The following is a 72089-nucleotide window of genomic DNA, read 5'->3' on the forward strand; positions in this document are numbered from 1 at the left end:
CACTTACTCGTAAAGAGGGCAGCGGCTCCACAATGACAGCTGATTCTTTGTTGTTTAACACCGTATTAATCCAGTTATGTGACGGCGGTAGTCAAGTCTGGACCAGACAATCAAGTGATTGACATCATGAACATCGATCAACGCTGTTATGTTACAGTTCAGTAACACTAAATATAGCCTTACGTCGTTACATATGCTATATTATTTATAGTTAATAACTCTTTGTCATACATGTTTAAGACTTTACTACTACAACATCGTTATACATTAGTATCAACATTTGATAATTGCTCACAAGTTTATTCGACCTGTGAAGATCCGGGGTAGAATAGGTCTTCAGCAACCCATGCTTGTCTTAAGAGGCGACTAACGGGATCGGGTGGTCCGGCTCGCTGACTTGGTTGATGCATGTCATCGTATTCAAAATTACGGAGATCGATGTTCATGATGTCAATCACTGGATTGTCTGGTCCAGACCCGATTATTTACAGATATAGCTGAAATATTTATCGAACAAAAAACAAATAATCAAAATCACATTGCTTATAATATAATCAGAATGTAACAGAGTACTTGAAAATGGATAATGGATTTTCTTATGATTTTGGAAATGGTTTTGTCGCTTATATTTTGATAAAATAATGTTGTACACATTGGCGTGAGTTTTGCGCAAAGGGCCATGTGGATGAGATTCAACTGCAAGACCACTTAATCAAAACTGCCTCACCTATATGCAATGCAAGGAAATGCAGGAAACGATATGTTGAAATTCCTTTTTTCCAGGTGTAAACAGCTAGGATATACAAGGTCTCATGTGCACCAACATTAGCTGCATCTCAAGCCAAGCTCTACCACAAAACATATACTGAACGCTGTATTTGGAGGATATTTTTTGTAGTGAACAATTTCGTAAAATATTTCACCCAAACATATTCATGATCCCTAATTTGTTTTGTTCGGCATATATCACCTCCTTTAAGACTCGAAGTGACAGAAGGCCAGCGGGACTCCATAAAGTTAAAAACTATCGCTGGTCAAAAAATGCTCAGGGTTCAGAGTGATACGTGTCATATTGGTCCGTGGACATTTACTTTTTTCATTTTCATCAATGTGTTATTTATTGAAATAAACTCATCCATTGTGATTTGCGTGTATTTATGTTGTGACCCCGCCGTGACCTTGTTCACTGGAGTTGAGTTAATCAAGATACAGGTTTCTACATTGTCAACGCAGCGTTGTGTCCTGTCGTCAACATTTGTTAGATGTACGTACATTGTCTTTAATTTGAATTCAGTATTTACATCTACATAAGCTGTTATCTTTAATTGAAACTGCATGCGATGGAACCCCAATGAGCAGATTCAACCTGATTCAACTCGGCAAACTATTGGTTCGGAAGAGGAGGGAATATTTCGCAAGCTTTCTGAATGTCTTGTATGCATGGAGAAGCGTAATAGTGTTACTTTCCATTTTGTTCACTATTGGTACATATCGGTGCATTGCCTTGTTTTAGTACATTGGTGCATTGCATTTCATATTGTTCAGTGTACATGGACATTGCCTATTGTTCAATATGTTGGAGCATTGCCTATTGTTCAATATGTTGGCCTATTATATATTGTTCAATATGTTGGCACATTACCTATTGTTCAAAATATCGGTACATTGCCTATTGTTCAATATGTTGGCGCATTGTCTGTTGTTCAATATATAAGTACATTACCTATTGTTCAATATGTTGGCACATTACCTATTGTTCAATGTATTGGCACATTACCTATTGTTCAATATGTTGGCACATTTCCTATTGTACAATATATCGGTACATTTCCTATTGTTCAATATGTTGGCACATTACCTATTGTTCAATATATCGGTACATTGCCTATTGTTCAATATGTTGGCCTATTATATATTGTTCAATATGTTGGCACATTACCTATTGTTCAGTATATTGGTACATTGCATATTGTTCAATATGTTGGCGCATTGTCTGTTGTTCAATATGTTGGCACTTTGCCTATTGTTCAATGTATTGGTACATTACTGTGTACAGACTGTGATACATTCATGTCGGAGTACACCTTTAAGTGTCAAATCCATGTGTATATTCGAGTGTATGTTATTATTTCAGTGTGTCAGTGGATATGGTTGTGTATATTGTAGAACAATTAAACTTTTATATAATGTTCAGTATTTTTGTATCAGGCAGGCAGAGCAGTCACTCGGGTCGTGTCTGCCATGTATTACATCCGAAGTACAGTGTGGGGAATAGATTATATAGTGATTGCAATCCCTTTTCATCTCAAATAGAACACGACTTTCACCAATTGAGGTCCGTGGGGAACACGGCCTTGTGGGGCGAGGCGAGGTGGGCTTTAACGTCTCGTCGCATGTGTGGACTCACTCCGGTTTTATAGTGCTAGCCCACTGATATACCATACCGCAATTTAACATGGATACCCCACTCAGACAGAATATATACGACTCCGAGCCGACTACTAAATGCAGGATGACAAGTACCATCTTTTAACGTATTTTGGTATGACGCGGCCGGGGATCGAACCACAGACCATCTGCTCGCTGGGCAGATGATATGTCCGCTAGACCACGGAGGCGGTCAGTGAGTGTGTGAGTTGGGTTACATCACAGCACGTAAGGTCAGTATAGGAGGGAAGGCCAGCGTGATGATGGGGGTCACATTGTTTTATTTCTTTAGTGAAATACTGTTCAAGGCGGCGTTAAACCCAACTCCCTCAAAAGTTGGGGGCACGGGTGGCCCAGTCGTCTAAGGCGCCGCGATTCGCTGTACAGAGTTGCGTCCCTTGGGCACGCCAGAAACCTTTGATTGTTGGTTCGAATCTCGGTTCGCCCCGATTATGTTTCTAGGTTTGTCAGCACCATACCCGTGCTCGTGGGTTTCCCCGAAGTGGTAAACGTCTGAGACCTGCATCACTTCAGGCTTTCCTCCCACTTTAAGCTGACACGCCGTGATATAACTGTAATACTGTTAAAAGCGGCGTTAAACCCAACTCACTCACTCACTCAAAAGTGAAAACTCACCAGGCGATTCACGGCTCCCCCTTTTTCAAGATACTAAACATTTGTACATTTTGTATGTGATCGTGTATGTATAAGGGTAATGGTATTTCACCACTATTACTATTTAATCTCATTTAATGACATGGTTTCAAAAGACACAGCCCGACATCCAAACGGACATGTGTGTTAGCGTGTGATCCGATTTTGAAAAAGCTGAATCCGTGTCGGAAAAATACATCCAATGTTTATTTAACTTATATGTATACTATGCATGATGAAATTATTTATACAAACACCAACACAAAGACGATATATAAAATTATTTTATTTCAATTTAATATTTACTAGCACCAAAAATATCAACACTTGAGGGGGCTCTGTGAGATGAGGTCACGTGTGAGATTAATAGTCTCAAATATTACACCCGAGAGAGGGTTTTACGCTTACCAACAAACCACGTGACTGGTGTGTGTCTGTTAGCGGTTATATGTTTTGTGTGTTATTGTTGTTTGACGCCGCACTCAGCAATATTCCAGCTGCATGACGGCGGTCTGTTAGTAATCGAGTCTGGACCAGACAATCCAGTGATTGACAATATGAGCATCGATCCACGCAATTGGGATCGATGACATGCATCAACCAAGTCAGCGAGCCTGACCACCCGATCCCGTTAGTTGCCTCTTACGACAAGCATAATCACCTTTTACGGCAAGCACGGGTTGCTGAAGACATATTCTACCCCGGATCTTCACGGGCCGGTTATATATGTGTTGAAGTCGATCATAGCATGGTAGTCCGCGAAGTCCCTTGCGTTAATATCTATCGCGTACTTTCATGACATAACATTTCATAGTTTATATTTTAATGAAGAAAGTGTTTTTCTATCTTAAAGAAAAAGCAAAGTCGACATTTTATACCAACTTCTAGTTCAATCGATGACATAACAATGTTATTTTACGAGTAAAGACATATGTTATTTCATTTTTAATTTATTACTAAACTTAGTGAAGTAACTTTTTCACTCGAGTGATATTCTCCATGTTTTACAAGATGTTATCAGTGATACCAAGAAGAAGTAAAAAACTCGAAGAGCCCCCTCCACCTCGGTGTGATTGTGAGAAAATTTAATATTTGGAAATGAACATTAAAATAGTTGGTAATATGCCATAAATAATATGAGTAAAGCTGGTTTATCAAATTGACTGGAGTTATGAGTATTTGAAATATTTTTTTATACAAATAACACTCATTTGGTTATACCTGTCACGTGACAGTTTTGAGTCACACACACTGCCTTAACACATCCTCTGTTATCCATTGTATCGTATGTCTATTCTATGACGAAAAATACCCAAGAACCAGTTGTTGTTATCGTTTCGTTTGAGCACGATTCGAAATAGCCGACCAATCAAATTACACTCGTGAGCGAGCGATGTCGAGAGGAGAGACGGGTTGGTGACGTCACTTCTCAAAAGAAGCTATGGGGGCGAATGGGTCAAGGGTATGTATCATGATACGATGGAGATATAACACACTGGGTCAAGGGTATGTATCTTGATACAAAGGAGATATAACAAACTGGATAAAAAAGGGTAGCCTTGATGTATAGTCTAGGTAGACGATCTTTGGCATTGAAGCATTAGTTTCAGTCGATGGGACATCACTATAATGGTAAATACATTAAAATTATACAACCAAACCACGTTATCACGACATAATGATAATAATACACACGCAACTGTCTATATCTCTAGGGCTCGCATTTCGGAAAACCTACACAAACCCCTGGATCTATTCCCGTGGTACTCGCGATCTTAAATTACCCGCCCTTGATTTTCATTAACATTTTACCGACCAATCACACGTCGAGATGAGGAAAAAGGGAATTGCCACGGCTTTTGCACTCGTCATCATCTTTGTATTTCCCAATGTACAAGGCAGAGTGAGTGAGTGAGTGAGTTTGGTTTTACGCCGCTTTTAGCAATATTCCAGCAATATCACGGCTGGGGGACACCAGAAATGGGCTTCACACATTGTACCCATGTCGGGATTCGAACCCGGGTCTTCGGCGTGACGGGCGAACGCTTTAACCACTAGGCTACCCGACCGCCCCTGTACAAGGCAGAATATATAGGGCTTGTGTATTCCCGACCCTGTTCCGAAATAACAGAAATTTACGAAGAAATTACCAACACCTTGTTCTCAGAATCCAACTCTTCGCATATCACAGTGAATGCTTAGTAGCAAGGGGACTTGCCACCGCCAGTTTTAATGTTCATGAAGACATCCTTTCCATCAAAAAGGTTTTTGAGGGCTTTCTTTTGCGTGTCAGTCAATTTTTCAATGTTGAATTTCTTTTAAACTCGTAGTCAATGGGACTGGCCGCCATGTTGGTGCAATCGCCAAGCCAACATTGTAACTCGCATTCTGATTGGTTCGTTAGACTGAGTAGCGTAGCAAATCAAATTGGCTGATGAAAATCAAGGCTAGGTAATTGAGATCGCGAGAACCACGGGAGTGGATCCAGAGATTCCTGTAGGTTTACCGAAATGCGAGCCCTGATGAGATATAGAATGTGCACATGTATGACAAATACTACTCAAAACACGTAAGGGATCACCCGATTCTTTCATATCTCTTAAGTTAATCCGTCATACCACAGCAGATTAACTGACGTAATATGAACTTGTTTTGTGTAGTATATTACCCCGTTCAACAGACCAGTGTGTATTCATATTGCACTGATCGGTTCCCTTGGGAGTATACAAGGTTATTCGCAAAAACACGTTCTTGGATGGTCTTGATGAATAACACAATCATGTAAATACGCATTGTTTATTTCGCATTTGATGAACCATTACTGTGTTTTTGCGTGTGTAAATAAAACGTTATATGTAATGAATAATAGATGCCGATGTATTTTAGTAGACATGGGTACTAAACCCTTTCAAATTTAACATATATATGTCACGATTCATAAACCTAAATACAAGTCGTGAATAATAACTACTGCAGTTATATACAAAGAAGAATATAAATATACACATTATAACCCCATAAGACAGGATACCATACATTCTGTTAGCTCGACAACGTTGAACACTTCGTTCTGGCATTCCGCCGACTTCTCTAGCCAATATCCAGTATAGACCTTACTTGAAACACGTTTCACGCCGTGCGGGGGCAAGACGATGGTGGGGGAGTTGGAGCAGTCGCCGAGTCGCCGCAATTCGCTGTGCAGAGTTGCTTCCCTTGGGCATACCAGTAACCTATGATCGTGGTTTCGAATCCCGGTTTGCCCCGATTATGATTCTCAGCCTGTCAGCACTATAGCCGTTCTCGTGTTTTTGTCCCCTGAGTGATAAGACCTGCGTCACAGCGGGCTTTCCTCCCACGTCAAGCTGACACGCCGGGACTTGATTGGACTATTGTTCTTTCACTCACTCCATGCCGGGCCACACAGTGGCACAGTGCCTCTTCACGTGGTCTTAAAGCGACGATGCATGCATCATTGACAGTTGCATGACAGATGTAGCTATATTTCCGTGGGATTCATCTCAAGCACAAGATGCCATAGGAGTAGCCTTTTGAATACATGTACCAAGTTGCTTCCGAACAAAATATTATGCTGATTCGATAAACAAATAATTGTTATTGAAAATGTTAAAATATGAGAACATCCTTCTGAATTCATGGACACAATTTTCTCATACTGTTCAGCTGCTTTGGCAGAAAAGGAGACTTCTTTCAAAGAGTCTGGAGAAATAGGCTTATTGTTCCGTTGACAGCTTCCAGTGTTTGGATGACCGTGAGGGCGTGTGGTTAAACGCATGAATATCCCAAAGGTCTTCACGAGTGTTCACTGTCTCGTGATGGAGGTGACAAGAAGCTTCTCACTCCTACTCACACTTCTCACAAACATTACAGCTTATGCCCAACTCAGAGTACTGTGAAAAGGATTATTCGAAGGCTACACACATCTCTGCACATATGTTTGGTTTTGTCAGTGTTGTCGGAGTGAATGTCTGTCAGGAATAATCCCTTATTGGTTACAGGACGGTCATGTCACACTATGTATATGAGATATACACAGGCCGGGTCATCGTCTTGTACAAATATGTCGTTTTAGTCAAACAGAGCAAGCGTCCGTCGTTAATATATACTACTCAAAAGAAGTTAAAGAACACTTTCATATTCTTAAAACAACACATGTTCTATTTGAAAGAAAACAACTTAAAAATACCCGATAACAAAGGTTAGCACCAGCTGAGACTATGAGAATGTACAGATATGGTTATGGACGCAAAGTCCGTTTACATTCTCCATATATAAACCTATTTCCCCCTCTTTATCTTTACCTGCAAATAATGATGTAACAACGTCGCTAGATTCAAAGGCAAGGTATTATAGATTCTCATACCGACACAGTCAGCATGCAGACTTTACATCGACTGATACGAGAGAGATGTTGTCCGGCTTTTAACGTCTCCTGAGCAGGGGTGAAGTTATTTCTGTCCGGTACTGTAGCCAACCAGAAGCTAAATTTGTCGGAGAAGTAGTGGCACTGTCCGGAGCTTGTGCATTCTATAAATGGGTTTGTTGAAAAAGACTCCAAACAGCTTCCCGGACTTGCTAGTGGTTGTCCTCCGCTCATTGATCCAACGGCATGCTGTACGGAACAAATAGTTTATGGTTAATCTCGTCATGAATTTACAGCCCCAAACTATTATTGTTGATGTTACAAATGTTTGAAACATGAAAAGAGTTGGTGATTAAGTTAATACCTGTGTGCAATATTCACGCTAGGTCACTGTTGCTAAATGAACATGTGCCAGACAGACCAGTGGTTGAAGTAAAGCTACGCTCCTCGCCGCCAGGGAACCAAAACTTAAATTCTGCTATACTACTAGTTGGACAATTTACTTTCACGATCTTATGCTAAATGCAGCATTCAATAAAATTTTCGATGCCCCAAAAAACACATTTCCCAATGGTTGATTTTGGTTGTTTTTTCCTGGCTTCATTGCACCAAGCTAATCTTATTTTTATAGAACCTTGGTCGTTGTACTAAATGCAGGTTTAATTATTTTCATGTCAATTTCTCTTGTCTACTATGTCACACATCACAAGCACCACCTCCTCATTAACGAATGGTTCGAATCCCAGCAAAACCACAATTATGATCCGTGGTATGTCGTCATGCAAGTGCTTCAAATGGTAAAATCTCCCCGGCTACAATAACAGAAATACTGTTCAAAGCGGCGATAAAACAACTCACTCACTCATGTACTATGTCACGAGAATTGTAGCAGATGTAGCGTGGAAGACGTCTTACCATGACAAAGCTGTACCCAGTCCACAGTTCCTCCCAGTTCTGCGGGCAGTCGGGATTCTGGGGCGTCTGACTGTGAACTGCTATGACTGGCGCGGGGGCCTGGCAAACTGTACACCGGCTGATATACGTCAGCATTGCAGCTCCCTCTACAGGCATCATGGGGATTACCTCCCCTGTGGACAGCCAGTAGCTGGTAGCTGTGCGGCTGGCGTAGTTGCAGACGTTATGGATGTTGCAAAAGAGGATGGGCATTGGGCTGAATCGGCTGACACAGGAACCACCCAGACCTGCAATGAACACATGCTTTATGTAAGAGCAGGGTCTCTACATAAGAGGGGCACGGGGGGGGGGGGTATAGGCTTCTCGGGCGTGGTAGTTAACTATTCAGGTGTGTCCCCTCGACATGTTAGAATCATGATCGTGGGTTTGAATCCCAGACCTGATTATGTTGCTTGGTTTGTCAGTATCATACCGGTGCAATGTTTATGACCGTCATCGCTTCGGGCTTTGCACCCGCATCAAGCTGACACGCCATCATAGAACTCCCCGAGATGAGTGATCTGCGCGCGCATGCCGCTCATTTTCAAGATGGCCTCCGCCTTTATCTGCAGATGCACGTATATTCATTGGAGAGAGGGAGAGAGGGGGGGAGGGGGGCGGGGAGTGTGTCAGAACTAGAGGGTGCGGCTAGCCAGTGGTTTGTGCCATCTTTGTCACTAAACGCATGCACACACAACTGCAACAATACATAAAGATACTGGAAAGGGGAGATAATATTGGATGGAAATCAAGCAAAACAACACATGAAAACGAGCATCTGGGTAAGTTCTCAAAGGCTGAGATCGGCTCACACTGCACTGGACAACGAGAACTGAATATGATCAGCAGTTTACTGAAGTTTCTCTCCCCCTGATGAGATTCTCATTTGTCTCATTGTTGTTTGTGTGTCTTAAATACATTTTTGGTTGTTATATTATCAAGATATTCCAGTTGTATTACAACTGCCTATTGGTGATCGAATCTGACCCAGACAATCCAGGGACGGTAGCCTTTATAATAGCATACATTAGGAGGTAAGAGTTATTTCCCATGGTAGGAATAATGACAAGCTCCTTCCCAGCGCGTGACACCTTCGTTACACTCTCGGTAACATCGCTGCCAACAGTGTGGGCGCGGCAATTACAAGAATCTTGAAATTTGCCCTCTAACCCCATATGTAGTAACGTTATACTTTTGTTTATGTCTTTGGGAATGCCATCATATTTCATGGTTTATGACTGACCATGTTTTCCAGATGAATTTACTTTGTTGTTTTAATAATCAGATTGGTTCGAGATTGCAGACTAACGGAAAATCAACCAACCTCCCCCTTACATTCTTACTATATCAATTAAAGATGATACCTTTAATGAAATAGAAATTCAAATTGACAAACAAAGAAAGTAACTTAGCAGCGGTAAGTGTATTCGGCGTCACGACAGTCGTCACTTGTTTGTAAACATAACGGTCATTCGGTTGCGAGTTTAACTCCATGGTTGGGGCCACCTATCACAGTGGGGAGTTTTGACTGGTGGCAGCGATAGTATAGAGAGCTCCGCGAACCTACTATCGCTGAAAGGAGCTTTGAATAATGACTATAGTTATGTCCCTTAGTATATATGTTGACAAGCTCCACACACCGATCTAGGCTGTTCACGGAACACGTGATGAATGTTGTGAGAATCGTCCACCTGCTAAATTATTTTCATTATTTATATTATGTTATTTTTCAATTTGAATTTCTATTTCACTTCAACTATCATGTAGTATTTAAGGAGCTGTGTGTTATTTCGTTAGTCTGCAATCTCGAACAAATCTGATTCAAACAAAGAGAACGTAAATTAATTCATCAGTTCGTCGTCACTATATTTGAGGTTAAATGGAGAATTTATAGATTCCTGTAATGGCCGCTTCCACACTGATGGCCGCCATGTTACGGACAGTGTAACCAAGGTGTCACGCGTTTGGAAGGAGCTTGATATGTTGACCTTTCAAACATACAAGACGTCAATATGGCCGACACGATTTACGAGAAGGGAGCGATTTCGGAAGTTGCTGATGAACCTATAGCGGTTACATATTTTAGTCATCATCATTGATCAATTGGACGATCATTGAAAAGTGATTAAAGATTTGTCCAACAGACACTAAGGTAAACTCATAGACCGCTGTAGACTGTCACTGTCAGCCCAGACACGGATCGCCTACCATTGTTTGGATGTGCATTTCTTCGTTTTGTTCACCAGGATGGGTCGCAGCGAGGATATTCGTGAACGATCGTGCAGTCAAACTCTCTGACGTTTCTTAATGTATACTAAAGCGGGGAATTTAAGATTAAAGGGTCTAAATGATCAGAAAGAACGCTTCTGTATGTATTCGTGCTAGGGAATTCCCAGGGGTTTCCCAAGGAATGTGGAAGTAGTCCGTCAGTGTTTACGTCATTTCAAGAACACGGTCTCGTGAAAAACGTATGAACGTCAAATTGTGTCGTTCATACACGTATGAACATCAATTTCGCGGTCATGTGACCGACCTCTCGTCCAATTGAAAAGCCGTATATCGTGTAAACTTCAAATTAAAAACTACATCGATATACAATTAGATTGTATGATAGACACCCGTGAAGATCAGGGTTAGAATAGGTCTTAAGCAACTCATGCTTGCCGTAAAAGGCGACTATGCTTGTCAAGAGAGGCGACTAAAGGGATCGGGTGGTCAGGCTCGCTGACATGGTTAATGCATGTCATCGTATCCAAATTGCGTGGATCGATCCTCATGATGCCAACAACTGGATTGTCTGGTTAAGACTCGAATATTTGCAGACCGCCGTCACATAGCTGGAATGTTGCGGAGTGCGGCGTTAAACCACAAACGAAATACAAGAAACGCATGAAAGCTACATGAGGCCAGTGCCGTACCGAGATCCTGGGAGTGAGCCCGCCCCTCATCCTCGGTGTGGAGGATGCTGTACCCGGTCCACAGTGAGGGGTGCCAGGACACGCAGGGTGGTTTGCGCTGATCCTGGCTGTGACGGACGTAGATGTACGCTGAGGGTCCGGCTAGACCTGGGAACACGTGGATGAGGACGTTAATACATCTTGTTGATGGATGTTTTATGGACACAGCGTAAAAAAATATATACACGCCTTTGTGTACAGAGCAAGGAAATATGGATGCTAGGCATGAGGGTTCATGTCTGTCTGGCAATGAATCGATAAAAACTACACGCCAATTTTTTAAATTGACTTAATAATCTATTTGATTTAAATTATGAAGGAAAAGATTGAAGTTTAACCGTTCAGTTAAATTGTCAAATAAAAGCTGGAGCCAAACATCCATACGAAGCCTACGGAATCTTAAAAGGGACGTTATGAAAAAAATACAAAGTTCAATTTTGCTTGTTTTTGGAAGAGCGACAAAGCGACAATATCCTTCTTCGATTTCATAGAAACCAGATATATAAAAAGTGATAGCTCCTTCCTACCTGGTGTTCCTCTGGATCCCGGTAGTCCTTCTCCCCTCTCCCCCTTGGATCCCGTGGGCCCCGGAATCCCGACCCCTGCCTCACCCTTCTCTCCCTGTTCTCCAAAACCGGCTGGTCCCGGGGGTCCTTCTGGGCCGACTTCACCCTTAATTCCAGGGTCACCTCTCTCTCCCCGGGGGCCAGGCATGCCCATCCCGACCATGCCCTTGTCGCCTGCAAGAAAAGCGCCAAAACTGATTCCCAATCATTTGAACACTTTCCTCACAATTTTTAAAAGGTTGGCTCATTTCGAAAATTATGTTAATGTATCAGACGAATTTTACAGACAGTCTCATATCTCATCTTTGATATGGATAAAATTGTTCATAATTGCTTTCATATATATAGATACTACTCAAAAGAATTTAAAGATTACCCGGTTTATACAGCTGTAGTTGATCGGTCACCCAAGAAAACCTGATTCCTTTATATGACTATGTTAAATCTGCTATGGCATGAAATATGGCATGAGAGAATCGGATGTTCTCTTACTCCTTTTGAGTCCTCTTATGTATTAAGGACATATACTCTACTTACCTTTGAAGCCTTTCATCCCAAAACCGGGCTGTCCCCGCTCTCCTTTCTGGCCGTCACCCCCAGGCAGGCCCCGGAGGCCTGGCAATCCAGTCTGACCCAGGGGGCCAGGTTCGCCTCTCTCCCCCTGCAACCCGCGGGCGACTTCTCCGGGTTCCCCCTTCTCTCCTCTAGGTCCCTCCGCTCCATACCCCTGTTCTCCCGGCATTCCCATCTCCCCTGGGTAGCCCCGGGGTCCTGGTTCCCCTGCCTCGCCCTTGTCCCCATCCCACCCCGGGGCCCCAGGCTCGCCGTTAAGACCATTAGCCCCAGGAGGGCCGATCTGTCCATCCAGACCGTCTAGCCCTGGTAGACCCTGCAGACCTAGTTCCCCCTTCTCCCCAGACACCCCTTGTGGTCCCTGGGGACCGTCTGATCCAGGGTAACCCCTCTCGCCGTCCAGCCCAGTTAAGCCCCTTTCACCTGAAGACATATTATTCAGCACCACTCAATTAAGAATTGATTTCAATATTCCTTTGCGTTTGTGGAGGTTTAAGCGTAAAAACTGATTTGCCAAACTGTGTAGAGCCGTGACAAATTACTCAAAGTGTGCAAACCGGGATTTACGTTATACCTCAATAAACGCGCAAAAAAATTCAAGTAAATTCTTATTAATAAATAAGGCAACAATTATAACGTCTCAGACTCCTTATTTAATTAGTAACAGACAAACATGTAGACAACAATACGAAATGAATGACATCGTTCAGCGCAATAATGCAACACAGCCCACTCCAGGTCCAATTGTCAATCTGGGCGCCGTTGCACAAAGCGAACACAGGCTTACGACACTCGTAGAGCTAGAGGTTGTTCTGTACAACGGCACCAAGGAAATGGTAGTCCGCTAGTGGGCGTGGCCTATTTGTTTGGGATCATGGAAGTATAAACGCAAACATAACATGTCATGAAATCACTTGCAATTTATTTATATAGGAACGATCACTGAGCATGCTCAGGCTTGGACTGTTCCACTTCTACAGCGTCATATCTCACTCCGCAGATGTGAGGACATTGTTGGGCATTATTCAGTCAGTTAATGCCCTGTTTTAAAAAGTTTTCGGTTTCGAAAGTTTTAAGATCCAAGGTTAACGAGTATACGTCAGAATCGACTGTCTAAAGTTTAGCCGAATGAATCAAGAACCTTTTTGAAAAACTATAAACCGCGCACCATCACCTTTAGGACTACATAAGGGCACCACTGTCGTTGCGATTTCAGTAAGTAGGGTTGGAAGCCGCTTTTAACAGCATATATTCCAATACAGTAAACTACGGTTATAACGCACTCAAAATGGTCACTAATTTTCGTTCATTTTAGCCGTAGTTCGTTATATGCATATATACAGCGTAACAACAGCAAATAGTCGGGACAAAAAGGTAAATTCGGTATATCCGTCAGTTCGTTATAAGCGTGTTCGTTATAAACGTAGTTTACTGTACGGGAGGAAATCGATTATACTCGAGTCTGGGCCAGCAAACCAGTGGTTGAGTAGCGACCCATGAGGTATGATGACATACAATAATCCAGATTACAATTTATACGATCCTCGTTAGCCTTCATTTACGACAGGGTAGGGAACCGAGGACCTTACCCAGAATTCACTACAACACAACAAACGTATTCCTCCCCTCTCGAGTTTACTATTGTGATATGTACATACATACAGAAGCCTTTTAGGGCCATTTGTTTCTTATGTTTTGTTTTCTTGAAATTTCAAGATTGACATTTCAAGATGCTATGTTGAAACTTCAAGATCATTATCTTGAAATTTCAACTTAGCATCTATCTTGCTTAGTATCTTTAAAAATATATATATATATATATAAACAAATTGCCATACAAGGCTTCCGTACATACATCAAATTATTCAGCGTTATTCACTGACCTTTGATCCCCGGTATACTGTCAGCATCTGATGCGGGTCTCCCTGGTTTCCCGTCCCTCCCTGGCTCTCCGGGCAGACCTGCAGCTCCCTTCCCCCCCTTGACTCCAGGGGGTCCCTCCGCCCCGTCCCTCCCGTTCAGACCTTCACCAGGGGCTCCCTTCTCGCCCTTGATCCCATCGGAGGATAAACCGGACTCCCCCTTCACTCCTCTCTCCCCCGGGGCGCCCGGTTCTCCAGGGTAACCCTCCCTACCCGGCGTCCCCTTGCTCCCCTTGACGCCATTGAGACCGTCTAGCCCGGGGAGACCTTGACCTTGCAGGCCTTGTGGGCCAGGCCGACCCGGGGGTCCCGCAATTCCGCTTTCCCCCTTCTCTCCTGGGAACCCCATCTCCCCCGGCAGCCCCGGAGTCCCAAACATTCCCTTCGTGCCTGAAAACAAGCATTTATATTATGTCCTTACTCTCTTTGAAGAGCGGCCATTCGTTTTCTTTTCCATGTGGTCGGCGTAAATTATCGAATATCGAGGTATTGTGGCATGTGAATAAACTAGCGTTGGTGAGATTTCTCTTTTGTATTCTGATATTCAGTTATTGATAATTGGAAATATGAGGTTTGAAACAGAACCTTTGCCTCGCAATGGTCACAATACTGGGTCCGTTAGTTCCGGTATCTTCCAGTGATAGTACAAGGTAAGGCTCACACAATGCTATAATTAATTCAATTTAATACAGCAAAAAGCCGAATCAACCCACATTCATAAATACTCGTGTCTTTCCGGGACAAGCCGAACTACATCGGAGGCCTGTCAGTCAAAAGGTACATCGGTTGAAATAATGGACAAATGTACAGAATAATAGTTAAATGTTACGAATAAAGCTCTGAACTGTTTCTACAAGGGTACAGAAAGGGGCGAAGTCACTCGACTCCTCGTCCCAATACATGTCATCTCACACAGCATTGAAAGGAATTCATGTCAGAACCGGATTTCACAATATAATGACACAACACAATCTGGCGAATGTCAAGTCCCTTATATAGATGTTGCTCGATATAGAATTGTATAACTTAGACGTAGACGTGAAAGAGGCGATGTTTGACGAATGTAGTAAGGGAGATAACTCTTCACTGAGACAGATCAACTACCTACCTCGCATACCCGGAAGTCCCTCTCCAGGAGTTCCGGGGGATCCCGGCAGTCCATCCTCACCGTCCAGACCGGGTAGCCCGTCCCTCCCAGGCTCGCCACTCATCCCCGGGAATCCTCTAGGACCTGTTTGACCTCTCACGCCCTCCCCTTGTTCCCCCTTCTGCCCAGGGGGTCCCATTGGCCCTACTACAGTTCCTGCCTCCGTGACCGCTCCTCCCGGGGGACCTGGAGGACCGGAATACCCGCGTTCCCCTTTTTCACCAACAGGCCCCGGTTTCCCGGCCACACCCTTCCGGCCTCGCTTTCCTAGACATATAACACTCGTTTAGATTATGTTATGCCTAAATGATACTTTTGAATATCTTCCATGCATCATTTTCGCTTTAGTAGTGAACCAGGAGACGGAAGACGAAACAGTAATTGGATACGCCATGTTACATCAACATTGGGAAAAGAATTAATCTGAACAAGCAAGCAATTTCAAATCTTTGAATGTGTCTCTGATACACATAATAGAGAGAGAGAGAGAGAGAGAGAGAGAGAGAGAGAGAGAGAGAGAGTTTATCGATGTCAACTTCTTTATTATGAGGAACACAACGTTTCTTGTCCTCCTTGACAAGATGTCAACGTGTACACATCACAACTTGCTTGTTTCTGAAACAACTTTTTCCAGTAATGGGAATAAAAATAACAAACAGCAGATAGTGTTGGTACAGTGTATCCATTGTCGCGTACAGCAGTGACATTTAATAGACTATTCCCGATTTTGAGTTATTTTGCAAATCATGGACTGTAGTGCTTGGGGTCATTGATTTAAGTGATCTGTGCCACCATCTATCTGTCGTATTATCCCCCTTTCTTGGCCCTCTCATCCGATGAAACGTTGTTCTATAATAAAGTTTACATGCATACAGTCTCCTTCTTAAGCAATCAACTTGTTATGGCCTGAACCAAACATAAAAAAAAAAACTGAGTTAACTGTTTGCAACGATTCTCTGTGTGTTACCTGACGGCCCAATTGTTCCGTGATAGCCCTTTTCGCCTTTAACTGACAGCCCTCGTGGCCCGGGGGGTCCTGACATCCCTGGGAGCCCTGGTAGCGCCGCCCCTGGTGGACAATCCCGACCCGAGCGTCCTGGCATACCGACCATCCCTTCCTCTCCCTTTGAACCTTTACTGCCAGGGAGCCCGACCCCATAGCTGCCTTTAGGGCCATGTAGCCCGGGGAGGCCGTCACGTCCTGGGGTGCCTATGGACCCTTTCTCTCCCCGGGGTCCGAGTAAGCCCCTTACAGAGCCAGACCCCCCTGGTGTCCCGGGTATGCCTGGAGAGCCCGGGGGCCCAGGGAGGCCGTCTTTCCCTGCGTACCCACGTGGCCCGGGGAGACCCTGCAGATCACCATAATGAATGAATGAATGAAGTGGGTGAGTGAGTGACAGATAATGGTATTACGCCGCTTTTAGCAATATTCCAGCAATATCAAGGCGGAGGACCCAAGAAATGCGCTTCACACAATTTTCCCATGTGGGGAATCGAACCCGGGTCTTCGGCCTGGCGAGCTAATGCTTCAATCAATAGGCTACCACAACGTTCCGAAAGAAAGACGAACAAACGACCGAACGAATGAATAAATTTCAGTTAGCGTTTAGGTTTGAAACGCTAAAAACATTCCCAGCGTAAGTCTCGACAACGTCCCATAAATGTGTTTTCTTTGCCGGTGGTATCGGCGGATAACGACATTTAAAGAAATCAGTGTATAAAACATACCAAAAATCTAACGAATACACCCATGTACGTGGGTTCTTAATTACCCATGCATCTCTACGCCAGCTGCCCAGCAGGTACATATACAGAACGCGAAGTTTACCTACTCTGGACCCTTTTACTGCTGGGAGGCGGAGCCCTGGGAATCCGTAAGGCCCTGTAAAGTAGAGAGTCCCACGTTAATACATCTTTCTCTCCATACGACGTTGGACATTATAAGCTTTTTTTTAGCCTTACAAATATACAGACCGCTATTTATACCTATATTGTAAGACTGACTTATGACAGTCGTAGCGCTACGAACGAGGTCCTGAAGCTACTGGAATGCTGGTAGTGAAGTTTAGTGGTCGTAGTATGGATAAAATGGAGGACTAGGGTGTGACGATTTGCCTGACCTATAACCAGTTTGGTTCCAATACTTGTAACACAAGCATCATCTTGTTCGTAAATTTACCCAAATGCAACGCTGTATATCAATTACAGTAAACTACGGTTATAACGAACACGCTTATAACGAACTGACGGCTATAACGAACTACTTTTTTGGTCCCGATAATTAGCTGTATTATGCTGTATATATGCTTATAACGAACTACGGTTATAACGAACTAAAATTAGTAGTCCCTTTGAGTTCGTTATAACCGTACTTTACTGTAGCAGACATGATTACTCTAGTAAACAATGTCTCAGTTAAACACGGAAACTGAAATAGGCAGCATGCCACTGTCCATCTTTAAGGTTGAAAAGAAGCCACCGATAGACTCGTCAGAGCCACTGAGCGATCGGTAGTGCTACAGGAGTTATTCCCCTTGGTAGGGGTCTGTCTATAGTATACATATATACATCCATAATATTTTGAATCAAGCCTGCAGGTCGGTAGCATTTTTTTTAAAACAAGATCCGCCCCACGCTAATTTTCATTAAAGATCTGGAAACCTTTTTCGATGAAATAAAGTCAAATACACGTATTTGGAAGTTTTAATGGTTGATGAAGAGAAAAAATGTAGTTATATTTGGGGATGTTCATGAAAAAATGATGAAAAGATATGGTAACATGGGTCACCCTGTCTACAACCCCTTTCCTTATAAAAAAAAAGCAAGTAGACAATTTATATTACACAGTACGTAACACTTATTAGTTAATATAAAAGGTATTACAGAACACTGGGCCATCACTATGAGGTCCATATATATTACAAAGAGTAATCTTATTCCTCAATAGTTGTATATGTGATAATATGGTTTCCATTTACATCAGATTTAGTCTTGTGGATCTATATGTATAAAATATTGTTGCATAAAATGTTTACATTTGATTGTTATGGAGCAATAATGCTTTTGAGACCTATTCATATCTGTATGGAGTGAAAGATCGTCAGTCCGGGTTCCGTCAGCCTGAAAACCCATCATTCCGATATGCGATTAAAGGGACATTACTCTAAACCATGCTTCCGTGATCAGTAAATTTGACTTCATTTGAGCCAGTCACGTTGTTTCACTTCATTTTAATCTATCTGCACCTAGCTGTAGGTAGCCAGTAGCTTGATGACGCACTGACCACCCCCCCCCCCCCCCCCCCCCCCCCCCCCCCACCCCCCAACATCTCTCACCTCTCAATCCACGCTCGCCCTGTAACAGACAAAACGCACGTGATTAGGTTACGATTTTACTAGCGCTTCAGTTACATTGGTCGGCACTGAGATATAGTTCAGCATCTTCCCGAGTCCAGGGCGTTAACTGACAATAAAAGAATTTTATAGTGTTTTGCGTTTAGTCTCGAGAAGAAGTAAAAACGGCATTTAGGAAATATTAATTACCAGGAAGTGATTGGTAAAGATGCAAACATTGTGTTCGTTGAAGATATTTACATTGAAAATTTCATCGATGAAGACACAAGAAAACAGCTTTGAATATTTCCAACTCAAGGGCTACAAATCGGACACCGATAACCACCATCACAAGATGACGTGATTGCAATGAACGTGTGTGTTCAGTCGAGATTGTCTAGTTACGTTTTTTTTCTGAAACCCAGAGTGTATGAGTGTGGTTTTACGCCGCTTTTAGCAAAACTAGAATTCCATGAATATAACGGCGGGGAATGCTAGAAATGGGCTTCACACATTGTACAGATGTCGAAACACCCAGATATTAAAGACAACGAAATCCAAATGATTTTCAAAACGTGTGAGATTACATCGAAGATATTCAGGTAAATATTATATTATACAACCATGTCACTGTTGTGTTTTTAAAACTTACTATCGCAAACATATATATTGGACAAGATAATTGACGCAAAGTTGTCTGAGATCTGTGTCTTACTTTTTCACCTTTCAGGCCTTTGGCAATCTTCGTTATCATGTTGACGAGGGCAGGTGCTCCGTCTGGGGTGTAGTTCCCTGGGAGGCCGGGCAGGCCCGGGGGACCTCGGACACCCTGCAATTCAATATTTCGTTAAACACGAGGAGACTGACCGTGTGGGTCTGGGGTACAGACGTGGTGACCACTTTCCTATCTCATGCAAAGACGGATATTTTACTACGCTTCACAAATCGGTGTAAAATACCTGATTTCAATTAGATTGGGACCGATTGAGTGAGTGAGTGAGTGAGTGAGTGAGTGAGTGAGTTGGGTTTAACGCCGCCTTTAACAGTATTCCAGTTATATCACGGCGTGGCAGCTTAATGTGGGAGGAAAGCCCGAAGTGATGCAGGTCTCACACGCTTACCACTTCGGTGAAACCCACGAGCACGGTTATGGTGCTGACAAACCTTGAAACAATCGGAGCGAACATGAGATTGGGAAACGTCCAATCCTTGACGGTAATGTCAAGAACTTGTCTCTCATTTTTATGAGAAAATTAAGATTTGCATTAAAGGATGAAGGTTGACAACAAAAGGAATCAAAGGAATTACTGCGAGTCCTAGCTGGCCAAGACACATTGAACATAATCAGGTATAGACGAACCTAGAACGACATGACACCTAAAGAGGTGCAGATTGTATAGGATTTGAAGCTGTTTGAGTTGGATAACACGTCATCCACACTACCCTGCTTCAAATATAGGGTCATGCAGTGTTCACGTCGCGATTCCAACACACACAAAAAAGATGTGTATATGTTCTCTTGAATCTCTAATTGTAATTGTGTTACGTCACAGTCACCCATATTTGTTATATCACGACGGCACGTAAATAACCGAGCCTGGACCAAACACACCAGTGGTTGATAGTCTGAGCATTAACCCCCAGCGTCAGAGGTACGGTGACGCTCAATTAATCCATTCAAGAGTTATCTCCCCTCGATGGCGGTCTCCAGGCCACTATACGTGACCTCATGTGGCAGTCTTTGAAACCATCCTATTCCCAACTTTCTTCGACAAGTATTTTGTCCTGGAGACATTTCTTGTCAAGAATCCCCACAGAGAAGGAACGATATAACCCCATTTAGCCAATATAATCTCGAGATAAACTTAAATCCCCCAAATATTGGCAATAACGACTATGGAGTCATGTATACTGCGTGTTTGAAAGACTATACACATAAAGCTGAACAAGACAGACGTACCGGCACACTAACACCCGGAGGACCCCTCGGACCCTGCAATGGAAGAGTAGAGAATGTAACAGACATGATTCCGTGAAGGTTTTACGGGAATCCAAAACACAAACATTGTATAGAGCAGTCTTACCTTCGTTCTTGATGAAGCTCCTTATTGACATGCGACTGTACGTGTACCTCTGCTTGTATTGGCACTGTTAACAGCTATCGTTAACCGAGCTGCAGTGTGATGAGCAGTTTTCAGTTTATTCAAACCTCTCCCCGCAATCGGCTTGTTTCGAACCCATATAAAAGTCATCTTAGACAACACAGTCGATATTTAAACAAGGTCGTGCCCGAGACAAACATGTGACATAACGCCATCTAGCGGCAATCGTGAACCTACATATTCATATCAATAGTGTTACTGTTAACTTTTTTCTTTTCCAAATCAAATTAAACTACATAATTTCCGTTAAACATCTATTTTTTTCCTAAAAACGGCCATTACGAACTTTAAGCGGCGGAATCTAGCGGTACACGTGTTTCAGTTAAGAAAATACAATATCACTATTCCAATGCTGCCCAATGTAGTCAACGGAAATAGCCGAGTGGACCCGACAGCCTCTCACCATAGATCCTGGAACACCAGGTGACCCTGGCTCCCCACTGACTCCCTGAAACACAAATATCACCATTACAACGTCTGATCTGACCCACAGGGTAGTTTCACCTCGATAGCTCACCTGACCTATGGCAATGTGGGTTGCATATTCCCCCGAGTGGAATCAGTGAGCAGTCTCCTGTGCACCACGTGGTGGCTGTACGCCAGTGTGTAAACACAGCCTTGTCTTATCCCCCGATATACATGTGGCGGTAAGGGTGCTGTATGTGTAACACGAACCATGGATGTAATAGCTTTTATAGGTGTGACTCAAGGGAGAGGTGTTTGTATGGGCCAAGGAAACCTATTCGACACGTGGCTCCTAATAGTTGAAAAATGATATCCAATATATGACTGATTTTCCCTGAGAATCGTAAAGTCGACATAAGAGTGGCTGTTGCTGAATAACGTAGATTCAATGCATGAATATTTATATATCTGGGTGTTATAAAGTCGACATTATTGTGACTGTTCAGTGCTAGGTAACGTAAAGTCGACATATGACTATTCAGTGCTAAGTAACGTAAAGTCGACATATGACTGTCCAGTGCTAGGTAGCGTAAAGTCAACATATGACTATTCAGTGCTAGGTAACGTAAAGTCGACATATGACTGTTCAGTGCTAGGTAACGTAAAGTCCACGCATGAATATTTATTGTTATAACGTGATTATAAAGTCAATACATGAATGCTTATTGTTAGGTAACGTAAAGTCGCTTCGTGACTGTTTATAACAGAATAACGAGTCGGTGCGTTGAGATGCATAGAGAGACTTCATGAGCCATGTTACATGACGCCACACTTTATTAGCTACATTACTAACAAAGTTTGTTGCGTTTGCATGTGTTTGTGACAGGTGCCACAGTTGGGACAGGATACGCTCACCTCTTCGCGAACACCTGGTGTCATCACTATTTGGTGGGGATTCAAGGACCATATGCATGATATGGCCGGAATTGTACCAGTCGACTTTGCTTTTGGCAGAGATTTCTAATAAATATGGAAAGGGGTTTGTCGCTTTTATTCACAAAACGACTTGGTCGTAGTTCCTTAGCTATTAAGGTTGTCGTATCAGGCTGATTAGGATTTCTGTAAAAATGCTGACTGGCCAATTTGACCAATGACGCCATATAAAAATAACCACGTGTTACTCACGTGCAGTCCGTCACATCCAGGAAGTCCGCGCATGCCATCCTCTCCCGGGGGACCAGTCTCTCCCTGAAACAATTAAAACGTTCAGACTGAAGTTTGCATTCGACAATAATCAACAGCACACCCCGCACCTCCTCTTACACCATGCCGGGTGTCCGCAGGCTACTTACCGTTTTACCATTCTTGCCTGGCACCCCAGGTACTCCCACCGGACCCTGAAACAAGGGAATTGTACATCAGACTCATAATAACATCATCATCATCATCATCATCATCACCATCATCATCGGGGCGGTGGGGTAGCCCAGTGGTTAAAGCGTCGGCTCCTAACGTTGAAGATCCGGGTTCGATTCCCCTTATGGGTACAATTTGGGAAGCCCCTTTTCCGCTGTCCCCCGCCGTGATATTGCTGGAATATTGCTTAAAACGGCTTAAAACCATACTCATTCATTTATCACCATCATCGTCGTTATCGTCGTCGTCGTCGTCATCGTTATTGCTATTACTATTTGTTAGTATCGCCATCATCAACAATATAATAATCCTATAAAATTACCGTTGTTCATGATAACCCAAAATGAAAGAGGACATTTCATTTACTCTGATTTCAGTCCCATTCAACCAAGTCCAATGATTTCACCGTGAATCTCTACTCACTCTAAAGCCCCTTGGTCCCATGACGCCATCAAAACCAGCCAACCCCTTGTCCCCCTTCGGCCCATGGGGACCCACGTCTCCCATTGGTCCAGGGTGGCCGATCGCGCCTCTCCCGCCGGCTCGACCCTGTCGTGAGGAAATAAGATAAATATGATATACAGTTATGTACCTTTCCCTGCATCGGAAGCGGTTAGAAACTGTATAAAACATAAAATGTGAAAAACAGAAAGTTAGAGGAATCGTAGATTTCTTTAATAACAAAAACATCTAATCATAAACGATGCGAATATATCTTTTTGAAAATAACCTTCACACAAGGGCGATAACTCACCGGTTGCCCTGTAGTCCCCGGAACACCAGGCATGCCGCGACTGCCCTACAACGAAAGAAATCAGTGAAGTATTTCTGTTTCATCAGTCACTGTCGTCATGGACACACACGCGGGTGCTTACGGCTATAACGGTTCAGCCTGGACAACAAACAATGGACGTTATATACATGCATTAACACAGACATTAAAAGACATGCACTTCAGGGATGGCATTCTGCGCTCCCTTTATCTTTGTTTGTTTGTTTGTTTGTTTGTTTGTTTGTTTGTTAATGCCGACATGTTCATTTTTATATAAAATATCTTAGGTCGGTCCGGTATTGTTGTTTTATCGAAACTGGACATGACATTGGAGGTCAGACCCGACAAACCAGAACCATGTCCCTCAAAGTTATGCAGTGTGTGATAGCTAATGTTAGTGTTTGTTTGTTTGTTTGTTGTTTAACGACGCAGTCGGCAATATGCCAGCTATATGACGGCGGTCTGTAAATAATTGAGTCTAGACCAGACAAATCTGTGATTGACATCATGTGCATCGATCCACGTAATTGGGATATGATGACATGCAACAACCAAGTCAGCGAACCTGACCACCCGATCCCGTTAGTCGCCTCTTACGACAAGCATAGTCGCCTTTGACGGCAAGCATGGGTTGCTGAAGACCTATTCTACCCGGATATTCACGGATCCTCTCTTTATCTAATAAGGCAACCCATTACAAAATAGAAGGTGCTATCTTGAAAATTGAAGTTCTTTTCCGGAAAAGTTATTATCTGGCAACAGTCTCAGTTCAAAGCAGAAAGTGAACCTTTGGGAAGGTCATTTGCTAAATTCTGTTTATCTTGAACATCAACATAATAACGTGAATTTGCAAAATAATATCCTCAATTTTGAACTTAGTTTCTTTAGTTTTCAACTAAGTATCTCGAATTTTCAAGATAATAGAAAAGTGGCATGGCCCTTATGGGTTTCCGTAAAGAGCAACAATGTCGTGTCTACTCTGCCGTCAGCAATACTCCAGCTCTGTCCCAGCGTACACGGGGCTGAGTTGTTGTGTGGCAAACGCTCCACGCCATCGGGTAAGATGACACACCATCAGCCAGGTCTTACATCGTAGCTACCCGATCCTCATCAGTTTACCAGGATGACGTGCTAGGGATCTATTCTAAAAGGGAAACCCCAAAGGGTAGTATTTTCTTGCTAAGTTAACCGGGGTTGTGCACAGTCGATGTGTTGGAGATGGATGCCTCGATGTGAGATGAGGCGTCCGCTACGTACCATGTCCCCCTTCTCCCCTTCAGTGCCCAGGAATCCCCGCTCCCCCTTCTGGCCTTTCAGACCCCCCGGACCTTCCACCCCGGGGTAGCCACGCATCCCATTCTCTCCAGGCTCACCCTTGGCGCCTGTAATTCCCTGAAACACAGAACAGATCTCGCATAAAAATGTCGTTATGACGTATAAAAATGTCGATGTAACGTAAATAAATGTTATTATAAGGTATAAAAATTAATTAGTAGCTGTGCCTTGTTTAGCCTGAAGCCGAAGCATTTATTAGCATCGTGCACTGAACGCTCTCCCTAAAGGGTCACAAAAAATGTCTATTCGACATCGTAGCTTCAAGATTTCTGATGCGGCATGAAGCAGCACTCACTCAGTCACTCACCCACATTTCTTTACCCTATGACTACCTGAAATACATGCACACGAATTAAGGAAATGATGAGTGATGGGCGAAAAATGGCAAGACATTTATGATCCATAAAGACAAAGTCGAACAAGAACGACATCAACGAGCTTCTCCATAAATGATACCGAATTAGATTACACAAAGCCAAATCAGATAGTGCAGGTCGGAACAAGATTAATCTCTGAAGAGAAAAATACAAATCACCGCCATATATGAAGACATGGATCTCTTTGTAACGACGATTCAGGCTACCTCTTGTCCTTCATTAGATACTGAGTTAATATTATACACACGCTGATGCATATCTAGTATACATACATACGTACATACATACATACATACATACATACACACACACACACACACACACACACACACACACACACACACACACACACACACACACATACATACATACATATACCATCGTATGTGTACAAATGTAAACGGCCGATGAAAAGAAAGTATGCGCCAATGTTTAATGGTGGATAAAAATAAAACAAAAATGTGGCTATTCGATGGTGATGTATTTGAGTTTGCATTGTTTCAGTGACAGTTTTCAACCTTGTAACTTTAGAGATAGTTTGTACTTTTTCGTCAAATCCATTTTTTAAGTGTATTCTTTCTTTTCCCCGGCAGTTTATATACATGCTGATAAATAGTTAAAAGAAATAAATCCCGCATATGGACACATGAATTTGGATACCTGGATGGCGAGTCGAAGCCATCAAGCTAGGACAGAGGCCAAGGAACATACGTTTGGGACACGTCCCCTCACACAAACAAACCTCCGGTGTATTGACACAGAAGACCCATCTCTGTCATGTATTTGTCCCTGCCATTGTTCAGCGTTAAGCCGAATAGCCGCCCTCTACCCCGGGTGTTTGGGAACACAGCACAGCACACTGCCCACAAGCACAGGGTCATTTTCTGTGTTATTTTTCAATTTGTTACAAGGCTGGCCAATGTTGTTGTCTATTGCCTTTAATAACCTCCTATATCCGGTCCACATTAGGCGCTGTGTTAACGTGTTGGCGGTAAACGACGACAGCGTGGACAGAATACCAATGAGCATGTCATAGACGAAGAAGCGTGGTCACTGGTGCCCGTGGGAGAGTTATCTCTGACCATTGAAAGGTTGACACTGATGTCGATATTTTCATTTTCAGCCAAGAAGAAGAATTAACTAGAAGTGACATGATTTCACCAGGCCTCATCATGCAACGAATGATAGTAAAGTGGCCATAGGTGGCTCAGCTGTAAGGAATCGAACCCATTCCTATCAGTGACGAGCTGACACACGAACCATTTGGCTCCTAGACTTTTACCTCAACGTCTGAAACTGTACGTTTAGCATCAATGTCCTCAAAACGTATCAGATCATAACATTTGAAAGCCTTGTTCAAAGAGGGGGCGGTCGGGTAGCCCAGTGGTTAAAGCGTTCGCTCGTCACGCCGAAGACCCGGGTTCGATTCCCGACATGGCTACAATGTGTGAAGCCCATTTTTCTGGTGTCCCCCGCTGTGATGTTGCTGGAATATTACTAAAAGCGGCGTAAAACCATACTCACACACTTGTTTAAAGATCAAATCTCTGTAGGTTTTGAAACGGTTAAAGCAAACGGAATATTTTTGACATGGGTACTGCTTTAAACATCCATCGTATATTTGATTATATAAGACATACACATCCGGACTCTGGACAAGGAATGACATGATGATATATAATGTTGACTAATTTCCTTTTTCTTATCAGTTAGATATAATTAATAAAGATCAGCTTACGATAACCAGCGTCTCTCCGATCAGACACCCCATCCCCGACCCCCAGTCACTTTATTTCCGCCCGTCTGTACCGCCCTTCTTAACTTGACATTTCCTTAATGAGAAGTATATATTACGCTAGTTATTACTGAGGTAGTATTTGTTAATGTTCATTCAGAAGCCAGTTCTTCATATCTGCCTCCGTGGTCTCTCGACCGCCCGGAGAGCAGGACGGGAGTTCGACCCCCGGCCGCGTCATACCAAAAGACGCCAAAAGATGGTACTTGTTGTTACCCTGTCTGGCGCTCGGCATAAAGGGGCTAAAACAAGGACTGGTCGGCTCGGAGTCAGTATACTGTGTCTGAGTGGGGTATTCATGTTAAACTACGGCATGGTATCTCCGTGGGCTAGCCCTATAAATCGGCAGCAGCCCGGACTGGTACAAGCAGCCACACACACGTGCATGCACGTCGCTATATAAGTGCAATAATCTTGGACGCGACTTTAAACCCAATTTCACCTCACCTCATATCTATCTCTGATATAACCAGGACTCGTTTTGGAAATAAAATCACATTTTAATGCATTTAATAGGCTAACGTATGTCTAATGTAAAACTGACATGTAATATTAGTTACAGAACAATAATGAATTATTCTTGAGAATAACTTGATATCATAATTTCATAATTTACCTGACAATGTCGGGTTTACATTGCTACCTAGTCTTGATGAAGGTAGGGTTTGTTTTGTTTTTTTGTAATCGACCCCTGGCGTTTTATTTAATACTCACATCAGGGCTAGCGGCCACTTAGATATAACTACCCAGTAGCCCAAACGATACTTCACCAACCTTACATACAGGCCTACAGAGTTCGTTGGTTGGTTGGTTGGTTTGTTGTTTAACGCCGCACTCAGCAATATTCCAGCTGTATGACGCGGGCTGTAAATAATCGAGTCTGGACCAGACAATCCAGTGATTTACGCCATGAACATCAATCCACGCAATTGGGATCGATGACATGCATCAACCAAGTCATCAAGTCTGACCACCCGATCCCGTTAGTCGCCTTTTACGACAAGCATAGTCGCCTTTTACGGCACAGGCGTACGGAGAACTACCCGACGTCTGGCAATGTCTTTCATTGTTACCCTAACATATGGACGCTCGGTTACCAACATTAAATTCACTATCATAATATCGTCAAGGATGTTTGCACAAAGTGTGTGGGGTAATCTATGTTTTGATATGTGACCATGCTGACATAATGTACGTATTTCTTGTCCTGGAAGATATGTTCCCGTTTTGCCAGATGGAAGATGCTACATAGAGACAGCTTACAGGAGATACCTTACAAGAGTGTATAGTTTATAGTCCATCACAAGGAACTCCTGAAGATATCACAGGGCGGTTTGTTTCAAACGTTGGTCATATGAACCGCGGATTACGCGTTTATTACCTAGCATGAATACATTTGGGAAATACTTCACCTTCGTAGGATGGTGCTTGTAATCAAAGACATTAACATAAATAACCGCGACAAAAACATTTCCCTGGTCATAAAAATTTAAAAGAAGAGTCCGGTAAACATACCAATAACATCTAGTCTTTGAAAACAAGTAATCTTGTCTTTAAAAAACTGTATACGAAAATCACATTTTTGCTTTGATCTAATATCTTATACTTATTTACCCAAATGATGAATTAGTTTGTTCATTTATAAGATAGTATCAATATCTTCTCTGTAGAGAACCTTTCATATGAGACAGAGAGTGACGTCAGGAGAGCAGGTTGTTCTCATTATTGTGCACAGATTCCGGTATACTAGGATGTCCGTACTAGGAGAAGCTTTTTGGGTGAGTGAGTGAGTTGGGTAACGCCGCTTTGAACATTATTCCAGTTATATCACGGCGTGTCAGCTTAATGTGGGAGGAAAGTCCGAAGTGATGCAGGACTCGCGTTTATCACTTTGTACGTTCGCGTGCGTTTCCATTTGCGCATGTGCGTGCATTTGCGTGCGTGTTTCACGTGTCCTTCAGGTTCCATAACAGGGTTCGACATTCGGTTAGTCATGACTAACGAATATAATTGATTACAAATATTGTTCTTTCTGCCATTAGAAGGCGGTGACAGTAGCAGAAGACATCATTCGAACGAATTCTTAATTATTTTGCCACTGGGTCACAGCAGTTTTCCCGATGTGTGGCGGGTTGAAGTTAAAGCTAAATGTTAGTATCAAGGGTCGACACCGAATATACAATAGGTTAGACAAATATCACATACCGGATCACAGGGTCTCTTTAGTGACATGGTTTAGCTGGGGGAGCTACGGAGCATTTGAAAACAGCGAAAATACAGACTCTATTAGACTAAAACATATCTTTTTGATAGAAACAAGCAGCTACATTTAAATTGAAAAGGAGCCCCAGATGGTAGTTTCAGAACTTTGGAAAATCTAGACTTGCCTAATCAAGGACTATAGCATGATAGTTAGGGTTGGGTGGAAGAGAAAATGATATGGTTCAGGGACTGTGACACAGGCTATGAGTCGGTAGAGTGATAGTTTCAGGCAGGGCCAGACTAGCATGCTCAGTTTAATATTAACTTAGTCATTCTCGAATTGAGATGCCAGGGTCATTTTTCGGACAGGTGGAGGGTCGGACTGGGAAACCCAGCAGACTGAGAGACAATGGGTGGTCATATGAACTTGGTTCACTTGTCCATAACAGTATCAGCAGAAAAGCCGACGCGTTGAATATAAGTGAGATGTTAATGTTTTGTTTGCTGTTTAACGCCGCTCTCTGCAATATTCCATCTATATGACGGCGGTCTGTAAATAATCGAGTCTAGACCAGACAATCCAGTGATTGACAGCTTGAGCATCGATCCAAGCGATTGGGATACGATGACATGCATCAACGAGCCTGACAACCAAATCCCGTTAGTCGCCTCTTACGACAAGCATAGTTGCTGAAGACCTATTCTACCCCGGATTTTCACGGGTCTGTTAATGCATATAGAGTTAACAGATCTGTACAACACGTGTTGAGTGATATCTTTTACAACTTAATACGGAAAATAAACTTGTTGGCACCAATGTAAACAGGTTCGCGTAACATGTTCCGATGTTTCTAGATGCGCACGGAGGACTGATGCACCTGGGTTAGCGGGATGAATTGCTAGAACACACGCATCTAGACAACATTTCATATTGGAATTATATGCAGTGAAACCTTAATAGTCCGGACCCTGTCTGTCCTGAAACCACGATTTCCTCACGACCTTGTGGGAACAACAACATTTAACAGTAACTCCGCACTTTTCACTCGTTAAACCGGAAATGTATTAATCCGGACGATTTGACTTGAAACGCTACCGTCCGGATTAACGAGGTGCTTCTGTACAGACGTGTGACGAAGTCAAGAAGGAAGAACAGTTGGCTATAACAACATTTGAGAATGTAACCCTTTTACTATCATGAAAACGTTTTGATTCTTGTTTAACATCACACAAAGCAAAATTCAAGCTATATGACGGCTGGCTGTAAATAATCGAGACTGTGCCAGACAAACCAGTGATTAATTTCGTGCGAAATGTAGTGCTATACTTTTAACGTGAGTAGTGGACTCTCGTTATAACGAACTGATTTCTACGGACCCTTCAAGGTCGACATATCCGGAATAAACTGTATGTCTACCAAAACAACACTGTCGGTATTTAATATTTAAAGATACATATGATTTAATTTAAAAGGTATAAAGAATCTACAGCGAATTGCATTCAGCAATTATCACGTTACTTGTTAAATTAAGATATATACTGACTCAAATTAAAAACTTCACATTTTTAAAAGTAATCCCATGTATGATATACAACGGACAAATGTATCAGAGAAGGTAATTTTTAATCATTAATGTCCAAAGAAGGATTTTAATTAACGGTGGTAACCATAATTTGTTCCAAGCACCTGAGGTATTCGGTAATAACATCAACAGTTTATATCATAAGTCCCAAGCACGAGAATCTGATGGCACACAAGTTCAGTAGCGTGTATGGCCACCATGTGCGTTGACAACTGCCACACAATGCCCTTGTGATGCTTGTGAACACATGATTGGGAAGACGACGCCATTGTTGCTGCAAAATGGTGCCAAGATCTTGCAAATTCTGTGGTTGGTTCTGGAGAGTGCGCAGACTTCTGCCAAGAGCATCCCAGACGTTTTCGATGGGATTGAGGTTGAGAGACCTTGACGGCCAGTCCATGACGTTGACTCCCGCATTCTGAAGGAAATTCCTTGTCAAAATTGCTGTGTGGGGTCTGGCATTGTCGTGTTGGAAGATCAAACCGGGTCCATGTGCTTCCATAAAAGGCAGAACTTCTAGTGCCAGTACCTGGTCGCGGTGAGCAGCAGCGTTGAGGTTGACACGGATGACAAGAAGCCTGGAACGTGCATTGCCACAGAAAGCACCCCACACCATGACACTTCCGCCTCGAAATCTGTCAACTTCCTGTACACAACACTGGGCGTAGAGTTCATGACGGCACCTCCACACCCTCGCCCTACCATCAGCAAATCGAAGATTAAAATCGGGATTCATCACTGAAGACGACTTGATTCCAATTCCTCTGAGTCCATCGTAAGTGTCGCTGTGCCCACAATTGACGTTGACGTAAGTGTAATTGAGTCAGAATCGGCCCGCAGTATGGCCGTCGTGCTTGAAGGTGAGCAGTTCTCAGACGGTTTCGAACAGTTTGCGCACTCAGTCTACCCCTAAACAGTTCATTTCTGGTTGATGTAGCCGTCAAAAATCGGTTACGGAGGTGACGTAAGACAATCTGACGATCCTCTGCATGTGACGTCACACGTGGTCGACCTGGCCGAGGGCGACCAGCGGTGGTACCCGTTTGCTGTAGACGCGTCTGTAAATCATAAACAGTCCGTCGACTTCAACCCATCGTCCTTGCGACTTCAGCTACGGACGTTCCCGTCTGCAACATGCCGATGGCACGTTCACGTTGCACATTTGAAAGGCGTGGCATGACAAATGGCCGTAAAGACTTTGTTTTCATGTGTGTTTCTTTTTTCGTTAATGACTGCTAACAAGTATGGCTGAAAACACGTGCGGTATTATGGCCACGTGACCAGTTGCACGTGAAAAACCACTTTTGCCACTATAGTGCTGTGCACATGATTTTGATCGATTCACCTGCACAAAATCGGGTGTTATCTGAAGACAATGCGTGGCCATTACTGTTTAAATACACAATAAGGGCCCACAATGATAACTGGTCAAAATGTTAAAATTTTAGGATTGTGAAGTTTTTAATTTGGTTCAGTATATTTTGTCTCGTTAAAAAAATACAAATCTTAAAACAGATCTTTAAATGTGGACCATGGTGCCTAGCGCTACGACTGTCGTAAGTCTGTGTTGTGGTAGGTATGGGACTTACGATCACCTCAGGGCTAAGATTGCTGTGTACGCCCCCACCCATATCTGTATGGCTTCAGACTTGCTATTCCTTGGATGCCTTTGGTAAGTAAACCTGGTTATGTTACATAAGCGTGTTTATCTGAATTACTTTTAACGATACACAATTAAACTGGGCTACATTTTTACGAGCACATCACTTAGAATCAGAATAAACATCCGCGTTCAATTTCCCCAACATCCTCTGAGTGGAGCAAATGTAATATCACCGCCACGCGGAGCACAAATGTCTCGAGAACTGCATCCCTGCAGCAGATGTACTTCCAGCACGTGCAGCACGTGCTTCACGCGCAGCAATCCTGATATCCGGGTGAATGAGGTTAGGTTTTAAATTTGACGCCATGTAGGTGGTATCAAGCCCTGTGTTCAGAGATCGGGATGATATATGGTAACGTGAGTTTGTTATCCATATTCTGAAATAACACAGAGAAATCGCCCTACCAATCTCTTGTGGTAATCGTCGGACTATCACGGAGAGTCAACAACTTACTTTAAACTTGGTAATACCGTGCGACGAGGGATCTGTACAAGCTAGGAAATACACCGCCAGTGAAGATCCGGAGTAGAAAAGGTCTTCAGTAACCCATGACTGTCGTAAGAGGCGACTATACTTGTCCTGTGAGTCTACAGTGATCAGGCTCGCTGATTGATGTATGTCATCGTATCCCAATTGTGTTGTTCGAAGCTCATTGTATTATCACTGGATTGTCTGATCCAGACTCGATTATTTTCAGACAGGAATATTGCTGAGTGCGGCGTTACACAACAAACAAAAAGGAAATAAACATCGAGTGAGTGAGGGAGTTGGGTCTGAACCCGCGTTGAACAGAATTTCACTGGATTGTCTGGTCACATAGCTGCAGATTTGCTGAGTGCGACTATAAACAACAGATAAACCAACCAACCAACAAACCAACTACTTTGGTGAAAGCCCCGAGCCGGCATGGTGCCAACAGGAACTGGAAGTTGGGGGAATCTAAGATCCGAGCCCACGACCAGCGGACTCTGGCCAACCCCAACAGTCAAAAGGCTTGAGTGTTGCTAAAAGCGGCGTAAAACAAAACTAACTCACATTAAGCACAAGATTGCGCTGCTATTCTTAACATCGGTGTTTATTCTTCCTTTCTGCGTTTGTCGTATGATAAGTAATGGAGAAATCGTGGGAATCTTATAATTCCGGAAGTAGAATCAACGAGCTCCCCCCAAAAGGGGCTAGTCGATTCCACTTCCGGAATCAACACATTAGTGTGATGTCTCCGACTAAATCAAGTTTCTGGTGGATATATAATTTATCCATAATATTGGTTGCGTCAGTTCTACTTGTTTATAATACAGATTCAGAATGGCTGGTGTCTTCCTGGCTCAGTGTCAGCTGTAAGAACAATAGCATGTCTTCATCATACTGGTTTAACGTTGTACATCATGGGAATGTTCACTATAGTCGCCATGCCATCATTAAACCTATCCACCATCAACATCTATTTGATTCACAGAAGAGTTTAAAGGTGTTAGCACTATCAAGTGGGCAATGTGTTGCTCTATCAAATATGCAATGCGTTGCACTATCAAATATGCAATGCGTTGCACTATCAAATATGCAATGTGTTGCACTATCAATTAGGTAATGTGTTGCACTATCAAGTAGAATTAACCCAAGAACATGAAGGAAGCACAAACGATATGAATGTCGCAGTCAATTAGAGACTATGCCGGCATGCACTAATGAGCACCTGCATTGTTTCTCTTGTGCAAGAAGGTCGTCTGCTGATGCACGTGCGCTGCTATTGCGTCATCATGTCGTCTTACCACCATGCCGATTTGTTAATATTCCCAAGAACAAAGCTGTTTTGTTAACTCAGCATAAACAGATGTCCCTTAAGAACAGACGGGAAAGAAATGTATGCCGTACTTCCACATTGTATTTTGTGTGAATGTTCAGCCCGAGGACGATGTCAGTGTGAAACCCGGGTGTACTTCCGACATGCGTATTACCGTTTCTTGTCAGAAGGGCTTATGACGCAAGCACCCGACGCCCGAATCATGTTCTTGAACTTAAGCGATTGACTCATACTCGTTGTGTTGTCATTACACATCTACATTGTTGACGTTGCCTGGAAACACAATTTTGGTTATAACCAAAACCAGAAACCAAGTTGTCACCAGTGTTTAGGAAGATATTGTGGCGGAAACAACGCAGATGTGACGTGTGTGTTTTACTATCCACAATTAATCAAGAGGGGTGACCTAAACTTTCCAATACTCACAGCTTTCCCTTGATGTCCAGCAATATTTCATCAACTCGAGCCTCATGTTTTTATGTACAATGGAGCTTTCCCACTAACATTTCAAAGTCTCCAGCTCAAAAGTTTTTTGTCAGGGTTACAACATTCAAGGCCTCAGTAAACCTTTCAAACAGTTTTATGGTAGACATTAGACGCAGTCACAAAACTGATGTCCGATGCAATTCCCCATTTTGATTTGGACCATATGTTCCCTTTCTTCAGGCTCACCTTATAGCGAACACCTGGTGTCATCACTATTTGGTGTTGATCCACAAGCACGTGCTTATGACAGTCACAATTTTACAATGTACAAAATAATCAAAACCCACCCCCAACCAATAACCCATTTCTGGATAGTAAGTCCATCCCACTTTAGGGAATACAAAAAATCATTGATACACTCGAGGTAGGCTGTTTCAGATCTTGCACGAGTTGACCTGAGACGTCCCCGTCGTTCGGGGGTTCGTAACAGGACAACACGCCGCCAGGTAACGTCTACAGTGCTCCTTATTCTACCTGGCTGCACAGGTAGGCCCCGACTTGATTGAGCAGTCACACCTGGCGGGAGACAGACTGACATACAGGTGAATCACTAAATGCAAGGTGCGTCTCTGATGTGATGATAACTTTCCACACATATCCTTGAAGGTTCTTGTAAAACAATACAAAGGATCAAACAAAGAGCATTTTCATGGTATCGATGTGGCAAATGTGATACTGTAAGCATACGTGTATGTAGACGGTGCCCCCTGCTTTGAAAACGTCTCAACAAAAGCTCCTTGTGTGGGTGTGTACTCGTGTATATGATTGAGTCTTACTTCATGTCTACATGGGTGTGAAGGTGTTGGGTGTTTGAGGTATACAATGGATCTTAACTGCATTACAGCTGCACGGACAAACAATAAGAAGCTGATTTTTTTCTTAACTGAAATAGGATATATTTCAAATGAGAGATAAATAGATTATGGTGTCAATTGTTCACATGCTGCTGGGAGGCCTCAATCTCACATAGGAAACATGTTAACATAAGGAATTCTCTTCTTCAGCTTAGTGAATGGTCAACAAATGAAATGTTACACACACAGCCCATCAGTCATGTAAAAATGAAATTACAGTTTTAATGACATCCGACAGTTGTTGTTTCAACATAGAACAACTTGTAGTCGTATCAGGTTTGAATCAATCGGGTTACTCAGACCGGCAAAATACACAGTTTAAACTTTGCCTGAACACGCAACATACAGTGGAGGCTCTGCAAGTTAAATAACACTGCATTGCGACCCGAGACCCTGATTCATAATGAACCCTAGATAATATCGATCTCTTTATTTCCAGCAGATAAAAACACGATAGTCTTAGTGGTGAGTGAGTGAGTGACTTGGGTTTAACGCCGCTTTCATGCAGTAGACGTGATGGCGGTCTGTTAATAATCGAGTCTGGACCAGACAATCCAGTGATTGGGATAGGATGACATGCATCAACCAAGTAAACGAGCCTGACCACCCGATCCCGTTAGTCGCCTCTTACGACAAGCATAGTCGCCTTTTATGACAAGCACGGGTTGCTAAAGACCTATTCTATCCTTGATGTTCAACGGGCTGGTGAATAAGCATGATGCTTAGGATGATAATCGGGACGAATCGGATCCTTGTACGACTAAGGATTGCAACTCTGCACCGTAGACCTCTGGGCCACACCTGGGCCAAGTTACTATGACCTAGGCAAACGGTTTACATTATTGTATGAAGTCTGATGTGGGTGGCTGGGAACGACCTTGTATGCTTTAACATTCCCATCCCTAAATACACATCTATTACACTTTTACATCAAACAAATGACCAGACAAAACCGTTGTGAAACAGGTTTGTGTGCGCCGTACGTCATCCATGTGTCGGTAGCCAAGCGTACATACCACGAGGGTCAGGTCACCCCCAACAGGCAGACATGTTCCCCGCACCTGGCCCCACGCCACCAGTACTCACTCGCACTCCCTTGAGATCTGCGCATGTACATCCCCGGTTGCACTGGTCCTGCAACACAGCAAAGAGAAACATCAAACGTCACTCCTGAATGAAATTTTCCTGAATTAAAATGGCGGACATGTCGTCTGCTATTCAGACGAGTTTGTCACGTCTGCTCTATATATGTGGCCACTAGGAACAACATGGCTATGGTAATTTTCTGGCTCACAGTGACTGTATATTGTTTACGCTAGTGTCAGAAATATTTCATCCGTAAATCAGCGAAATAACAAGCCAGTGGTTGATAGCTTGAGCAATGACGATGATAAGGAATCAACCAAGTAACGGAGCCTGTCCACTTGATTCATTAAGTCACCTCCATTAAGCATGATACTGGGACATCCATTGTAACCATCTGGTTCCCAGTTCATACTGTTTGGTGGCCGATTGGGGACATCGCGTTATCAACTTCAATTACGGTTGCGAGAAAGCGGCACAACATCACGCGCAACAATATCGCTTTATTGTGTTATGGCTTTGTCGACCCTTACATGAAGTCCCCTCTCGGCCACCATAGTACTGGGGACCTATTCTGCTCCTTGGGCCACAACACAATTCTGGTGACGTCGACTCGCGCAATAATTCATTCACTTCGCAAAATTTGATATTTCTTGGTTTGTGAACACCAATGTCTGCACATTGTACATTTACACTGGTAATTTAAGTTCTCAAAAATGGACAGTACTAACCTGTGGCCGGAAAAGTTCCCCTGGCCATTCCTGCAATTCCTGCCCTGTAAAGAAATAAACAAATTAGTTAATGACAATTCACTATTGCTAATCATGTGTTCATACACAAGTCGGTGCGTTTGTTTCAAGTCCCGTGTCTTGTTCTACGGCTAACAAGGTCTCTCCGGAGTTTTCAAACTAGAATAATGCCAAGTATGATCGTGCTCGTACTCACCCTGTGTGTATATACAGTTATAGCTTAATGAAGAAAACAATGCCTTAGGGATATTGATATTCACAAATAAGCCGAAACTGAAATCCGGGAACCTACAATCGGAAACCCCCCTAATGTGAGAAACTGAAAGTGTTTGTTGCTTAACGCCGCTCTCAGCAATATTCCAGCTATATGACGGCGGTTTGTAAATAATCGAATCTGGACCAGACAATCCAGGGATTGACATCAGCGAGCCTGACCACCCGATCCCGTTGGTCGCCTCTTACGACAAGCATAGTCGCCTTTTACGGCAAGCATGGGTTGCTGAAGACCTACTTTACGCCGGACCTTCACGGGCCTGAAAGTGAATAAAATCTAGACTTGCTGACGTATAGAACATTGTCTTGGGAGGTTTTTGATATTTTTGTTCGGGGTCTGTGTGAGACACTAGGGTTGGTGCCCGTCCCAGACAGTTTACACCACACCCTAATGTACCACACACCGGAAGTCCCACATTGTAGCATCCACATTCAGTCCAATAATCGAAATTATCCAGCAATTCAAACGTATATAAAAGTGATTGTGTAGAATAGTCGAAATATTTTAAACATTTATTGAATAATATTTATATTATTGGTAAAGATATTGTTTTCATTCTACTCAATTACTGATAGGGCTACATGTTTATATATCTCACTGTCTTACTCCCTACAATAACTCGTCAACCCAGAGGGCCGGTCGGGTAGCCTACTGGTTAAAGCGTTTCATCTTCACGTTTCATATTTCTAAGAAATTTGGAATTCTAAATGACGAGTTTCAGAAGAGTGTGCGTCTACTATGGAATCCCATTTTCAAAAATAGTTTGTGCCAATGACCGGTAGGGCATGCCATGCTGATGGCGACAAAGATCCCCGCAGTGTATGTATAGAATGTTGCTTTTTCCTTGATTCGTGTAGAACCAGTTTTACCTCTGTCACGCCATCGTGTACGACAGTTACGCCGTCATGCCTCGCGTGTACCTGTCGGTGGTGGTCGGGTTGGGTTTGACTGGGAAGACAGACAGACAGGGTTCCGGTAACAGTGCGATTGCAAGGTGATGCAACTTGTCACGAGTCACCTGGTTTGTCTGTCCATGTAACGTCACTGTCAAGCAGTTGATATATACACAGGTCCCGTTTCACGAAGTCATTGCAAGGGTGCGCCTGTTGTAGGTATATGTTGAAAGATGGGAATTATGATCGCCATACTGGTAAGATCGCTATGTTAAGGGAGGGCTGTTGTGCATCTCTAAAATAATTAAGATGTCTCCGAGAAAATAATGTGGCACCGAGCCTTAACCGAGAGACCCTGAAGCGTACGGAACATTTCGCGCAGTGGGAGGGAAGCCTTACCCGTACGGAACATGTCGGACAGTGGGAGGGAAGCCTTACCCGTACGGAACATGTCGGACAGTGGGAGGGAAGCCTTACCCGTACGGAACATGTCGGACAGTGGGAGGGAAGCCTTACCCGTACGGAACATGTCGGACAGTGGGGAGGGAAGCCTTACCCGTACGGAACATGTCGCGCAGTGGGAGTGAAGCCTTACCCGTACGGAACATGTCGTGCAATGGGAGAGAAGCCTTACCCGTACGGAACATGTCGGACAGTGGGGAGGGAAGCCTTACCCGTACGGAACATGTCGGACAGTGGGAGGGAAGCCTTACCCGTACGGAACATGTCGGACAGTGGGAGGGAAGCCTTACCCGTACGGAACATGTCGGACAGTGGGAGGGAAGCCTTACCCGTACGGAACATGTCGGACAGTGGGGAGGGAAGCCTTACCCGTACGGAACATGTCGCGCAGTGGGAGTGAAGCCTTACCCGTACGGAACATGTCGCGCAATGGGAGAGAAGCCTTACCCGTACGGAACATGTCGGACAGTGGGGAGGGAAGCCTTACCCGTACGGAACATGTCGGACAGTGGGAGGGAAGCCTTACCCGTACGGAACATGTTGGACAGTGGGAGGGAAGCCTTACCCGTACGGAACATGTCGGACAGTGGGGAGGGAAGGGTAACATTGGGGAGGGAATCCTTACCCGTACGGAACATGTTGGACAGTGGGGAGGGAAGGGTAACATTGGGGAGGGAAGCCTTACCCGCACGGAACATGTCGGACAGTGGGAGGGAAGCCTTACCCGTACGGAACATGTTGGACAGTGGGGAGGGGAGGGTAACAGTGGAGAGGGAAGCCTTACCCGTACGGAACATGTCGGACAGTGGGGAGGGAAGCCTTACCCGTACGGAACATGTTGGACAGTGGGGAGGGAAGCCTTACCCGTACGGAACATGTCGCGCAGTGGGAGTGAAGCCTTACCCGTACGGAACATGTCGCGCAGTGGGGAGGGAAGCCTTACCCGTACGGAACATGTCGTGCAGTGGGAGTGAAGCCTTACCCGTACGGAACATGTCGGCGTACTGTGAGGATCAATTAATGTCATGATGTACTGGGAGGATCAATTAATGTCATGATGTACTGGGAGGATCAAACAATGTCTACGTCTACTGGGCGACGTACAGTTGGTAGCCAGGCATGTAGGTGTTCACAATGTACGGTGAAAGAGGATAAGTAATTATTTCTCTCTGAATAAAACTTGAACACATCACCTGTTATTACAGTGGATATTGAGAATGTCATCGGTGGCAAATATGCTGACGAAGCACATCCTGCATTGACGAATAAGCACTCTGCAACGTTTCTGTTATATTATGTTTAGGGCGCATGGTTGAGAGACAAAGGTCAGTTTTTTGCACCAGCATCTCGAACCCAGTCATGACAGCTTCAGTTCAACCCTCCATTGTATCAGCGCTGTTACTGTAGTTACGTCAACACCACGCTGCCACTACAGCGGCCCTCAGTCTAATTGTCTCACGTGACCTGTGTGCCGAGTGTTATATAGCGCATGTGTGTAAATATGTGGGCAAATCACAAAATAAAATGGAGGACTTGATAAGTATTTGATGAAATGATTGACAACGTTTGTAAAAAAGGTTTTCCTGAGAACAGCGGGGTAAATTAGTTATGGAGTCACGTGGTGCTGAAACTTAAACCTTAGCTCACCTAATACAGGTGTCATCTTTGTACACGTCAATGTGTTTGGGGTTTCTTTCCAAAGATCCCGACGTTGACCAACCGCCGGACACACAATAACATCGACATCTAAGAGTAAACATTTCGTTGACGATCGAAGTGGTGTATTTGCCTGAGGGTATAAACCCCCCAGTTCTGTTGTCAGAAAGTTTTTCTGAAGTCTTTGTACAGTGGAATTATTGGTCCATGTGTAATCCAGCTAATACTTTTTTCCCGATTCACTGTTCATAAGCAAACAACCCCGGGTAAAACTGACATTGTTGTGATGTTACTTACTCGCTCACTTACTATCCACATTTTCACGTATTAACATGGACAATAAAATACACTAAAATATTGGTGTCACAGGAACTTTTGTTGTTGAGTATATTAACTTAAAGCACGAGGTATATTCAAGGGTGTCTTAACTTTGACAGAATGTAGACGTTATTAGATATCAAACATATGAGGGACAAGTCATTTATTATAGGGTAGTGGAGGGTCGGGGGGGGGGGGGGGGGGGGGTCAGGGGAGGGTCATAGAAAGATACACATTTTTTAGGGGAGAGTCACGAAAAAGCCTTGTTTGATTTGGAGATACGTGTGATAAAACTCCTATCATGGGGAGGGTCATCCAAACATATTCCTAGCATAAGGGGAGAGGGTAATTGTTTTATGTACATTAGTGTATCTCTCTCTCTCTCTCTCTCTCTCTCTCTCTCTCTCTCTCACACACACACACACACACACACACACACACACACACACACACACACACACACGCACGCATGTCTATGCTAAAATCCAATTGGTCAATAGAAGCTGTGAGACCAGTTGTTGACACCGACACGATGACTCATCTCTTGTTACCGTATTAGTATAATATGTTGACTACACCAAATTTCCTTTGGAAGGTTGAAATTTCAAACATGTTTCTTCATTTTGTGTCGTAAATTGACAATGTACAGCATTTTAAGTTGGAGTATAAAATTGTCCCTACGGGGTTGCTAATGGCTGTAGTTGCTAGCTAATTCTGCAATAAGCGTTCGTGTGTGCTGCGTGCATGTACACAACACACATTAAACGTCATATAGGCGTCAAGTAAGGATAAGAATTTATGGATGAACAACTTCTTTATTACAATTAAGAGCGACGTTTCGGTGTAGGTTCTAACACCGTTATCAGCCTTACTCTGTATATCACTTGCTTTATAACGGTGTTAGAACATACACCGAAACGTCGCTCTTAATTGTAATAAAGAAGTTGTTCATCCATAAATTTGTATCCTTACTTAGTACTCCAACGAAGTCACATGGGTGTCGTTGATTACCTTTTGCGAAACCAGTCTTTATGATCAGTCTTATTTAATTCTAAAGTTGGAATGTGCCCATTTGAATGCATTTTCGGAGACAAAGTCCGCAGAACAACTCGGCGAACCAATAAGCAACGTAATGGGACGAGGGAATCCGAATGGATACAGATGCCGGACATTCTCGAAGTTTAACGTCCAGACATAGGCGTTACGTTCAGCTGACATCGGTACCGACCGGTCAACACTCGGGCATTGGACATGACGGACAGGACACACACTATCGACTAATGATTTGTTTAGATTGTGTAGGTTACTGTCGTTTACTAGTCTTAATGGTATTTTGTCTTTGGTGACTAGATTCCCGGATACGTGTCATCACCCACTCCACTGACCTGTACAGTGTCTCGGGGTGTGCTGGCTGTAGGTGTAGGCTGTCTACGTTCCATTTCAGTAATGACTTGCATTTCATGTTTGTACACACACATGGGTACAATGTGTGAAGCCCATTTCAGGTGTACCCTGCCTTGATATTTCTGGAATTTGCTAAAAGCGGCGTAAAACCATACTCACTCACTCACTTAGACTTACGATAAGTTCCCTTATTAGAACGGTGAACAATTCCCTCAATATTTGTTATATTGCCAGCACTCACCAGTGTACGTTTTTCCTGTAGGTATGCGTTCACAAACAAATATAAACAAACTGGGTATTCAATTAGTTATAAGAATGAGTCAATTTTGGTTATTTCATACAATATACATGAGGCAAGTTTGTAAATGTTTCAGTCTAAACGAGACAAATATTGAAAGCAAGAACTATTATCTACACTGTTGGGATGAGATGAATAATAAGAGCGAGAGAAATAAGTTAGTGAGAGCAGTGATGTTGATGGCCACGTCAGTAACGCAGCGAATGGGTCCAGGATGTCTATTACTGGATAATCGAGGGCGAGGAACAGGCTCGGTACTGGGGATCGATTAATTCCTGCCCAGGAAAGCCTCGTAATCAAACACTGTTGTACTTCGAGTTAAGTTTTTATTTACTCACATAGTTAAGCAATACTCGCCCTATTCACGATGAATTCATTATTGGCTTGAACATATAGTGGTCTCCTTGACAATGTGCTTCATGGAGGTGTCAATGTAACACAATGTGTAAATCCGCGTCCGTCAAATTATATAAATATAATAGTAAACAATAGTAACTTAACTGACTGCTTATTTAATCATTAACACACAAGACACTGTAGACATCGATTGGAAATCAGTGACATCGTTGAGCACTATGATATTTATGCAACACAAGCCCCGCCCACTCTCTTATCAGCCAATCAGGAAACATTAGTCCATTAGTGGGCATGGCCTATTTTGTTAGGTTTATGGAAACATAAGCTCAAACCATATTCCTTGATTTCAAATTGCTATTTATTTATTCTGAAATGTCCAATGTTATGTCACCGGTACGACGAGTGAGTGAGTGAGTGAGTGAGTGAGTGAGTGAGTGAGTTAAGATTTAACGTCACATCGGCAGTATTTCAGCCATATCGTAACGAGAAGTACATTAATAATACATATATTTAGACTAAATAACAACCTGTCAACGATGGACAGTAAAATAACAAGATTTATCACAGATTATATTCAAGTAGTAGATAGCCATAAAAATATCGACACAGAGAGACGTGAGATGCACGTGACAGCTCAAGACATAATATTATTGTCTATGGGCGTGACACATGTCATGGCGCATGCTGTCACACAGTTCACTGTGCATTTCCTGTTTGGCCATGTACGTATATTGAAACACAGACACGTGTATGGCACAAGGAGCCAGTATCGGTTTAGAGCGACATTATCAGGTCTTTAAATAGGTCGAAATAGAACATGTGACAAATCATCATATGTGGACCATATTTAGTTTATTGCATTATTCCATTAACAACGGACAGCTGAAAAGTTTGAATGTGGGAGTTTAAGCAACATAATAGCCGTGAAATCAAACTCGAGTTTACGTCGTGACGAGCTAACGCTTCGACCACTAGGCTACCTCTTTGACCATTACACCACTGGGCACATACACCGATTACAAATGGCTCTCCGACATGGAATGGTTTTACTTTGAAACAAAACAACACATTCACTGTTTGGCTTATCCATCCCTTCAATGCTAAATAAATGCATCTCGGATTGTGTGGTTCTGCCTTCCCTATGCCGAATGTAATGGTAATGGGTTGTGTGTTTTCGCAGGTTTTCGGCGATCCATTCGTGTGGTTTTCATTGCTGTTTTGCGCGAGTGGAATCTGTTTCTTCGGACGATCGAGACTGATTGCTCTCTGGTGCTCTCTGGTGTTCACAATGGACTAAGGCGGAATCAGTTTGGTTGCGTTGTTCTTCAAGATTTTTGATTTTCGGTATGGATGCTCTATACCAAAGGGAGGTCATGTGAACACGTCGGTCTAGATGCTGTACATCAAATAAGGTCATGTGATCACGTCTGTCTATATATCCTACACGGAATGAGGTCATGTGATCACATCGGTCTGTATACCCTACACCAAATTAGGTCATGTGATCACGTCGGTCTATATATCCCACACCAAATGAGGTCATGTGATCACGTCGGTCTGTAATCACTATACCAAATGAGGTCATGTGAACACGTCGGTCTAGATGCTGTACATCAAATAAGGTCATGTGATCACGTCTGTCTATATATCCTACACGGAATGAGGTCATGTGATCACATCGGTCTGTATACCCTACACCAAATTAGGTCATGTGATCACGTCGGTCTATATATCCTACACGAAATGAGGTCATGTGAACACGTCGGTCTAGATGCTGTACACCGAATGAGGTCATGTGTTCACGTCGGTCTATATATCCTACACCAAATGAGGTCATGTGATCACGTCGGTCTATATATCATACACGAAATGAGGTCATGTGATCACGTCGGTCTGTATACCCTATACCTAATGAGGTCATGTGATCACGTTGGTCTATATGTCCTACACCAAATGAGGTTATGTGTTCTACAGGTCTTAAACATCAAACACACGGGCAACGGGTTGTGTATCTCTATGCTAGTATAACACCAACCATTCTGTTGTAAGATAGTCGAGTTGGGGATGGCCTTCTGAGCTTAAACCGATATCACTTTACAGACAAAAACGAGTGATGTGTTTCTGAAGATCAGGGCCACCCGCTCCAGATATCAAGAATTTGCTAAACCTCGCCCGGAAAAAAAACAATGCAAGCATTACGACCACAACCCTCATGGCGAGGCTCACACCTGTATATAAAAGCACATCAAAGAGTGTGTTTCACACAGGTGGGCAAGTTAACCTGGTGGTCAGTCTGTGTGTAGTGTGAGCCGGCTACCTACCTGAGTCAGGTGTTGACTCAGGGGCCGGTCAAGTGTATCAGTATAACGCCAGAACTGGTTACGAGGCTGGGCTGTGTACAGCTATGTATCATGACGAGGGGGATGTACTGCTTTGACCTTTACTCTGGGAAACATGTCAGATGTTTCTTGATTGACCCCTCCCTACTTGAATCTCCAAAATATTTTTTTTTACTTTTTTTTCATTTTGTTTTATTATATCATGTTAATTTATTTGTTTATTCGTTCATTCATTTGCCGAAATATATATTTTACTGTTCCCTGTATACAGTGAGCCCATGTCAACTCGACTCAATTAATCGCTTATTTAACTTATCAGACGTATCGAGAAGAATCACCAATAATTATCACTTTTCGAATATCACACATACTTCAGTGTGTATATGTAGTTATATCATTTACAAAATGAACTTTTCAATGCATATCAGTGCTTGTATATGTACTTACAGCATGAACAAAATGAAATTTACAATGCATATCAGTGCTTGTATATATATTTACATCATCAATAAAAAGAAAAGTACAATGCATCTCAGGATTTTGTTTGTTTGGTTGGGTTTGGGGGGGGGGGGGGGGGGTTGTTGTGGGGTTTTTTTTGGGGGGCAGTATCTAAATAAGTTACTAAGTTACACAAGTGTTAATAATGATAAATTTCAGGACAGCATTATAAAAATGTGAACTGATTGTTTATATTTGTTTTTATATTGGTGTATATCTTCCGCATCATGGTCTTTTTTTAAAAAACAAATTTCCGAGATAAAACCTTTTGCCATTGAAAACACTCATTTCTAATAACCCTAGAAATAAAGTAATCTATAGCATCTTCACATGCTCCACTGTGTCGTGTGTCGGAGTAGCCTCCCCCACTGGGCGGGCAGTCACACACTAAGCACGAACTTCAACCTTGCATGTCCGCCAACTCTTGGCCAGTCGGGGTCAGCTGGGGTCATTTCAATTTATTCGCGGTCACATGAGGACTGTCCTCCCAAAACCAACTGAGAAGTAAGCTGATGTAGCAAAGGAAATAACGTTTTGAATCCATTCACTTCTATATTCAAACGTGATGTATCAGGATTAAGTCTCATGGGTAAACTCATGAATGTACACATAATTCCCCAAACGAAAAGAGTCCTAGGTACGTGTGGTTTATTCTAGAGTCCAACATAATCCATTATAACTATATAGGTTTATGATTGAAACATTGTTTAGCTTCATTGGCTACATTGAGTGAGGTCTTACAACAAGCTCACATGAAAATATGCTCGTACCTGTTTCGGCAACCCTTTTTCTATCAGATTATCGAAATCTCCCACTGAGAAATTCATTTCGGCCCATCCTTGTAATTTCGGTCCAGGTTTTTAGATGTATGAAAATGAAATCATCAAGTATAAAATAATATAATTATTATAGTATAATAGCTGCAAACAAAAAACAGCTGATGAGAACCATAGTTTTTAGATCTAACCAAAGTCAGTAACGCGGTTATAATCCGTCATCCGTGTGATAATCGGTTACTCATCAAGGATATCTATCACAGAACGCTCTGTGCAGACAAAGGCCCTGGGGAGAATGATCCTAGTTCGACAAGAAGTATGTCTCATTCATGAATGTCTTGACCCGTGAAGATCCGGGGTAGAATAGGTCTTCAGCAACCTATGCTTGCTGTAAAAGGTGACTATGCTTGTCGTAAAAGGCGACTAACAGGATCGGGTGGTCAGGCTCGCTGACTTGGTTAATGCATGTCATCGCATCCCAATAGAGTGGATCGATGCTCATTATGTCAATCACTGGATTGTCTGGTCCGGACGCGATTATTTACAGACCGCCGTCATATAGATGTAATATTGCTGAGTGCGGCGTTAAACAACAAACAATCAATTAAATCATGAATGTCAGAGAACGCATAACTATAAAAATGAGTCCGGGCAAGATATTCTATGATAGCTACTAATTCCATATCAATAGTAACAACCACACTTGTACAATAATGAAACCCGTTAATCCAGACTAGGTCATTACAACGTAGTTCGGATTAATGAATAGGACACGGAGAAATGTCATTTCTCAACACTAAGCGTAAAGACGTCTGGGTTTCCGCAATAACTTCATCCGGACTGAAAGGGTTTTATTGTACACGTTATTTGGAAAATCTGAGTTGAAGTTTTATTTGCTGAAGAATCAGCCTTATCTTCTAAATCAAAAATTAATTACAAGTTATCAAAGAACAAATCTACGAAGGCGTTAGCCCTCTTCGGCATGGAGGCCTGCATTACTTATCCATGCCGATAAGCGATCTTCATTAATGAGATCACGTGGTCGGGGAACATGCACAGATGACACGTGGTTAGCAGCAAATTATGATTCATGTATGTGACAGGAAACTATGTCAATGTTTGACTGTATTTTCTGGTTAATATCGTTAGTATGTTGGTTTGTCTATTGGCGGAGTTCGTGTTGAATCTCGGATATGAATTGCTAACACAACTACAGGTAAATATGACCCACGGTTAAGAATTGGTCTTCAGCAACCCATGCTTGTCGTAAGAGGCGACTAACGGGAACAGATGGTCAGACTAAATGACTTGGTTGATGCATGTCATCGTATTCCAATTGCGTGGATCGATGCTCATGATATCAATCACTGGATTGTCTGGTCCAGACTCGATTATTTACAGACCGCCGTCATATAGCTGGAATATTGCTGAGTGCGGCGTTTAACAACAAACAAACAAAACAAACAAACATGTAATTATAAAACGTCAACGACAGAGAAACAGCAGTCTGGCTATTCCCACATGTCACTCTTCTGTGTCAAATTCTGTATATTCTGTCATATTTTCCGTATTGAAGTCAAATAGGACTGCAGCGACACCACTTCCATAATTATACATATAACGTCAACTCCAGAGAATAACTAGTCTCGATTAGCTACCGAAACAGATTCCATTCGACGTGAAAGACAAAATAGTGGTAACAATTATATGAATGGATTACTGAAAATCCGGTGTTCGCATGACGTGATATGATTATGCCATGTTGTGTTTGTCGTTTTCCTCTTTGTTTCGGTCTGATCCAGTATAAAAGTAACAATAACCACTAAATACTACAGCTTGGCGGTATTGGGTTTTCTTCTGTGTTTTTTCGAACCAAATTATGTTACGTTGTTACAAAGCACTTAATTGGTATTAAAAGCAACATAGATAATTATTAATGTCCATTATATGCACTAAAGTTTGTGGGACCGATTGTTGAATTTTCGTAGAAAGGGTTAATTTCGTTGTAGAGTAATTAGTATTTTCATCACTGTTTCAGTTCGATTGATCTAAGGGCTCTATGTTTGCCTAGTGACGCATTACAGGGGGACTAGTCTAGGGGAAATTGTGGTAGTTTGATTCAAGTCGTTCAAACACTACTTTGGTTATCTAGTCCAATGATGTGATATCCCGCAGTTAATGATGACATTATTACCTAGAGACAATGTCCTATTTTCAAACAGGAACTAATTACTTAGTCCATAATTATCTAGACTGAAGTGGATTTAACCCCTTTAACGATTTCGGGACCGATCAAATTATTTTAAAGGGATAGATTTGGATACGTTCGTCGGTGACATTTTGTGTCATTGTTTCCAAACATGCCACTGGTGAAACATCACGTGGTATAAAAGGTAAATAATGCTTTCATTGACATTTTAAAACGTTTAATCGTTCTGTTAAAAGGTTTAATATTTACACATCTTTTGTTTAGATAACGAGCTGTTTTTATCTATCACCTTCCAGTACACTTGTATTAACCCAGTTGTCCGTCCGTCCGTCACGGCGAGGTGCAAATGAGAAGGTATCTATAGAAGCAGTCTTGGGTTTAGACGTAGTGGCAAGGAGACGCTAATCGGTCATTTACATCAAGCATAGGAATGTCAACTTTGCCTGTGGACTTTACAGTGTTAAACAGGTCGGTGAAGGGTAATGATCTTCAAACACTGTTTATCTGCGCGTCTTACCAATGTTGCGTTCCCTTCCAGATTCCAGAATGCCACAGGTCGGGGTAGCACGAAGCGTCAGGCCTCGTTACAAGCGTTTAGTCGGAATCGTACAATAGACTCTGCTTTTAACAGAGATTTCTTTTGATTATGGGAAAACAAATTGTCGTAAGTATAGGGTTTCTCAAATGAATTTATCCATAAACGCTTTGTCAAAAAATCAATTCAAATCGTGTCAAATTAAAATTGACATTATTTTTATATCAATGATTTTAATTTTCATTCAAAGATACATTCGGTTTGGAAATTTCACATACTAAATTTGTAACTCAAATACATATTAATTGTAGACCTGAAGTGTCAGACTAGACTGGGAAGAGTGCCCTGTGTTTGTGGGTAGAGTCCTGCTAGACTATGTGTGTGGGGAAACACAGGGTCGGGGTTTCTGGGTCACATGATGGGGTGCTAATTATCATGTAGGTATACGTTCCGGTCGCCAAATAAAACATCTAAGTGACGAACTGTTTTATTTTCCAAATATGGCCACATCGATGCTATCTACATGTCTGACAGATGTATTCATTACCATGGGCACCAAATGTCCTCCCCTCCTTGCTGATCGGAGTCTTTGTGCATATGTGTGCATATTCTGCTCGGATTCACAAAATCAAAACAGGGGAATCTGGCCAAGAAGTTTCACTTAAGCTTCAGGTATAGAAATAAATTAGAAATAAAAGAGACAGTGGAATTGTCTCAACTGTTTCATTTTTAGATTTGTGCAGAAAGATTCCGAGTAACGTGAAACACCCACAAGTCTGTATGACAAGAGGGGTGACTTCAACTTTCCAACTTTAAGATCCATCAGCAACATCGATCGTGAAAGGCGGCGCGCTCCTTCTACAAACATTTCAAAGAGCGTCATATGTCACTTGCTAAAAACGTTGTTTGACCAGGGTTGCAACATGCAAGGCCTCCATGTCTCTTTCAAAACGTTTTATGATAGACATGTGGAGGACATTTCCAAATTTGACGCTTCAGTGAGCAAATTGATGTTCGCTGCAATTTCCTAGTTTGGCTTGTACAGAATATTCCCCTGCGGTTTATTCAGGTGAACAATTGACTTGTCTTTGCGTGTGTTGTGACGAGTGCCACCGACGGGGCACGTTTACCTTTTCGCGAACACCTGGTTTCAACACTATTTGATAGTTAATCATAAACACGTGTTTATGAAATAGTCGGAATTGTGCAATGGACGTACATGGAGATTTCTTTTGATTAAACCACTCTGTACCCAAACGCCCATAACCAAAGATTCAAGCCATACCATACCATACCATACCATACCGCACTCACCACAACGCCACGCCACGCCACGCCACGCCACGCCACGCCACACAAAAAAAAAACACCACACCACATAGTGAGTGAGTATTCCAGTTATATCGCGGCGAGTCAGCTTAATGTTGAAGGAAAGCCCGAAGTGATGCAGGTCTCAGAAGTTTACCACTTCGGTGAAACCCACAAGCACGGGTATGGTGCTGACAAACCTAGAAACTTAATCGGGGCGAACCGGTATTCGAACCCACAATCATAGGTTTCTGGCGTGCCCAAGGGACGCAACTCTGCACAGCGAATCGCGGCGCCTTAGACGACTGGGCCACCCGTGCCCCCACACCATGCCATAATATACTATATAGCTGTGAACGTGTTTTTAGGGCATGAGTACAGCGTAATATACGTGTGTATTTATTTTTTTATTATTACTGTTGTTTGTTGTTGGTGTTGTTTTTGTTGTTGTTTAACTATTAAAACAGACATGCAAGGGCACACGCACCGTATTTATCTATCCAGCTCACATTCCGTTCCAAGCAATACAGCAGGGTTTTTTCTCCATGTCCCTCAACAGTAAAACATAATACTCTACAGTATGGCAACAATATTATCTGTTTCAAACGTGTATTTGAATCCAAAGCGGACAACTTAAGCCCAGACGATATATGGCCTTGAACCAGGGGAGACAAGTGACACCGTGTTTTGCACTTGAGAGACCGATTACAATGAGCAGTGTTTCTTAATGAGGTTTTAACATACAACCAGCAGTGTCCGTGTGCATGCGTGTATACCCACCGATGTTATCACCTACACTGGGCCGCCTCGTTACAATAATACCATCATGAGTCACTGGAGGTGGTTGTCCAGTCATCCGGGTTCTCAGGTTGAAGGTTAGAACCCGGGTCACGGCGTGATGACAAATTATAAATTTTACAAATGTGTTATAGTTATATTTTTCAAGTACGCTTGCAAGTTCTGCTTAATAGGTTACAGTTAAACAAATTCTGCTAAAAAGGTTACAGTTAAACAAAGGTTACCGGACATGTATAGCCAAAACTGCCACGATAGTATATCTTCTTCTAAATACCGAATAAACAAATATCTATCTATAAAGTAAACAAGATAAGGTTCTTAGAAATGTAACGGTTTTCCAATGGAATTAACAGTAAAGCTAATCTATATATTGTCACCAGTTACACGAAAACCAGTGTTGTATATATGTTAATTTGTTGTGTAGAATATACCGTGTTCGGAGATGCTATATATTCACAAAATGCCCACAATTGAAGTTCATGTTTCATTAAGTTTACATTTAAATATTACTATATGATACGCATATGTACATCACGTACAGATGGAGACCTGTCGACCTTTGATTAAAGGACTTAGGATAAGATAAACCCATGACTGACAGCATGAGCAACAATCCTCGTCAATGTGAAGAGCTACATCCCTTAGTCCTAAGCATCCGGTGATTTAATGTGGCCTGAGTCACTTTTATATTTTCTTCCCATATTAAGTTGACACGCCATAGTGTAACGTTAATACCTATCCAAACTGTATATACCAACTCACTCAACTTACAATTCATTGAATGCATGTTACCGTTACACATGAGCAGAGCCTGGTGAAACTTTTATGTACAGTTGTACTGTACACCTGCACACTGGTGGGGGAACAAAGGATTCTCATCAGTGATCAGCAACAACACATACACCATACACTGAACACAGCGTACTAACCAGACATGTGACATACCAGTCCATGTCATTCAAGCGCTAGACGCCAAATATGTTAGATGAATTCAGTTAAAAGTCGAAAATCACCCTTTCGCCTAATACAAAACCATACATCTCAAACCTATTTGTCGCCACAATTGTTTTAAACTAAAACAACTGACACAGTTTACAAAATGTTACACACAGCGTGTATCCTGTTCATAACACTCCACATAATACACTGTGTAAACCATGCAGTTTTGTTTAAGTGTATCGTGTACTTACCAACGGAGAAGCCAAGTAGTTCCAGACTAAGCACGACTGCAAGTGTCCCAAGTATCCTGTACATGATTTCCCTGATGCATACTGTTCCTCCCCCCCTCTCTCTCTCTGCCTCACGCTGTTCCTCCCCCTCTCTCTCTCTCTCTGCCTCACGCTGTTCCTCCCCCTCTCTCTCTCTCGGACTCTCGCCACGCTACTGGCATGTACGGCTTCACCCTGCCTCGACTGGCCGCAAACTAGACCCTAAACAGGATCTTTCTCCCGTCACCCAACGCCGTGTCTCTCTATGCTTCTCGCCCCCTCACACTAGTACTGTCTCTCTTCCTCTCGTCGCCTCACGTCGTGTCCCTTTCTGCCTCTCGCTGCCTCACAATATGTCTCTGTGCCCCTCACACTGTCTCTCTCTGCCTCTCACCGCCTCACACTGTGTCTCTGTGCCTCTCACCGCCTCACACTGTGTCTCTGTGCCTCTCGTCGCCTCAGGCTGCGCTCTCTCTGCCCCTCATCGCCTCACACTGTGTCTCTCTATGCCTCTCCTCGCCTCACACTGTGTCTCTGTGCCCCTCACCGCCTCACACTGTGTCTCTGTGCCTCTCACCGCCTCACACTGTGTCTCTGTGCCTCTCACCGCCTCACACTGTGTCTCTCTGCCTCTCACCGCCTCAAACTGCGCTCTCTCTGCCCCTCACCGCCTAACACTGTGTCTCTGTGCCTCTCCTCGCCTCACACTGTGTCTCTGTGCCCCTCACCGCCTCACACTGTGTCTCTGTGCCTCTCATCGCCTCACACTGTGTCTCTGTGCCTCTCACCGCCTCACACTGTGTCTCTGTGCCCCTCACCGCCTCACACTGTATCTCTGTGCCTCTCATCGCGTAACATTGTCTCTCTCTGCCTCTCCTCGCCTCACACTGTGTCTCTGTGCCTCTCCTCGCCTCACACTGTGTCTCTGTGCCCCTCACCGCCTCACACTGTGTCTCTCTGCCTCTCATCGCGTAACATTGTCTCTCTCTGCCTCTCCTCGCCTCACACTGTGTCTCTGTGCCCCTCACCGCCTCACACTGTGTCTCTGTGCCTCTCATCGCCTCACCTGTGTCTCTGTGCCCCTCACCGCCTCACACTGTGTCTCTGTGCCTCTCGTCGCCTCACACTGTGTCTCTGTGCCCCTCACCGCCTCACACTGTGTCTCTGTGCCCCTCACCGCCTCACACTGTGTCTCTGTGCCTCTCATCGCCTCACACTGTGTCTCTGTGCCTCTCACCGCCTCACACTGTGTCTCTCTGCCCCCCACCGCCTCACACTGTGTCTCTGTGCCCCTCACCGCCTCACACTGTGCCTCTGTGCCCCTCACCGCCTCACACTCTGTCTCTGTGCCCCTCACCGCCTCACACTGTGTCTCTGTGCCTCTCACCGCCTCACACTGTGTCTCTGTGCCCCTCTGCGCCTCACACTGTGCCTATGTGCCCCTCACCGCCTCACAATGTGTCTCTGTGCCCCTCACCGCCTCACACTGTGTCTCTGTGCCTCTCATCGCGTCACACTGTCTCTCTCTGCCTCTCACCGCCTCACACTGTGTCTCTGTGCCCCTCACCGCCTCACACTATATCTCTGTGCCCCTCACCGCCTCACACTGTGTCTCTCTCTGCCTCTCACCGCCTCACACTATGTCTCTGTGCCCCTCATCGCCTCACACTATGTCTCTGTGCCCCTCATCGCCTCACACTGTGTCTCTCTGTGCCTCTCACCGCCTCACACTGTGTCTCTCTCTGCCCCTCACCGCCTCACACTGTGTCTCTGTGCCTCTCGTCGCCTCAGGCTGCGCTCTCTCTGCCCCTCATCGCCTCACACTGTGTCTCTCTATGCCTCTCCTCGCCTCACACTGTGTCTCTGTGCCCCTCACCGCCTATACTGTGTCTCTGTGCCTCTCACCGCCTCACACTGTGTCTCTCTGCCTCTCGCCGCCTCACACTGTGTCTCTCTGCCTCTCACCGCCTCACACTGCGCTCTCTGTGCCCCTCACCGCCTCACACTGTATCTCTGTGCCCCTCACCGCCTCACACTGTGTCTCTGTGCCTCTCCTCGCCTCACACTGTGTCTCTGTGCCCCTCACCGCCTCACACTGTGTCTCTCTGCCTCTCACCGCCTCACACTGTGTCTCTGTGCCTCTCACCGCCTCACACTGTCTCTCTCTCTGCCTCTCACTGTTTCTCTCTCTGCCTCTCACCGCCTCACACTTTGTCTCTCTCTGCCTCTCACCGCCTCACACTGTCTCTCTCTCTGCCTCTCACCGCCTCACACTTTGTCTCTCTCTGCCTCTCACCGCCTCACACTGTGTCTCTCTCTGCCTCTCATCGCCTCACACTGTCTCTCACCGCCTTACACTGTGTCTCTCTGTGCCTCTCACCGCCTCACACTGTGTCTCTCTCTGCCTCTCACCGTCTCACACTGTGTCTCTCTCTGCCTCTCACTGTTTCTCTCTCTGCCTCTCACCGCCTCACACTTTGTCTCTCTCTGCCTCTCACCGTCTCACACTGTGTCTCTGTGCCTCTCACCGCCTCACACTGTCTATCTCTGCCTCTCACCGCCTCACATTGTGTGTCTCTCTGCCTCTCACCGCCTCACACTGTCTCTCTCTCTCTGCCTCTCACCGCCTCACACTGTGTCTCTCTCTGCCTCTCACCGCCTCACACTTTGTCTCTGCCTCTCATCGCCTCTCAATGTGTTTCTCTTCCTCTCATTGCATCACACTGTGTCTCTCCCTGTGCCTCTCTGGCCGCCTCACACTGTGTCTCTCTGCCCCTCTGGCCGCCTCACACTGTGTCTCACTGTCTCTCTGCCTCTTACTGTGTCTCTCTGCCTCTCACCGCCTCTCACTGTCTCTCTACCTCTCATTGTGTTTCTCTCTGCTTCTCGCCGCCTCACACTGTGTCTCTCTGCTTCTCGCCGCCTCACATTGTGTCTCTCACTGCCCCTCACCGCCTCACACTTTGTCTCTCTCTGCTTCTCGTCGCCTTACACTGTGTCTCTCTGCCTATCTCGCCGCCTCACACTAATCTCTCTCTGTGCTATTTCATCTTGACCTCTCTCCCTCAGTTAATAAATTATGTACCTACATTCTGAACGGGATTATTACTATTTGTCCCCACAAGGTAAGCTGGACTTTCCTTCGAAGGCAAACAGTGATATCATTTGTTCACAAATGCATATTAACATCATGACTTTATAGCACAGTACAGTCAGCGGAATGTTTTCCGTCGCCGTTACCAATCAATAATTTTGCATTCTTTGAAAACCACTTCACTTTTAGACAGCTGAAGGTACTTGTCGAACATTTATTCCATGGGTTGTGTGTAACAAAACAAACGGATATTTACCGCAATATAATTTCTCCCATACAACACGTACTTCGGAGACATATTTCGCTCGCGCCTTGAGTGGTACATTCAGGTCACGTGCTAATTTTAGGTATGCAAACGTCAGGGAGAACCTTGAAGACAACCCTTTACAAGACATTCGGACAGTTACACAATGTGGAATGGAAATGACGTGCCTTATGCTTACACTTATGACGGTTTTTTTCCATTTTTACTATTAACACGTTTAATGTCGGGATTCCGATTCAGAATTAGTACCACAGGGTACTTGGGAATAAGGGGGTTAATACCTGCTATTGCCCCTGGTTTGTCTGCAGTGGGTCCTGGATGCGGCCGTACTGTCACATTGCGGGCTGTGGGGTTCACCCACTCACTCACTCAAAGCGGAAATCCTAGTTAGGATATCACTCATCCCAATGGTATATGGGCGTGTTTAGTAATCATTGGCAAATTTGTTGGAGCGGTGGGGTAGCTGTGGGGTAACACCATCCCTTCATTACATCGAACATCATGTTTGTATTTCCAAATTCGTGTGTGTGTGTGGGAGGGAGGGGGGGGGGGGGGGGGGGGGGGGTGCGTGCGTGCGTGCGTTTACACATACAATATGTAATTCAATGGGGAATGTCAGATAGGTATATGGCAAATATGGTGAAGAACTTACAATTTATGCCCTTTGATGAATATATGAACTCCCGCAATGCTAATACAATATCATCTCTGTCAATATTCCTGAAGAAGATTTTTGAAATTAGACGCTTATATTATATGTAAACTTATTATTACCTACACGTGACTGTACAATGTCGGTACCAAAAAAGACACTTCTGTACTATAGGTCATATGGCCTAAAATATCTGTATGTTATTCTTATCACGATATGCTGCACGTGATTTCCAAACTTTACACGCTAATCCTGCACGAGACAACATGTATGATATTCGCGTATCTTTTGTATTTCTCTCTCTCTCTATATATATATATATGGCTGTCTATAGTGGACAATTCATGTTATTTTCCTGTGCAGTAAACAGTACTGTCCATGCTGAATTAAATGTGATGTTAATATACTGTACACTTGCTGGTGATCTATAAATCGAAAACAAACACACCTTGCCTTCGATTACAGTGAAATGCACACTACTATTTACAGAATGAAACTGCAATTCTCTTCTTTCCTATCTTATTTATCAAATAAGAAGCCTACCCGTGAAGATCCGGGTTAGAATAGGTCTTCATCAACCCATGCTTATCGTAAAAGGCGAAAAACGGGATCGGGTGGTCAGGCTCGCTGATTTGGGTGACGACTTGGTTGCATGTCATCGTATCCCAATAGAGTTGATCGATGCTCGTGATGTCAATCACTGGATTGTCTGATCCAGACTCGATTATTTACAGACCGCTGGAATAATGCTGAGTGCGGCGTTAAACAACAAACAAACAATTAAAAATGACTAACGGTGGTCAGGCTCGCTGTCTTGGTTGATGCACGTCATCGTCATCGTATCCCAATAACTGCTCGTGATGCCAGTCACTGGATTGTCTAGTCCAGACTCGATTAACTTCTTTGAGGGAGTTGGAGTACCAAGTAAGGATAAGATATATGGATGAACAACTTCTTTTTTACAATTAGGAGCGACGTTATGGTGTAGGTTCTTACACTTGCTTGATAACGGTGATAGAACCTACACCAAAACGTCGCTCCTAATTGTAATGAAGAAGTTGTTTATCTATATATCCTATCCTTACCCAGGCTCGATTATTACACACCGCCGTCGTATATCTGGAATATTGCTGAATGTGGCGTAATAACAAAAAAACATGCTGTAAGTTTTTGTTGTTTTTTTTTTATTGTTTTTTCATGCTGCAAGTTGTGTTTGTCTGAATGTGTGGATTGTTGGTCTGTTCCGGTTGCATGTCTGTATTTGTTTGGTAAATATGAGATGTTAATTGATGTAAATGACATGACGAATATTGATCTGTAAATGTATTATAAAAGTATATGAGTAAATAATTCATTTGGTTAATAATGTTTATTGTCATACAAGGACACAAATAGGGCAGTGGTGACCCAGTCGTGTCATGCGCAATTGAGTCGTGTCCGTTAGACGACGTCATCTGTGTTCTGTGAACACTCAGCAACACTGCATCTGTGCCCCAAGGTTGTTGGCCAAAGTGGTTAACGTCTCTGGGATTCCTGCCAAGTCAAGCTGGCACGCTGTTATATAACTGATCCCCGTGAAGATGCGGGTGAGAAATGATCTCCAGCAACCCGTGCTTGTCGTGAGAGACGACTTATGGGATTGGGCGGTCAGGTTCGCCAGCTTGTTTGATGCTTGTCATCGTATCTCCATTGCGTAGATCAATGCGCATGATGTCAATCACTGGATTGTGTGGTCCAGACTCGATTATTTACATATCGCAGTAATCCTACAGCTGAAATATTGCGGAGTGCTGCTCTAAACGTCAAACAAACAAATTATATAACTAAAATAACGTTCTCTACACGTCAAGGTAGATTTGTAGAGTAGAACCTAGCTGAATGCGTGTCATCTTATACCGACGACATGAATCGTTGCTCGTGGTATGGTTTGGACAGATCGACACTCGATTTGTTTACAGACGCCATGGTATTGCTGTAATACAAAACAACATTCAATCCTCAATTGAGCAGCCGCGCCGAAACATGTCCTAACGATACATCATATATGTAAATAACGATACATGCACAGTCAGCGGTCTTCACTGTCCCCACGCTGACGTAGTCTTGTTCCGCGGTCTCACACACACACACACACACACACACACACACACACACACACTAACACACACACTAACACACACTAACACACACACACACACACAAACTAACACACACACACACACACACACACTAGCACACACACTAACACACACACACTAGCACACACTAACACACACACTAACACACACACACTAACACACACACACACACAAACTAACACACACACACTAACACACACACACAAACTAACACACACACACTAACACACTCTCACACACACACACACACACACTAACACACACACTAACACACACACTCACACACACACTAACACTAACACACACACACACACACACACACACCTCAGCACCTCAGCCACCCATATCGGACAATACACCTGTCTGATCACCGCGGAGCGTCCAAGGACGAAACTGTTGGTGTATTGGAATACGTGGTGTGGACACAGTTACTGAAGCGGACATAAAATAGTGAAAACTATATCCTAAGCAAATGCTTCTTCATCTTCACAGCCCTCCTCCTCAAACCATATTGAATATTCTGTCTTGCTATCAACTCATTGGGACATTTGGGACCATTTCTAGCATAAAGTCGGCAGATAAACGAGTTCCATATGTGTATCACCCATAACCTACTCCCGATTTCCTTAATCACTTAATTCAACGCTGTCAGCTATTTTCTGTTCGCTTCACTCAGTCGGAGTCCGTTGTAATTGATGGGGCGTTGTATTCGTGACAACTCGTGTCATTCCGGGGCAACCCGAATAGTTACGGATATAGAGAATTTGAAATGGGGTTTAACGTCGGGTCCAAGATTATTGCACTAATATAGCGACATGCATGCACGTGTTGGTGTGGGTGGGTGTAGGTGTGGGTGGCTGCTTGTACTTGTCCGGACTAATGCTGATTTATAGTGCTAGCCCACTGAAATACCATGCCGCAGTTTAACATGAATACCCCACTCAGACACAGTATATTGACTCCGAGCCGACCAGTCCTTGTTTTAGCCCTTAATGCCGAGCGCCAGACAGGTAACAACAAGTACCATCTTTTAATGTCTTTTGGTATGACGCGGCCGGGGATCGAACCCCGGACCTTCCGCTCCCACTTAACCACGGAGGCGGAAGGAAACAGATGAAGAAGAAGGATGACTGATGCTGCAGATCTTCTTGTCCGCCATGTCAATGGTCAGCACAACTTTCTCTCCACAACAATTCTCTCCTAATGGGCACTCTGGTATATTGGCATTCCCAACGTGTATGGCTCAAGTCATAGAAACATCACTTTTCCAATAGTCAACTTCCCTTATTCCAGCAGCTCCAGCCTTGGTGTCTACATCTCACAACTTTTGAGGTACAATCGAGCATGCTTTTTCTACAAAGATTTCAAAGAGCGTCATGTGACTCTTGCTCAATTGATCAGGGTTACATTTTATAAGGCCCCAGAAAAGTTTATGGAAGACATGTGGGTGAACTTTCCAAATTCGAGGCTTCGGGGACCAAAATGATGTCATATGCCGGCGGAATCGTACCAAGGACCCTGCTCTTCTTATGGTTATTGAAATGATTTTGCGCTTTAAGTTCCTCATCTACGGAACTACGTTTTATGATCTTGAGTGAGTGAGTTAGAATGGTTTTACGCCGCTTTTAGCAATATTCCATCAATATCACGGCGGTGGACACCAGAAATCGGCTTCACACATTGTACCCATGTCGGGAATCGAACCCGGGTCTTCGGCGTTACGAGCAAACGTTTTTACCACGAGGCTACCCGACCGCCCTTTATGATCCTAGACACTTGCACCACGTTGTACTAAACACAAAGAGTGAACGTCTCAGTTCCACACAAGACACTGATTAAAACAAATACACTGAAAATAGGTACCAGGGGTCCGTTTCACAAAGCGATCGTAGTGCAACGAGTCGTGAGTCTATGTTTAAGTGTAGGATATGCGATAGCTCTACGATAGCTTTGTGAAACGGATCCCAAACCCTTAAGCCTAATGCCGTGTGCAATGCTGACACATAAAACTCCACATCATAGCTTAATTATTACTATATTTATTACATTGCTTGAAACATTGAAATAGACAGCATGTATTCTACACGGATTATATAAAACATGAATTTCAAGTACTCAAACAACATCGTTCAACAAGATAAAACTCGAACATTAACTTATGCATGGTAGCTCCGTGCCTCGTACAGGGGGACGGCGCCCATATACTCCAGCCTACCTACTGTATCCCAACGTTATTACATTGACTTGCCAGTTACTGGCTGGTGTAGTGCCCCGTCACGATGCATTGCTGAGAGCCGTCCCTCAGTGATAGTGCTATTCTACAAGATACACGCCTTGTTGATGATTGACTGCTGTAATTTAAGTCCTAGAAAGAGAAGGAAGATCGCTGGCATATTCTCATTCTAATATGGCCACATAAAAACAGTAATGTTCCAAATCACGGACCGACTTAAAAAATCGACCCGACCCCAAAGCCATTGTTACTTATTGCATACAACATTCTGTTCCGGTTATGTTCCATTCCGAAGTTGCACCTTTTTACATCACCCATCTGGCGAACAGCAAAACCATTGTTGAATCAGAAAGTCTGCGAAATCTTTCTTCCTTGGAGGGGCATTTTGTGTGGCCTCATGTCAGTTTTAACGTTAATATGCATGGAATACCTGAGGGACAAGGGAAACAAGCACCTACGATAATCTTATCTGCCCAAAAAATAAAGTTGTTTTTTTATCATGACTCGTTCGTCAGCTTGTTCATGCATATCAGCGATATGACACACACACACCCACCCGCCCCTCAATCATCTGACCACTACATATAAGAGGTTTTGGTTAATAGCGTAAGAACTTGGTAACCTTACTTCACAAACTAGCCATTACTTAGTTATCAAACAAGCCATTACTTAATTTACAAATTAGTCATAGTTTAATTCAATAATTACCTATTTCTTACTCAACAAATAAGCATTAACTTAATTAAGAAAATTACTTACTTCACAAATAGCCATTATTTAGTTAACAAAATAGCCATTTCTTACTTTAAACACTAGCCATTAAAAAAGAGCTTATGTACATCATAAATATAAACCTTATAATTTGACAGTCTTAGAAAGATTTTGTATCAATACGCAGCCAAAATATTGTCAACGAGTACACTTCCCATATCTGTTTACCATAAATAACGCGAAAATAGGGAACACCAGGTTACAGTGTTTGGACACTGCGTGAGACAGTGCAATGCGAAGCAGAGCCGCATGATCTTCACCTCTATCAAATACCACCTTGAGCATGAACCGCACCTGCAGCACACATGGATATACAATGCAACGTCAGAAATACTTCATCGAAACATAAATTTAATCATATGGTAATCTTGTATTGGACAAGGGCCATAAGCAGTAATGCGCCATGAAGTCGAAACAAAGGAGTTTAAGCTGAACATAAAGACAAGTCATACTATGCTAGAGACTGTCAACGTGTGGAACGTGTAAATAGCGTGCATCACCTGTTTGTTGTCACTATCAATGCTGTGTTAAGCTCTTCTTGGTGTATATCGTCACAATGCTATCTAATACTATAGATTGTCCTAATGTGTGTAGTCACTATCAATGTTGTGTTATACGACAGATTGTCCTAATCCGGGTCGTGGTATAAAACCTAACACGGGACGCATAAAACCCCGTGTACCCCTCGTGATACTGCTACAACTTATGATAAAAAACACAGCATTGATAGTGACTGAACACATTAGGATAAGTTGTAGTATAACATAACATTGATAGTGAGGGACGCATTAAAACCCATGTATCACGAGCGTTGCTGCTGCAACGATTTTATCTTACCGACATGTTTTAATATGTCTCTGTAAAAGAATTAAAACAAATTCAAAATTGTTAGAAAACAGCTGTTCGATTTAGTTAAGATTAAGTTGTCCTATGTATGACTTTCATCGACTTGGAGAAAACGTGAGGCATTTTACTTTGAAGCGGGGTACAAGGGATTTATTACCCCGCTCAGAAATCTACGTGCAGCCTGTCTGATTCGTGGCGGGGTATAAGGGATTTATTCTCCCGCTCAGAAATGTATTTCCATCCCAGGCAGGATACATAGTATTTTATCAAGATCACTTGAACCAATCAGATCTCATCATTCTGACATGGAGGTATGAAAAAAGTATTTTATCAAGATCACGTGAACCAATCAGATCTCATGGAGGTTTCGGACATTGTCCTAAAGTAATCAGTCACTATCAATGTTGTGTTATATAACAAAATTTTAAAAGTTTCTTTTGGTGCTTAGTATACTCTAGCTTCCCAGAATGTTGTCAGTCACGATCGATGTTGTGTCCTCATAGTTCCACATTATTATATGCTATCTCGATATACAGTGAATCCTTAAAGTGACACCAGGCGTCAATCTGTTCACCTTGAACCTGACACTGTCTTCAAGTTATGCAGCTGTATCTACACACTGCATGGGTGCAACGGGCAATGGATTGTGATATGCTAGCATTGTAAACAGTTTGACCCAAACTCTAACATATTAAAGCCCTCCTTGCTTCTCCGAAAAATAAACGTCCAGCCAACCACCTTTTGATACCTAGCTATTAATTTCAGATTAATTGTATGATGTCTACCAGTACTGTCATACAGAGTGACCTCAGACTTGTGTTTGGTTATACATATACAAGGAACAGATGTAACATATTCTAACTCTAAGTTAACATAAACTCATAAATACTTGAACCATCTACCTATCACAATACGTATGGCACAACAAATCCTAATAATTCACTAGAGAAGTGTTGGGAAAATACATTCAATTGCCAATGTTTGTATCAAAAGAGGTAATGTTAATACACTGACATGGATATTCTAGGTACAGGTATACATAGGCCACAACATCCTGTGTTAAACCAGGCCATAATTGCCACAACACGTTGGGTAAAAAACGGTTACAAATAACAAACAATATCCTTATAAAAGGAAGGAGACGTATTTCAAAATATACACATTCATAGTCTAAAATAAATTTGATATAGCTAAAGCCATTTACCAATTTTCTAATGATTACTACATTTGTATTAACAAGGGGTTTTTTTTGTTTTAGAAAATGGCTGAATACAATGACTGCACCTGAATAATGGCAAAGTAATTTCTCAGTTTGGAAGACAGAAACAACACAGCACTGATATCCAAATTTACATTACACCAAAACACAATAGTGTAGTAATGTATACAACTGCACACTGCGCATGGTCAATATTAACATCCGCTTCAACTATGTCTTTTCACAGCTCCTACGTCATTGTGACCTTGACCTTCAAGCATGCGGGTTACGGCTCGTGCTTCCAGCGGACCGTCCCCTGAACGGCCGTCTCACACTGTGACCTCTGTTTCTATTGCGGTTCCGGTTTCCGCCATTTTGTCTCTCGCAGTCGTGGCTGAAAGGGTCCAGATGGGCGCCAGCCTGACACGCGTGGATGCTGTTGGCCCCTAACTGAATACACCGTCCGCCAACTTGTTCAGTCTGTTGAGTAATATTTTTTAAAAACAGTTAGAGTGAGACAGAAATTGCTCGTCGTTGCGATTAGACGACGAAGAAAAACAACAGGAATTAGCCGTCAAACAGTAACTGACACTTGACAAGGCCCTAAGCTGGTTCTCGCCCCAGCTAGCCCAACTTCTACAAGACTCTGTTATCGTTTGGGGAAAACTTCTGGTAAAGATAAACATGCATACGAGAGAATGTGGTAGTCTCACCCTTCTAATTTCTACATGGCACTCCACATCCTCCAAGGCAGGTGGTGACGGTGTGAAGCTGCTCAAGTCCTCCAGGTTGTTGTTTCCTAGGAGAGTGGCCAAATCTCCGTATGGTCCCTGCAATGACAGAAACATGCCCTAGAGCCCACTTCCGGAAACATGACATGGTCTAGCTGCCAACGCTGAATCTGGAACATGGCTTTGGAGAGTTGCACGCAAATATTGATCTGGTTATTCCAACATTTCATTTGTCTGTTGAGTTAAATTCTGTAATCTAGTCATACTTGACATATCCAAATTATATGGCACCCGTCGCCAAGACATACAAACGCAAGTCAATTGTTCAACTGAAAAAAACATAAGTCAAAATAGGGAATTACATCGGACATCATTTCTGGAACTGATGTGTCAAATTTGGACGTGTCCTCCACATGTCTACCACAAAACGTTTGGAGAGCATTTCTGAGGTATTGACCATGTTGTAACCTTGATCAAACAACTTCTGAACAAGAGTCGTATGAAGCGGTTTGAAATCTAGAAAAATATATGTTCGATTGTGCTTCAAAAGTTGTGAAATGGAGACACCAAAAGCTGGAGCTGCTGGAATTATTGCTCGATTTAAAAGTTGAAAATTGGTAATTTGAAGTCATCCCTCTTGTCATACAGTATTGTGGATAGTCTTTTTGCATAGATCTCATTATGAAACACATGCGGCGGTTTCACTGTTATCTTTTATTTCTAAATCAGGTGGATCAGTAGAAGGGAATTGGCTGTTTGGCCATTACTGAATAATATCACATAATCAATATACCTGAAGCTTAACTTAAACTTCTTGGCCAAATTCCCTTGTTTGATTTTGCATATCCTTAAAGAAACGGATCAGCAAGAAGGGGAACACAACTGGTACCCATTGGGATGCCTACTTTTTGTCTAAATGCCCTATTCAGAATTTTGACACAGATGTCCAGTTGAGTGACGAACGTTCCATGGGTCAAGGAATGAATTTTTACCTCTGGGATAGTGGGGTACAACGTGGAAAATAAAATGTTCTGACCGAATGGAACTTTTTCTGAGATTGCAATATTTAAGCAAATTTTTCATTTTGAGAATTTTTGAGAATCCAAATAGTATTAATTCCACTTGTCTCCACCTTCTGTGAATATATAGGAAATCCTTCATTGATCGTACATCTTCTGGACCCAGCAACATATATATATATATCCTTTTGTATTGAGGTTTGTGGAGATTTGGAATTCAGTACACAAGAGGAACGGGCATATCTTCAGGCTTTAGAGCCAAGCCATATTACTGATCAAACAATTAATGTAGTGATGTTTACATACAATGGTTATGTTATCTGAAGCCTTGTCAGTGGGAACAGCTACAAACTGTTTATAAAGGGCAGCAAGACTTGTGATGACAGCTGGCTGGGACAGAATAGGTTTATTTTAATTCTGTTTCCCCGTTTTCAGTTTGAAATTGTGAATTCTTCCAATGACAAAATCACACACACTGACTTTACTCTACTGACTGACTTAACTCTACATACTGACTTAAATACATTCAACAGATTCATCTTCTCTTTTTGATATTTTTTTGCATACGATACAATATCTTTAATAATTATTTGAAATATGTCATCCCATTTAGTCGCAGGCTGTTCGCAATATATTTGAATAACTGAGGAAACTTTGTCATTGTCAACAACAGAGAAGTCACTAATGATGATATGACAGGTTGGTAGCAGTGTGATGTGAAATTCACATCAAGATCTTCCAAGTCCATGTTCTGCAAAACGTTCCTGTGGATGAGATGGTGTTCGTATTGAAGACTGAAACTGTTGGTGGTTCCTGAACTTTGAAATACTAGTGTTGTGGGACATTTGTTGAAACTATTTTCCCCTGAGATTGACACTTAAAATATTTTAAAGCATTAATTCAGTTTTCAAATTTTAAATTCAGGAACATGCAGGTTTGTTTTTTCTTATTTGTTGAGTCTCAAATACGTAAACCAAATGTAGAGCGTAGCTTGCATGAACTAAGAACACTGAATTTAAGAAAGGCATACAAGCATTAATTGACATTTCCTGTTGAAATGGAGGAATAGTTAATTGTAATAGATGCATCGGATAAATGATTGAGCCTTACTTTGCTCATTTGTACTGCCTACACTTCAACACATCATGCATGCTCGTACTCTGTTCCAGACCTCACACGCATCTGCTCCTCATATGCAGTCATTATAGTCCAAAGGTCAACAAAAGCCAATACAAGCAGCTTGTCTTATGATTACAGCTAAACATTCTATACAAGCATCTCGTTTCGCCTTTAGCCATGTTGTCCTGTATATGCACATTCTATACTAGCATCTCACCTCATCTTTACCCATGTGGTTATATATGCACATTCTATACTAGCATCTTACCTCATCTTAACCCATGTGGTTATATATGCACATTCTATACAAACATCTCACCTCATCTTAACCCATGTGGTTATATATGCACATTCTATACTAGCATCTCACCTCATCTTAGCCCATGTGGTTATATATGCACATTCTATAATAGCATCTCACCTCATCTTAACCCATGTGGTTAAATATGCATATTCTATACTAGCCTCTCACCTCATCTTAGTCCATGTGGTTATATATGCACATTCTATACTATTATCTCACCTCATCTTAACCGTTGCATCTTTTTCAAGCATCTAGTTTATCCTGAAGCTTGTGGTTATATGTGCACATTCTATACAATCATCTCATTTAATCTTCAACCAAGTTGTTATATATCCACATTCTATGCAACCATTTCAGCTCTTTATCATTGCACATTTCATACAAACATCTCATCTCTCCTTCACAAATGTGGTAATATGTGCACATACCATACAAGCATCTCATTTAATCTTCAACCAATTTGTTATATATCCATATTCTATGCAACCATATCAGCTCTTTATCATTGCACATTTCATACAAACATCTCATCTCTCCTTCACAAATGTGGTAATATGTGCACATTCTATACAATCATCTCATTTAATCTTCAACCAAGTTGTTATATATCCATATTCTATGCAACCATATCAGCTCGACTTTACCCATGCACATTCTACACAAGTATCTCATCTCATCTTTAACCATGTTGTTTTATATACACATTTTTTCAAGCATCCTGAAGCACGTTGATATATATGCACATTTGAAACAAGCATATCATCTCGTCCAGAAGCTTGTCGTGTTATATACATTCTATATAAGCATCTAGTTTTATCCTGAAGCATGTAGTCATATATGCACATTCTATATAAGCATCTAGTTTTATCCTGAAGCATGTAGTTATATATGCACATTCTATATAAGCATCTAGATTTATCCTCAAGCATGTAGTTATATATGCACATTCTATATAAGCATCTATATTTATCCTCAAGCATGTAGTTATATATGCACATTCTATACAAGCATATAGTTTTATCCTGAAGCATGTAGTTATATATACACATTCTATACAAGCATCTAGTTTTATCCTGAAACATGTAGTTATATATACACATTCTATACAAACATCTAGTTTTATCCTGAAGCATGTAGTTATATATGCACATTCTATATAAGCATCTAGTTTTATCCTGAAGCATGTGGTTATATATACACATTGTATATAATCATCAAGTTTTATCCTGAAGCATGTGGTTATATATACACATTCTATACAAGCATCTAGTTTTATCCTGAAGCATGTAGTCATATATGCACATTCTATATAAGCATCTAGTTTTATCCTGAGGCATTTATTTATATATGCACATTCTATATAAGCATCTAGTTTTATCCTGAAGCATGTGGTTATATATACACATTCTATATAAGCATCTAGTTTTATCCTGAAGCATGTGGTTATACATACACATTCTATATAAGCATCTAGCTTTATCCTCAAGCATGTATTTATATATGCACATTCTATTCAAGCATCTAGTTTTATCCTGAAGCATGTGGTTATATATACACATTCTATACAAGCATCTAGTTTTATCCTGAAGCATGTAGTTATATATGCACATTCTATATAAGCATCTAGTTTTATCCTGAAGCATGTGGTTATATATGCACATTCTATACAAGCATCAAGTTTTATCCTGAAGCATGTAGTTATATATGCACATTCAATTTAAGCATCTAGTTTTATCCTGAAGCATGTGGTTATATATACACATTCTATACAAGCATCTAGTTTTATCCTGAAGCATGTAGTTATATATGCACATTCTATATAAGCATCTAGTTTTATCCTGAAGCATGTAGTTATATATGCACATTCTATACAAGCATCTAGTTTTATCCTGAAGCATGTAGTTATATATGCACATTCTATATAAGCATCTAGTTTTATCCTGAAGCATGTAGTTATATATACACATTCTATACAAGCATCTAGTTTTATCCTGAAGCATGTAGTTATATATGCACATTCTATATAAGCATCTAGTTTTATACTGAAGCATGTAGTTATATTTGCACATTCTATACAATCATGTAGTTTTATCCCGAAGCACGTAGTTATATATACACATTGTATATAAGCATCTAGTTTGATCCTGAAGCATGTGGTTATATATACACATTCTATACAAGCATCTAGTTTTATCCTGAAGCATGTAGTTATATATGCACATTCTATATAAGCATCTAGTTTTATCCTGAAGCATGTGGTTATATATGCACATTCTATACAAGCATCTAGTTTTATCCTGAAGCATGTAGTTATATATGCATATTCTAACAGCATCTAGATTTATCCTCAAGCATGTGGTTATATATGCACATTCTATATAAGCATCTAGTTTTATCCTGAAGCATGTAGTTATATATGCACATTCTATATAAGCATCTAGTTTTATCCTGAAGCATGTAATTATATATGCACATTCTATACAAGCATCTAGTTTTATCCTGAAGCATGTGGTTATATATACACATTCTATATAAGCATCTAGTTTTATCCTCAAGCATGTAGTTATATATGCACATTCTATACAAGCATCTAGTTTTATCCTGAAGCATGTGGTTATATATACACATTCTATATAAGCATCAAGTTTAATCCTGAAGCATGTAGTTATATATGCACATTCTATACAAGCATCTAGTTTTATCCTGAAGCATGTAATTATATATGCACATTCTATATAAGCATCTAGTTTTATCCTGAAGCATGTGGTTATATATACACATTCTATATAAGCATCTAGTTTTATCCTCAAGCATGTAGTTATATATGCACATTCTATACAAGCATCTAGTTTTATCCTGAAGCATGTGGTTATAAATACACCTTCTATACAAGCATCAAGATTTATCCTGAAGCATGTATTTATATATGCACATTCTATATAAGCATCAAGTTTTATACTGAAGCATGTAGTTATATATGCACATTCTATATAAGCATCTAGTTTTATCCTGAAGCATGTAGTCATATATGCACATTCTATATAAGCATCTAGTTTTATCCTGAAGCATGTAGTTATATATGCACATTCTATACAAGCATCTAGTTTTATCCCGAAGCACGTAGTTATATATACACATTCTATATAAGCATCTAGTTTTATCCCGAAGAACGTAATTATATATGCACATTCTATACAAGCATCTAGTTTTATCCCGAAGCACGTTGTTATATATGCACATTCTACACAAGCATCTAGTTTTATCCCGAAGCACGTAGTTATATATACGCATTCTATACAAACATCTAGTTTTATCCTGAAGCATGTAGTTATATATGCACATTCTATACAAGCATCTAGTTTTATCCTGAAGCATGTAATTATATATGCACATTCGAAGAAAGCATCTAGTTTTATCCTGAAGCATGTAGTTATATATGCACATTCTATACAAACTTCTTCAGTGTAAAAAGTACTGCAAACAGCTTCAGTAGCAGAGCCATTAGTGATGTCATTTGATTGTGACGTCATGGTAACCAGTGACGTCACAATGGTCAGCAAAGCATTGTGATGTAATTTCATTGCAGCGATATCTACAGTGTAGATATCGCTTGATCTCACCCAAGCGATATCTTCTGTGGGAGCCAGTTTTGGATGATAAATACACATTCTATACAAGCATCTAGTTTTATCCTAAAGCATATAGTTATATATACACATTCTATACAGGCATCTAGTTTTACCATGAAACATGTAGTTATATATGCACATTCGAAGCAAGCATATAGCTTCATATCATGTGGTTGTGTGTAGACTGAGCAAACAGGCCTCGTTTCCATAAATCTTAGAGTTACATATTCCTGCTTTGCTCTCATCTCTTTAATTGCTAGTACCTTTTGGGTTACATAGTTCCATCACTAAAAGCACATGTTTCCCGTTTTGATTGTTATGTCAACTTCCCATGGCGATTCAGGGTTAAAATTGAGCGATGTCAATCTATGGATTGGATGGTCACCTCTAGGACTTTGTTGATTGCGTGTCATCGTACCCGACTACGTGGGCCTTGATATCGATCACTGGTTTGTCTGGTCCAGACTCAGGTAGTTGCAGGTCACCGTCATACTGCTGGAATATTGCTGAGTCCGATGTCAAACAACAACCAATACATTTAAATTCCAATGAACATAATTTAGTAAGGAATGTAACATTGTGACTCTTTACAATTCCTGCTTCCGAGAGTCTTCGAGATCTCGCCGTCTGATTCCGTCTTCGTCGGCTGCTGTGTCTCCCCCTCCTTCGTGCCTGGCGGTTTCTGCTCCGTCTGTTGCTGTTGTGACACTCGCTGCTGAAGGGATCCAGCACAGTGCTGGACTGGCACACGTTCCTTGTCCCCAGTTGAATACAACGTCCTCCAACGTACTCGGTCTGAAACGTGAAGACTACAATAAACTTTGTCATTTGTCATTTCCGATATACAAATGATTAGTTTTATTGCACTATATAGTAACAGATCAAACAGCTTAAACAGTATAAACTGAAAGTGTCATGACTTTGGGGGAAATAATTCGAATTATAGGCTATTGCACAATCTTGTAAGAGATAGCATGTTTCTTTAGAGTTGCATACACTGTCTGGGATATTTTGCAATAAAGTAAACTCTTAGGAATATTGTGCCACATTTTAAGATAATTTCCCAATTATAAGTAATCTATTCGTGATACCGTTCATGAATAAGTGATTTCTTTCTTTTCTGCCGCTCTAAAAAATATTAAAGCCATGATGGTTCAGTC

General features: G+C 42.4%; 4 protein-coding genes across 5 annotated transcripts in view; 1 reads left to right on the plus strand and 3 right to left on the minus strand.

Moving 5' to 3' along the window:
* Window positions 1-974, plus strand: part of LOC124125601 (autotransporter adhesin SadA-like) — a 28162-nt gene extending 27188 nt beyond the window's left edge. Inside the window, exon 10 of the mRNA XM_046488933.2 lies at window positions 784-974. Within this exon, the coding sequence (XP_046344889.2) occupies window positions 784-797 (14 nt within the window). The 3' untranslated portion in view covers window positions 798-974. The remainder of the gene's footprint in view (window positions 1-783) is intronic.
* A 4889-nt stretch (window positions 975-5863) lies between these two features.
* Window positions 5864-23702, minus strand: LOC124125595 (collagen alpha-5(IV) chain-like). 2 transcript variants are annotated; one of them, XM_046488927.2, is made up of 18 exons: window positions 23651-23702; window positions 23320-23445; window positions 22833-22877; window positions 22666-22728; window positions 21479-21523; window positions 20874-20906; window positions 19629-19742; window positions 18917-18935; window positions 17414-17463; window positions 16549-16930; window positions 15543-15848; window positions 14396-14824; window positions 12477-12935; window positions 11901-12113; window positions 11335-11481; window positions 8378-8664; window positions 7450-7711; window positions 5864-7417 (listed from the first exon to the last, which is right to left on the minus strand). In XM_046488927.2, exons 1-17 carry the CDS (start codon window positions 23681-23683, stop codon window positions 7457-7459), a joined length of 3006 nt encoding a protein of 1001 aa, XP_046344883.2. In that variant the 5' UTR covers window positions 23684-23702; the 3' UTR covers window positions 5864-7417; window positions 7450-7456. The 2 variants fall into 2 exon arrangements, with proteins under 2 accessions (XP_046344883.2, XP_046344882.2); XM_046488926.2 differs by having other exon boundaries at window positions 5864-7711.
* A 1145-nt stretch (window positions 23703-24847) lies between these two features.
* LOC124125603 (collagen alpha-1(XXV) chain-like) lies at window positions 24848-53580 on the minus strand. Its single transcript, XM_048392982.1, has 5 exons — window positions 53041-53580; window positions 52913-53004; window positions 37580-37623; window positions 36852-36899; window positions 24848-25060 (listed from the first exon to the last, which is right to left on the minus strand). The coding sequence occupies exons 2-5, from the start codon at window positions 52974-52976 to the stop codon at window positions 24848-24850; spliced, it is 369 nt and encodes a 122-aa protein (XP_048248939.1). The 5' UTR covers window positions 52977-53004; window positions 53041-53580.
* An 8121-nt stretch (window positions 53581-61701) lies between these two features.
* Window positions 61702-72089, minus strand: part of LOC124125598 — a 26104-nt gene continuing 15716 nt past the window's right edge. The window contains exons 4-6 of the mRNA XM_048392720.1: window positions 71521-71724; window positions 64841-64957; window positions 61702-64607 (exon numbers count right to left, since the gene is read on the minus strand). Coding sequence (XP_048248677.1) covers window positions 64401-64607; window positions 64841-64957; window positions 71521-71724 — 528 coding nt within the window. The 3' untranslated portion in view covers window positions 61702-64400. The remainder of the gene's footprint in view (window positions 64608-64840; window positions 64958-71520; window positions 71725-72089) is intronic.

This window comes from Haliotis rufescens, unplaced genomic scaffold (assembly GCF_023055435.1).
Source record: "Haliotis rufescens isolate VD_foot unplaced genomic scaffold, xgHalRufe1.0.p SCAF_11, whole genome shotgun sequence".
Classification (NCBI taxonomy): domain Eukaryota; kingdom Metazoa; phylum Mollusca; class Gastropoda; order Lepetellida; family Haliotidae; genus Haliotis; species Haliotis rufescens.

Bases quoted from the DNA above. Each gene is read 5' to 3' on its own strand.
- LOC124125595 (XM_046488927.2), bottom strand. From the start codon at position 23,683: ATGCCTGGTGTTCCGGGGACTACAGGGCAACCG. The intron at 16,931-17,413 runs GTAGGTAAACTT...GGTGATCTGCAG, and splicing joins CAGCAGTAAAAGGGTCCAGA to GGTCTCCCCGGGCCACGTGG. The intron at 14,825-15,542 runs GTAGGTAGTTGA...GCTTGTTTTCAG, and splicing joins GGGACTTCCGGGTATGCGAG to GCACGAAGGGAATGTTTGGG.
- LOC124125603 (XM_048392982.1), bottom strand. From the start codon at position 52,976: ATGTACAGGATACTTGGGACACTTGCAGTCGTGCTTAGTCTGGAACTA. The intron at 36,900-37,579 runs GTTAGTACTGTC...GCTGTGTTGCAG, and splicing joins GGGAACTTTTCCGGCCACAG to GACCAGTGCAACCGGGGATG. The intron at 25,061-36,851 runs GTGAGTACTGGT...TCTGTGTTTCAG, and splicing joins CAGATCTCAAGGGAGTGCGA to GGAATTACAGGCGCCAAGGG.